The 71761-nt window shown below is 42.3% G+C and overlaps 1 protein-coding gene across 2 annotated transcripts; it reads left to right on the forward strand.

Annotated features, from left to right (window-relative positions):
• The first annotated feature begins 2501 nt into the window (after window positions 1-2501).
• On the forward strand, window positions 2502-58459 carry KIT (KIT proto-oncogene, receptor tyrosine kinase). 2 transcript variants are annotated; one of them, XM_057414002.1, is made up of 22 exons: window positions 2502-2687; window positions 21061-21300; window positions 24576-24854; window positions 28293-28429; window positions 31012-31171; window positions 33963-34152; window positions 34830-34945; window positions 40330-40444; window positions 41631-41818; window positions 42918-43024; window positions 43117-43243; window positions 43507-43611; window positions 43698-43808; window positions 45488-45638; window positions 47407-47495; window positions 47843-47970; window positions 53187-53309; window positions 55711-55822; window positions 55919-56018; window positions 56665-56770; window positions 57895-58002; window positions 58267-58459. In XM_057414002.1, exons 1-22 carry the CDS (start codon window positions 2618-2620, stop codon window positions 58267-58269), a joined length of 2865 nt encoding a protein of 954 aa, XP_057269985.1. In that variant the 5' UTR covers window positions 2502-2617; the 3' UTR covers window positions 58270-58459. The 2 variants fall into 2 exon arrangements, with proteins under 2 accessions (XP_057269985.1, XP_057269977.1); XM_057413994.1 differs by having other exon boundaries at window positions 57895-58459.
• Window positions 58460-71761: the final 13302 nt, after the last annotated feature.

Here is a 71761-nt window from a genome sequence, read left to right on the forward strand (position 1 = left end):
AACTGACTATTTAAAGGAGCTGGTCCATAAATGTTAAATCACTTCAAGGATTTCAAGATGAACTGAACTTTCCAAATACAGGGTTTCATATAATTCTTCAAACTTATCATTCTTATCTCCAAATCTGTATCCATTGTCTCCAAAGTCTGTAGATCTCCCTCTTTTCTTTGTTTCCCCCACAAAATGTCATCCTACTGCAAGTTAGTTCCACCAGATGATGAGGAGAGATGGCATTCCCTGTCCTAACATACTGCCATAGTACCAGAGTGACAACTAAAGAGAGCAGCATGAAAGACTGGCTGCAAAGATAAAGACAACCCTTTCTGGCTTAAGCTCACATATTTTGAACAAAGATGGAAAAAAACCCTAAGAGAATCCTCCACTGCTTAAGAAACTTTCTTTTTCTTCCATAACGCAAGCAGATTATGGATGAGAGAACTTACAGCATTCAGTGCAATGCATTGGACAGAGGTGGAAAGAGCAAATGTTTTTATCATTGTGATTATTAAAAGTAAATGAAGTGGCAAGGTTAAAACCAATTCACCTTTGTTTCCCACTTACTGTAGCTATTTATAACCAGGCAAAGTACATGGAGAATATTGTTGCCACTCCGATTTTGAGATGTCTAACATTCAGTTAATGCTCGTGAAAATAAGGCACATGATGCAAGGCCATGCAGACTTTGGCTTCATGTGATCAGGGATGTGCAGGACATAAAGGCAGGTCACTAACTGAAAGAGTGCTAATCAAGAACAACAGGGAGAAGAAACCTGTCACAATAACAACATCACATGTTCCTTGATAATGTTTCAATGGAAACCTCTCATATGCTTATTGTGGGCTGCCTTTGCATCTTTAAGGAATTAAACAGTAAATGTTCCATGTATTTATAGAAAAAAATTCCAACTCCTTTTTTTTCTCCTACAAAAACAAAACCCAAAGATACGTGGAAAATCTGGAGTACACTAAAAATTTAGGTATTTCAGCTGTTTTTTTCTTCTACCTAGAATTAATTTGATGGGGCTAGCACCTACCGAGAAATATGACTTTAAAACGATGTTTGATTTTGAAATTGTTGGTATGCTAACAAGAACGTACTCCGTTTTGCAGCAGAGGAAGGATTCACCCATCAAAAGAGACTAGCTGTCAGAGATGAAAGAGAGTAAAGAAATGGAGAGAGAGACATTTTAAACATATAAGACAAGACTTTCATCTCATGCTGGACCATACGGGACAGTGTTATTAACCTTGGAAAAAATCTGACAGGAGTGTAATAGAAAAGAAGATGAAGAAAGTATATATACGAAAAAGGAATAATTTGCCTTCAATAACTTTTCTGATCTGTACCGACACGTTTCAAGAAGTCTACATTTATGCTTTTCCACGGGTGAAGGTTTTGCCATGTGTCCCTTACTTCTTTCTGTACATGCAGAAGTGTTGGTATGGGTTTTCTGGCAGCCAGTGTGTCCTTGCTGCATCTGCCTGCTGCCTGTGGATACCTGGGCAGAGGGCAGCTGGTGCATGCATGGATGACCCGTTTGCCTGGGTCACCCATACACCTTTCCTGCACCTCTGCAGTATGTGACACTGACTGACAAAGCAGTGTTTAAGGCACTTCTGTAGTTTGGATTATTTCTGCCTGAAGAGCAGCTCTGCAGCTACAGAAGCAAGTGCTCCCAGATTCTCCTTGTCAATCGCCTCAGCGGTGCTTAAAAAACTCCCTCTGTGGGTTTCCACAACCTCGTCTCCACAATGCATTTGTAGACTAAATTCTTCTTACTCTTTGCAAGTGCTTTCTAAAATTTAAGCTTTTTTTTTTTTTTTTCCTGAGAACTAAATGGATTACTTTTTATCTTGCCCTTGAGGGACATGAGAAACAATTGCTCACAATCCTCTTTGCAAGAACCTTTTCCGTGTTCAATCTCCCTGCCAGCTTTCTCTTTTCCATACCAAACCAGTCAGTTCTTTCAATCCTTCCTTTTGTGTCACAGCACTAAGTCTTACTTCTGATGCTCTGACTGACCCTTAATACATGAGATCCCAGCGCAGACACAGTTTGAGATCCCAGCTCTGGGAGCCAGGGCATAAACGTTACCTTTGGTGCACACAGAATCTGCTGTGACACCTCAAAGAGCTATTAGAGAGGATTCTGCCCCCCACACACCCAGGCTTCCCCACCCCCACAGCCCCGACCCCTCCTCGCAGCACTTGCTGGCGCCCAGCACGGCAGAAGCGCTGCTCCTAGAGGAGGGCGATCTCTCCCCCACTACGGCACTGTGTGCATATTCAGCCACTGGGGTTTTTATTTGTTAGACCGTTTCATTTTAGGGGGGTGGTGTTTGAGGTCTGCATGGTAAGCACTACAGAGGCAAACCAGGATCTCCCCGGGGGGCGGGGACGGTGGTGGGGTTAGCTTCTCACCTGCGCCCATCCCCTGGTGGCGGGGCGGGGGCGCGGAGGGGGCCGCGGGGGGCCGCGCAGCACGGCGCGGGGCGGGCGGCGGAGGCGGAGCCGGCTGTACTCCGCAGCCCGCCCGCGGGGGCTCGGGCATCTCTGCGCGCCGGGCGGTGCGAGCGGCAGCCGCGCCGCGCCGGGCTCAGGGGGTGGCGGCGGCGGGATGGAGGGCGCGTACCTCGCCTGGGAGCTGGCGCACGCCGTGCTACTGCTGCTGAGCCTCTTCCCCGCAGGTGGGAACCGCGGGCGCGGGAGGGCGCGGAGCTCCGCGGGGCCGGGGCAGGCGCGGGCTGCTGCGGGGAAAACTTCAGGGGCAGCGCCGTGCCAGGGGTCGCGGCGGCAGCTCCGCGCAGTGCCCTGGCATCGCCCTGCGCTGCCTTCGCGGGACGCCCCGCCGGGGTGGTGGTGGGCAGTAAGTCCTTTGTTTGCAGTGCGCGGTTATCCGGGGCTGGGAGAGGGGCCGGCAGGGAGCCCCCACCACACCTCCCCGGGCCGGGCTGTTTTGACAATAAAGTATCTGGTGATCAGTACAAAATGTCCCCGCGGTTAAGTGCTCCTTGAACAATAGGCAGGGAAGGAGCCGCTGCCGTCAGGTGTCCGGCGCTCCCCAGCAGCCGTGAAGCCTCCCCGGGGAGGGGCCGGGGTGTCGGGGCCTGCGGTTCGGTTCGGCGACCCTGTGCGCCCCCGCTGTGGGTCGGTGCCTCGGTGCGACCGGGAGTGGGTCGGTGCCCAGCGGTCTGGAGGGGCTGAGCAGACGGCTCACCGCGGGACTAGGCACCAGAGCCGTTGTGCTCCGGCACTGCCGGTGCTCTGCGTTGAGTAGGAGGGCGAGCGGTGTCTCTCTGGCCTTAGGAAGGTCTGTCAGTGCTGAAACTTTAGTGTGTCGGGCATAAATTCAAAGGTTCCGTTCCACATCCTTGACAAAAGGGGCTTTCCTTGCCCAACCTTGCAGCACTAGCGCACAGGGATGGTGATTTTAAACACAGCATCTGCCTGCAGGGCTGGGCAACTTTGCACATGGCTTTCGCAGTCGCCGTGCAGCTCGTAGGCTTATAGGCATTTTGGAGGTCTACAGAGGAAGGTGCTGTAAGGAGGTCGCACCTGGTGTTCGAGGAGCTGCACCCGGGGAGGAATCTGGGCCTGGGCACCGAAGTCTGAAAGTGCGTAACACGAAAGGTTATTTTGCTACTTAACTGAGCACGCTGAGGATCCCCGGAAGCAATGCACAGTGCGAGGTGTTTAACGCCCGCTGCCGCCAGCGCAGGGAGCATCCAGGGACGGCTCCATAAGCTACTGCCCATGCTGCTGGGAGCAAAGAAAACTAACGTACCAGGAGCTAACAGTAGTGACGATTCATGCTTCTTTGTGAGCGTTTTACTCTGGGAGGTGAGAGGGGGCAGTAGCTGATTTATAAGTATTTTTGTTAATGGTTTTGTTTGGGTAACTTTCTGGGTTTGCTCCCTTTGTTTATTGATAATCTGAATTTAAGTGTGACGTCTGCCAATTTGGGCACTTTCCTACTTAGAAATACCCACAAAATGCTAGTGTAGTGGCCACAGGGGTGGGAAAGTCTTCTACCAACAGGTTATTCCTCAAAATATGTAACTCCCCCGCCCCATATTGAAATTATCAATACTCACCAACTTTCTTTAGTTCATGTGTTTCTTACCTGAACTTGAAAGTTATCCTTCATCATATGATTAGACTGTCCTTAAGGGAAGACTGAGAAACAGGTCAGACTGTCCTGGAAAACATGAGATGCAGGCTCCAGAGTACTGGAGAGGCAAGGAGAGAACCTTCCTCTGGTTCTTGGTTCAGACACCTGTGGGAGACTTCAGCTCAGGGGCACATCAAACAAATGTGTAGACCAAAATACACTGTGTAGTAGGCAAAAATGACTTGCTGTTCAAAAGACAACTGTCTTTGGGTACGTGTGCGCATCATCTATGCATCACACAGATGGAGGAATATTCCGATATGGTTTTGTGTTGGAGGAGGTATCAGAGTGATGGTTCATGTCCTGGCAGCGACAGAGGGGACATCAGAAGTGACAGGCAGGACAGAGCTGATCTGCTGTGGTGGATTGCTCTGGAGCTAATGTGACCCCACGGTACTTTTGGGTTTGCCTCAGTGCAGCCACTTGGACTGGATGATCTCCCACAGTCCCTATTGAGACCAGTCCTGTTGTCTGTCATTATACAAATTTATATTAAGTGTCCTTCTTTGGCCTTTAGTCAAGAGCTTCTTCCTTTGTTTGCAAACAGGGAAGGAAGATGTGGACAAAAGAGCTTAATGTAGTTTCTCGGAGGGTAAACCATGCATCTCTTCTGTCCGCAGCACCTTCTTGCTTTTTGTTTTTCTTGCATCCTAACATACACTTCCACCTTTCCTTCCATTTGGGTATTGCCTTAGTCCTCATTTAATGTGATATTCTGGAACAATCTTTACTCTGTACCTCTGCTGTCCTCCCCAAAGGCTTGCCCTGCCTCTCACCCCCAGTACTCTGCCAGGGTGTCTGTGGCCTTTCCATCCCATGGTCATGGAAGGCTGGACATGATTCCTTTCAGCATCCATCAGTACAGCCTTTTTTTTTTTTTTTTTTCCAGTCAGCTGCAGAGTAATAGGAGACTCTCCCTGTGCCCAGAGGGAAGAATGTCTGTTTTTATGATGCTTCCTTCTACCTGTCAGCCACAAGGGAGGAGCTTGAAGGAGGAAGATTGAATGATAAGGATTCTGATTGCTGTCACTCGGTTGATGTCTTGACCCCCTCAAACCATCTGAGTATCATGCCTTCCCTACTCCCCTGTTTCCATCTCTGCTCTCTCCTCCTTTCCTCTCTCCCTCACGTTAGGGCAGATTCTCCTGTGCAGAAACATGGCCCAAGGCCACTGCCAGAGGCAGAATGGAAGTGTCAAAGATTGCTCAGTGCTTGACTCTTTTTCCTTCCTTTACAACTGGGAACCTTCTCCCAGCAAGTGCGTGTTTTTTTCTTCAGGCTTTATAATAAGGAATGTGATACATTTGGCAAGAAGTGAGACTCCCATTTGCATCCTGTGTAAGTACCATTCACAGAGACTGGAGGCATTTCCATGTGCTCATTTTGCAAGAGAGAGCCTCTCGTCAACAGATGACTGCAGCTGTAGTATTGTTTGGTTATACTGGCTCCCTGTGGGCTTTCCACCTCGCTTCAGCCCTCCCTGAAACCTATCGCTGATTGTCCAAACAGTAATGGTTCTTTGCAACTGCCTGGATTCATCAAAGGATCCTGAGTCACCTCCAGAAGGGACATGTTGCACCAGGACACAGGTGGAATCAGAAGGGATATGTCTTTAGCATATGTAAGTATGAACTAGGACAGGTCTTAGTCTTAGGAGGAACTTCTGAGTCATGTTCCAGTTGGTAGGAGTTCCTTGTGAAACTTGTTCTTCTTTCTCTCTGGTCTGTTGTGCGAGACTCTAGTGATACCTCTATATTCTTTGGATAGATTTTTAAGGCATATATTGATCAGTCAAATTAAATACCAAGTACTTCGCATTTGTAGTTTGAAGGAAAGCTGCTTTCTAGCCTGAACTTCCAGTAAACACTGGTGTAATCTGAAGGTAAGGAATAGCAAACTCTGGATGAAGTAAGAACCACACAGCATCAGAGTTTCAACAACACAAACGTTTATCTACAATACATGACAACCAATCTAATCTCATATCAATCTTGTGGAAGAGAGGCAGTAATTGCTCAAGGCTAAGCCACTTTTCAGCTTTTTCTGTCTTCCCCGTGAAGGTGGACGTCATTGCAGAGATCAAGCTTTGCACATTGTCTTGCTCTATGCATGTGACACATGATTTTACAGATGTTGTTTTCTTTTTCATCTAGTACAAACATCTTCCAGGATTTTGACTCATTTCCTTAAGTCTCTTTCAGCTGTTCAGAGAATGGCTAGAGGAAATGAGGTCTAATATCCTAATGCATTGCATTTACTGTAAGTACCCTCTCACTTTAAGTGTAAAACTTTGTCTTTTTTAAATTTCTGAATGTCTTCTGAATATTCTCGTGCACAAGAAAGAGTCTGCAGTTGTTTCTGTCCTTTGGAAACTCATCGGCCGTGGTTGAGGCTCTTAAGCCTTAACAGAACTTAAGGTGTTCATTGTAACCTTAGGCGAAAGATGAATGCTGATGCTAAAGTCATCTAATGAAAGTGGTGATCCAGAATTCAGTGTGTTATATAGTTTTCGACATTTATTAAAAAAAAACCCCTGAAGACAATGCATATACAGATTGCTGGGACTTGGCATAAAAGGAATTTAAAAATCATTATTCCTCTTTTGTATTGTTTTACTGCAGAAGTACTGTGCATGGCTTTTCCAGTGACTTTTAGGAAACTAAAAGGCTTTTTTTTCCGAAATTGTCTTTAACAATTAACCCTGCAAACAGTCATAAATGAACATAGTTTTAGGCATGTGAACAGCCTCCTTGGCTGGTTGCCAAACCTAATGACAACCGAAGAGTATTGTTTGTCCACTGGCCAAGATTGCTGCCGTTAGTGATAAAAGCGTAACGGGAGTGTAAACATCTGTGTTTGAAGGGAGAATGTGACTCTAGGGAATATTTCTAGGGTATATCAATTAGAAAGCACAGTAAATGTTAATCTCTCAATGGATTTACTCTTGGGGATTATACTGACTTATTCTGAAAACATAGGTTTTCAGATGTGTCTTTAAATGGATTTTTAATGATCTTTTTCATATGGCAACAGATTTTTTTTTGCACAGCACATAGGGCTCTTTATTATCTATAACAGTAATCAGGCGTTTAAATAACAGAAAAGTTTCTAATGTTGATAGTGTGCTATGCAACTCCCGAGCTGTTCCATATGGATCCTTCCTGGAAATTGTACTAAAATGAAGCATCATTTAGTAACATTATCAGCTACAGGGGGGTTTGTTACTGGAGGGCTGACAGCATTAAATGTCTATGATTTTAAATGTCATCTTGACAGCTGAGTCCATAATCATGTGACATAATCATTAAATACCTGATATGGAGAAGAATTCTCTGGTCAACTAGGCACTGATGGCTGTAAATCTAAGTAATAAAGAGGATGCATGGGCTGATTTAAGTTAAGAAGAGACGAAAACTCTGTCAGGGAAATTTGGAAATCGGAGAGATGTATCTCTTACAGGTTCTTTGGAAACGTGGCAAATGCTAGGTTAGTCCTGCATCTCCTTTCTTTTCCCATCAGGAATTGTCCTTTAAGCTGAGTAGTGCTCCTCTGCTCATTCTGGGTGAACATGCTCCTCATAACATGGAGTGGATGTCTTTTAAAGAAAGGCTTTGTACAAAAGCCACACAGGAAAAAGAAATCAAACTTGCTGGTTATAACATGTCATTCAGAGCCTGCATTTTTCAGGGGGAGGAAAGTCCCAGTGAGGTGTTTAATAGAAGTATTTTGGGTATGCACATACCTAGGCTGTTCAGAAGTAACTAGGTTCTTGCTGGATGGTATCAGGAGATTAAAAACTTGCGCTTGGCTCTCTTAACCTGTTTTTTGTTCAGGAGTTAATAGCTACACTGACATCACATGTTGAAGGTTTTGTCCGCAGCTCTCAGGACTGGAAACTTCATTCTTTGTTGAATGAAATACGACTTTCTCACACATTCAGCTGCCTTCTGCAGCTGGGTTTCTGAGAGACACATCAAGTCTTGGGAAGACCCCACAGAACTGGAAAAGTAAGGCTGGAGTGGACTTGCAGAGCTCATCTGTTCTGTCCCCTCCAGACCCCCTGGGTCAGACTAACTGCTCGAATCTGCTCTAAGGCAGACTTGTGGTGCAGAGTCTACCACCCATTTTTTAAGGACAAAACTAGCTGTTAAAGGTCAAAAGCTCCTGATACTTACCTTAATATCCTTTGCTGGTTGCTTAATTCAGTCCTTTTTTTTCCCTGCTCTGGTGTATTTAGTGAACTGCTGATTATCGTCTTCTTTATAACGCCATTTTACACATTCACAATTAATATAACATCTTTGAATTTTCTATGATTAACCTTTTTCAGCCTTTTCTTTGGTGTATCTTTTGTAACTCCTCTTTTCTTCTCAGTCCTCACCAACTCGTTTATATTTCTTCCAGATAAGAGGTGTAAAATTGATGGCTGAATCCAGATAAGAAATGTCTTCCAGGTTTAACAAAATAGTTACCTCCCCATGTACTATGTGCTTCAATTTGATTCAAGGCATTGTAAATCTGATTTTAATCATGATTTAAATCAGCCAACAGTAAGCCTCATTCTAACTGTTTTGCATTTGTACTTAATCATTTTGTAAAGAAAGGTTTAACCTCCTTTATTACCATTGAGATAGAGTTTTAATTAAATATAGCCTTTGCATTTAGTGTTACACTCACTAATGTGTAACACTATTTGATTAATCACTGTGCCTGTATTTAAGCAGTTATATAGGTTGTTAGATATACACTTATTCTGATTCTTCATGTTTATGTTTAGTATGAAAATAGAAAGTGTTGACATTTCTTGTATTAGGTAATTGATTTTTTTACTGATGATTTGCATTGATTACAATGAAGGAAATGAGAATTCTGAAATGTTCTTCCATTAAATAAATAGCACCACATAGAAGCCAGCCAATTCAGAAGAAAAAACTCATTGAGAAATGTTTTGAAATAAAGAATTAATGACTGAAAGGCCTATCTGTAGTCAAAACTGGTGGTTTCTAATCACTGTGCTCTGAAAATTTTAGAGCTAGTTCATCTCATCCTCTTTTTATTCTTAGAATGGCAACGGAAAGAAAACATTCCTTTTTTTTTTTCAACTCATGATCAGTAGCTCCTCTTTGAATGGACTGGTTGCTTAATTGAGTTGTATTGAATGAACTGAAATAAAGAAATAGCTTTCTCTGCACCTGCTAGGAAATGCCAGATACCAAAGGCTGGTTTATTGCTGCAGCACAACCTGCCTAGAGGTGCTCAGTGACTGACTTCCATGAATTCATTAGTTTGATTATCTTTAAAGTGTTGGCAGCAAATGTATGGCTTGAATAACTTTTTTTGCTTTTAATTTTTTTTAATGATTAGTGGAGTTGTAAGTTTAAATTTACATAATTATATTTTCACAATCACTGTTGAATATTTTTACTTTTTAAAAATAAAATGTGCATTATAGAAATGCTACATTAGTACTTTTAATGTAATATTAAATATGCAGTTTAATAGGGTATTTTTACCTGAATTGGTTCTGTTCATATGCTTTAGATGCTCTTCTGCACTAAGACCTGGTACTGAGGCATTCATTTTCCACGACTCAGTGACTGCCTGATTCTTTACTTTTACTGCTGCTTTGTTTGCTGTTTTATGTCATAGAAGTGCTTTCTATGAGTGAATGAGCATAACTTTTTTAACTTTGAAAAGAAATTATGTGATCTTCAACAAAATAAAAGCTTCCTCCCAGTAGTGTTTATTGTAACACAAGCTGTTGAAGTTTCCTATTTCATAGCATGTCTGACTTCCAGGTATTATACATAAAATTGCTGACTCTGCAGTAATGCTAATTATCATCATACCTTTGATTTGAGGTGTGCAGCACAATAAAAGGGGTCAAATAAAACGAGCAGAAGAGAACCCTCTATGTCTGATCTCCATACGTAAACTAGATACTATCAGAAGGGATGCTGAAATGGCATTCATTCCCTGCTTAGGCAGGTACGCAAGCTGTGCTCACAGCACCATGCCCTCTTGTGTATCTCTTCAGTGGTAGGAAGGAGGACCACTTTTTCAATAAGCAGCTACCTGTATATATGCCATGTATATGCAATTTGTGACAGGGTTTATTAATAAAAAATGAAGTACAATTTTCCAGCAAAATACACAAGTGTGACTTCTGCTAATGCTGGAGATTAAGTACAATGGCTGAATTATGTATCTCCTTGCGAGAAGACTGAGGAAATGAAACTGCATTCTTAAAAATAGATCAAAATCTCTGTATTTAAGGCACTTACAAGACAACACCAGTGACAGATCTTGCTAGGTGTTAGTGTGATTACCTAAGGTAAGATTTGTTCACCCAAGGAGGTTCTGAAGAACATGCTGGTGAATTCTCCAGAAGTTGTCCTAGTCACAGTTTCAGAGGGCATGTGCAAAGATAAGTATATGCTGCCCCCCACCCCCATTAAAAATATGTTTATTAGACTTGGTATTGTCTGTAAAGCCAGGCCTTTACAACAATTTTTTACCAACATCTTTGTAGCAAAGTTTGTGAGCTAGTTAGACAAGGGAATTCTGACTTACTCTAGGTTTGTTGAAAATCGCTGAATAGATGGGTTAATTATATGGACAAATATGGAAATACTCCCAAAGCTGCTTCTTAAATGGATCCGTGTGCCATGTGGATGCATGACATGTGATGCAGTGAGTTGTATTTCAGTAACAGAGCTATAGAAATGCTTTAGCTATCTTTTTACTAAACCCAGCGTTTTTCTCAAGAATCTGTCAGTTCTTCCAGTGGAGGAAAAGAGAATACAAAGTAATACGGACATAAAAGATAGCTGTGCCTTTCCTGCAAAATTTGGTGAATGTATTTATTAATCTGAAAATCTTGTTTATTGCTGTAATCTTCTAGGAAAAATATATTGAACTAAATATCTGGAGAAAGTGGAAAACAGTGCTTCTTTTGTGGTATTTAATGTGGTCCATCATAAGAGCAATGATAACATAATTATGCAATTATCAGTATATTTTCCCCTCTGGAGACCTTATGTAGATGATTACCAGTGCACCTTTTAATGAAATTGCTACTATTTGATAAAATTACTGCCAAGACTTGAAATAATTAGAATTTGCATTGCCAAAAGTCTTACATCTCCTTTCTCAGTTGAGCCTTTTCCAAACAGGCATTAATTGAGATTGCAAAACGATTCACTGTTCTCCAGTTTTCTCATTTCTCTTCATTAAAACTACCTTTTCACTGCATTTCAGGAAACACACTTTCAAGCCCATGTTGCTCATCACAAGGAAAATTCGTTCAAAATGGAAGTTGAAAGATACTGCACCTTTAATGTAAATGTCAGCAGAGAGAAGTGAGAAGAAAAAGCCATTAAAGTAATAGACTGGATGCATGACAGCTGAATTTGAATACACTGTGCATTAATGTGCTTTTTCATTCCTGCTAATCATTCTCTATACTTACTTTATAATTTGTTTATTTATGTGTCTAGGAGCTGATAAAACTAACTGTGAGAACAGCTGGTTAATAAGTAATTTCAGAAATTAGAGGGAAGAAGGCAATAATTCAGTAGGAGTAAGGATCAGTGTAAGTGTATAAATCTCAGTGCTGACAAGTGTTGTGGCAAACCATTTCAATCTTTATGCAAATCCTATTTGTGTGTGTACGTACATATGTATTTATCTGTCCTTTGTATTTTCTTCTTTTTAATAAGAGTTAGCAGGTAGTTGTTTTAAGCTTAGGCCATTCTAAGTTTAAAAAAAACCTGATAGGTCTGTCATGCTTTGGGTTTGGTTTTGTTCATTAGCACATTGCTTGTAGATTCCTTCTTTGGTGGGAAGTTTGGGTGTAAGAGACCATACTGTGCCAACATGCTGTAATAAAATGAATTAATCACCTAGAACAGGTTGTATCTCATACTGTTTCAAGGTAAGTGACTTGAAGGTCCACAGAATGCTCCTTCAAAAATGAAATTCCAGAGCAAGAGAAAAAGCACCAAAGCTGGGATTTCCCAGAAAAAGAGGACTCAAAAAGGTACCGTACCCAGCCATGGAAAGAAGCATGATGTTTGATCGTGCTGTGGCCATTTGGTATGTGTGCTAAACTTGAATTATACTGTTACATGTCAGCCTTTGACAAATGCCTCTATTAGCTGCAGAGCGAGGCATGCCAGTCAGAAAGGGCAAGCTGCTTGGCTTTGCATGTCTGGAGTTTCCTTGCCCCAGCAAGGGAAAACAGAGTGTCTGGGGGAAGAGGGAGAGTCTGTCTCTGGAAGGTGCAGTTACTTCCTCTAGCCCCCTGCCTTGAGGGAGGGTTGCACTGGCATGTGTAGGGCAGCTCTCACATGTTTGCTTTGGAAGTCAGGAGCAGAATCTGCTCTGCTAAGCCTGTTTCCGAAATAAGGAAGTATGATGATCTGCATTGCTAATTGCTGTGATCAGACCCTCTGCAGGAGGATCTGCTGGCTTCCACCCACAGGCAGGGGATCAGCCCAGGTCCTCATGCTTGTCCTGCCTGAAGATCCTGCGAATGTCTGTCTTGAAGAGTGGGATGTGTGGGGGCTGGAAGCTGGCTGGATTTGTCTTCTTACCACCTGCCTCTGATGCTGGCTGTTTCTGATTAACCACATCTTGTTCAGAGGGGTGCATAACCATTCTTTAGGTGTAGTTGGCTGTCTCCTCAGACACCTGATCTGTTTTCCCTGCAAGGGGTAAGCAAGAAGTGCCTTTTACTTGTCCTCTGGAGTGCCCTTGCAGGGCATGAGTGTTCGGTGATACAGGTCCACACGGAGCAATCCCAAACCATGGGGCTGAAAGCTTCACAAGGGGTGTCACTGCAAAGAGGGGTGTCTCAGCCACAGCCCAGCTCCCTCTGTGGTTCCCCATACTTGTGCCTCCACAGATAATAAAGACAACCTTTGTTTCAGCCTCCTTCCACTTCCTCTCTTGTGTTAGCCATGGATGGGAATTGGCTGGCTGACTCCACACTTGCTCTTTGTGCTGTGAGATGCTGGTTTCTCCTTCACGCTGCCTGCAGATGGGGTAGGCTTTGCTGTTCCTTTGAGTGCTGGGCTGGTGTGCTCCTGCCTCTTGCCCTTCACAGTGCCCTTCCTCTGCCCCCTTCCCATTCAGGATGAAGGGTCTACTTAAGTTGGGGGAAGGCTGGGTGAGAAAACAGTGGTTGCCCTCATGCAGCTGGGTAAATGTCAAAGTCCTCATGAATCCTCCTCCCTCTTAGTAACATACAGCCTTTGAGGATCCAAAACGTCCGATCAAGCACAAGCACAGGAGCTCTGCATTTCTGCTTGGGAAACACAAGACGTGCAAAGAGTTTGTTGGTCAGCAGATAGCACTGACTCTGTTAGATGGATTAGAAATAAACCACTTAGTTCTGCAGGGAAGCCTAATCAGTCTGGACCCTGTAATCCATGCCCAATGACAGTTAAGTTACTTTTCAGTCTCCAAGATGAAGTTAGGGCAAAGGAGCTCTCTCAGCAAGGATTTGTGGCATTTATGTATGACAAAATTCCATGGTGCTGCACGGACAATCACGTCTTTGGTCTTTTTTGGTCTGTTTCCTTGAGGAAGACACTAGCATGGGTGTTGGAATGGATAGTTTCTTTTGTGAAGGAAGAGTCTATACTGCAAGCCTTCTTATCCCCTGCAGCCTAGCTGAAATGGGATCTGATGTAGCTTTCACATCAAATCATTTAAAATTGGCATTTGCTATTGCAAAACTTTTCATCTAATGTAAGGGAGAGTGTCTGTTCAGTGAAGTGGAACAAAACAAGTAAGTATGTGATAGCATCTTTCCTGTGAAAAATCTGGGAGATTTTATCCATAAGAGTAAATGAAAGTAATTTCAGTGTGATTAACGTGAAAGTTTGACACTTTATATGTTTCCTTGGGGCATGAAATGTCAGGACAGAGAAACTATAATTGAAAAGGTCTTAAATGTATCTCCATCGTAGCGTATGTCAAGTGTCATAGTGCATTTAACAAGTAAGTTACAGAGTTGGAAGGGCAATGCCCTTCAATTAGACCAACTAATACTGCAAAGAAGACCTGGCAGGCTTCTGGCTAGGACTTCAGCACTTGTGTAAAAGAGACGGTTTTGCTTCTGCTTTTCTTTCAGACCTGCGGGAGATTTGTGTGTCTGAAAACACGTTCATTTTTCCAGCAGCACTGGGTATGCTGAAAGAGGATATTACCTCCCTGCAAGCAGTGTCTTGCTGATATCCCCAGACCATTGCATCTGCAGCAGTGCCACTACTTTAACTGATAAAGCATATCTCCTGTTTATGCACTCTCATGTTGTTGTAGATGAGAAACTGAAAAATGCGGTGAGTGAGGTTTGCGTGATAGCCCTTGAAATGATCCCAGTGCCCAGAATGAATAGGCTCTGAAAGGAAAGCAGTCTAATTGTATCTAGTCACCACAATCATATATGAAAGTCATGGGCATTTTGTCCGTTGTAGTTTAGCTTCTTAATACATTTGTCACAGAAAAGCGTTAACTGGTTTAGAAATAATGGTCAGGATCAGGTCACAGTCAGGTCGCTGTTTTCATTGTGCAGTTTGTGCAGCTTACACAGGGACTGCTGATGACTATGAAGGTTATGGACAACCACAGTGGGATGAGGCAGAAGATGAGAAGAGCCTGTCATGCCCTTACAGTGTGTTCCAGCCCTGGGAGAGCCCGGGAGAGTTATTGCTCTTGCTGGGTAGCGATGAACCTGCTGTTAGGCGGCTGACAGTCCCTTGGGCTTGGCAGAAAGGCTAGTGCTGGATATGAGCAGGTTGTGGCTGTACTGTGAAGCTGTGCTGTGCCTCTGTCCTGGGCCGTGTTTGAGATAAGTTTAATGTAGAAGAGTGTGGGATAAGGCACATGGGTTTTGCGTTTTGTTTTGTTTTTTTTTTTCTCTGAAAGCAATCTGTTGTGTTTCAGAGCTGCCACAAACTTCTTGTTCCTTTTAATGTTTAGATAAGAGTTGAAAGAGGAAGAGACCACAGAGGGACTAACCTGTTGGCCTAAGGTTGTGCAGGAAGTCTGTGGCGGGCTTGGGAATTATATCCACAGAGCTTGACTCTTCATCTTATTCCATTTTTCCTTTGTTTGCTTGGCAGCTGGAGATGGTTTCCAGTTGCTTGTGAGCATGATGTGGACTTGCACCTGATGTGCTTTTCCGTGCTACAGCAGTGTTGTGGCTGAGGCTGAAAAGGTCCAGCATAAACTGTATTTTTTCCCAGGACAGTGTACTCCTTAGCCAAAGCTTTTTTTGTTTGCACATCCCTTAATTGTTACAGGAACATTCTGCTGTCCTTAATCATATCCCTGCATTTCCTATCGGTATTATCTAGAGCTATTTCATTTTCTTATTCCTCCAGCCTGGTTTTCCAGATGTTCCTGCTGCATGCAGAAGTCACAACTGCTGTACTCCCCCTCTTTCCTCCATCTCCCTTCATTTTTAGGGCTTAGGAAGCTGCTTGTAATATAGTCATACATTCTGCTGCTGCTTTCTTTTTTTTCAGTTACCCAGCCTTGTTCACAAGTGATCCCAGCATTGTAGTTTTTAAGTCAGATTTGTTATCTTACAGGGGGAAGCTAGGATAGTGGAAGTGACTCTTTTCAGCTGTGGGACAAATTTTGAACATCCAAAATGCATCTTGGGCTGTCCAACTCTGAATGGTTTTTTTTTGTTGTTGTTAATTTGCTTGTTGGAGGTTTTTTTTTTAATATTTTTAATTATAAAATATTTGGCATTATCCACATACTTTGTTAGCATATAACTACCTGCTAGTTGCCCTAGAGGTCAACTCGAGAGGGTCATCAGAATCCCAGTGTGGTACTCTGGCTATGCAGTGTATGGGGAGTGTTGACTGTTTGGCAGGGGGATCCACAGCATGTGACCAACAGTGGGATCATCTGCTCCCACTAGCCTGCAGGAGCCACAGTGGCAGAGGATGGTTTTCCTCTCTTCCCCTTTTCTTGTGTGGTACCTGTAGTGGGGTGGCCTTCACTGAGGTCCACCTCCTTTTCCAAGGTATAAAGAGAGGGTGGGTGCATGCCTAGGTATGGTTCAGATAACAGAGTAAGGATCCATACCCACACCTGGAAACCTTCAGTGGAGGTGTAATGATGGGGTCCTCCATCCTGCAGCTCAAAGAGTTTGCAATCCCACTTGTGACTGGTAAAGTTGTGGTCCTGCCTGGGGTGAACATGGAGGCCTGGGAGGAGACAGCAGATGTTATATGCTGTGGGGCTTGGCACTTGAGGGTCTCTTACGATCCCTGGCATATACCCTGCCAACACAACTCATTCCACATTATTAGTGTTAGTGTCATGGTCATGGTTTTGTGCTGATGATTGATGTTCCTGGAGTGCGCAGGAGCAACAGTGGGCCTGGGAGAGCCCCGTCATGCCTTAGGCTTGAAGCAGCCTCGGATGCGAGGCATTAGCTGTCTGAGGAAAGATCAAGAGATAGCAGATAGACATCTGCTTTGGGGATTAGTGCACTGGATTACAAGTTGCTGGTTAAACTGTCAGATTTCTGTTACTTGATTGTTCCTTCAAAAGTGAAATACAAAGTCATTCCCATCTTTCTAGGCACCATTTTAATTGTTCTTTTTAAAAGGCAGGCGATATTCAGGTGCACAATACCAACCACATCTGATAGACTTTGCTTTTACAACCTGTTGTCCTTACACTGCCGTACTTTCTTGAAGGTACATTATTTTTCAGAGGGCAACAAAAAAACCCCAACCAACCAACCCTTTTACATGGTGGAACACTTTGCACAAGGCATCAGTTCAGTTTGTAAATTGTTTTGCTAAGAATATGTAGGCTGCATAAAAGGAACCATAGCAAGATTGTCTTGGAATCTGAGTATGGCTTCAACCGGAGTATTGTGACTCCTGTTGTGGAGTGCCAGTGTGCTTGTTCCCTTTGCCTTTCTTTTCCTCAGTACTGTGTGCCTCTGGATGGAGTTATGGTCTGCTGTGTTGTTTACCACCTTTAAAGGCTTTCTAACAACTAGATAGTGTGGATAGTAAGTGGTGCAAAATTTTGTACTCCTAACCCTAACCCTAATGCACAGGATGAGGGCTAGCGGAAAGAGTAGGTGAAAGTCACAGACATTGCAAAAATGTTAAATCATGTTTTTCTTAATCTCTCCAGCCATTATTACTTCAGGGATGCTTGTTTATATGTTCAGTCACATGAGTTTGTGTAGAGGATTAGTGGACCTCGTGTGGAAAATATCCAGTGACACTGGAAGAAACAGGTGCTGGTGGACTGCCTGTTTGGTTTAGCACTGATAAATAAATCTTTTTTCCCAGGGACATGGGGAGAAAACAAGGGTTCCCTCCAAAACCCGGAACACAAACCAAGTAATAGGACTCTGCAGGTGGTCTGGCTGTCCATTGCTTCCTGCTGTGTGGTGGATTTGTCAGGAAGAGGAGCAGTTACCTGACCTGGTCTTAATCCAGTATATGTCTTAAGAACAACTAAAGCTGTGTGATGAATGAATTAAGTCTGGAGTACATAACCTCATCCCAACTAATTATCCGATTGTTTTGCTTGAACGTCTGTTGTTATCTGTGTGGGTAGGGAAATTCAGCCTCTGGATGGAGACATGGTATGTTTTTGAGCACAAGTGGTACTGGCTTTTGAGAAATATCCTCTTCCCTAGCTCAGGTGTCGCTATTGTACATCCAGTCCAACTGTGCAATACTATGCTCTGAATAAGAGGGAAACGGGTGATGGTTATTTGTAGGACTAAAGAGACAGCCTTCAGAAGGGGAAGGGTTTGTTGCTGCAGCACCTGTCAGCACATGCACAAGTGATGTGCAAAGTGCACAGCACATCATTGAAGTGCTGTGGGTGGTTTGATAGATCCACACTCATTTCGTGGGTCAGGCATGACCTTAATCTACCCTCTGCACCTCTAATGTGCCCATTTCCTCTGCAAACCTGTTGCTGATGCCTGCCTCTGATCTTCACACACCCTTGTGCCCTAGGGTTGGCTGGTTGAGTGTGTTGGGAGGTAGAAGCCCAGCGCCCAGCTGTGTAGGGCGTTGCAGGCTGGTTTTGTCTGGGCAGTTTGGAGCCTGGGGTTACCCCGAGTGTCATAATTCCACTGTATAAATACCCAGGAGAGAAGTGGAGGGAGTGGTTCATCAAGCCGGGCTGGCTCGGCATTTCCTCAGAGGCAAGTAAATGAGGTTGTCTTCACGTAGCTCTGGGGCTTTTGTATGAAGTAACCCCTGGGTGCAGCTGGGAGCGTGTCCCTGCTAAGGCGTGTGCATGAGACAAAGGCTGCAGTGAGGTCTGGGGAGGGAGCATTCCCTGTCCGTGCACACGCATAGGTTGTGCACCGGGAGTTTCTGTTGGCTGCAAGGGCACTTGTGTTCATGCAGCAGAGGTGTCCCATTGGGTTTCTGTTGCTGAAAGCAGAGGGGCAGGGGCAGGGGCTGTGTTGGTGGCTTTGTGCTTCCAGAGGCATCCAGGCATCAGTGATGGTGACACAGCGGTGCTTCTGGGGCTGCTGGGACTGGTGTGCTTCCCCCACTGCCTGCTCTGTGCTGAGGCCAGGCCACCACCAGCATCACCCCTCATGCTGGTGAAGGAGGGGATGACCTGTGTGTGATGAAACACTCATTGGTGTTTGCTCCATGGTGGGGGCTTTGTGACCTACCCGGTGCCATGCTCCTTGGTGGTGGCACAAAGTGGGCTTCATGGTCCTTCCCAGCCTGGCTTCACATGCACCCCCTGGCAGGGCACAGGCTGATACCTTTCTGCCAGAGAAAGATGTCCTTACCTTCTCGTTTTGCAGCCTTCCGTGACTCATCTGAGGACTGAGTGCCAGGGTGGGTATACCACATTGCACTCTTGCTGTATTATGCCACTCATGTAATGTGTCACTGAAGTACCCTATGGTCTGTGGGAGCAGCAGAGAAGTCTGCCAAAAACATTCCTAAGAGACCACCTCAGACATCTTTCTCTTCTCATGTGCCAAAAGTGGCTGGCTCTGATCAGAGGGATTTGCAAATCAGAGGTCTCCTTCCCTCTAACCTGGCACTTGTGTGTCCAGGGCAAAGGGTTTTTCCAGCTCTTCTGTCTGCTGAGCCGCTGCTGGCTGGGACCTGTGCTCCTGAGACCTAGGACTTTAATTTTCCTTGTTTGAGCTGCTGTGTCACAGCTCAGGTTCACACTTGCACTTTGAGGTAACAGATTTGAAATTAAAAGTGGGGATTTTCTGGCCCTTTTCTGGCAATTATTATTTCTAGGGTGGTTGTTTAGGCGTTCAGTAATGGAAGCGTATATGCAGGGTTAGTGGATCTCATGTGAAAAATTTCTGGTAGTGCTAGAAAAATGATTGCCTGTGTGGTTAGCACTGATAAATAAATCTTCTTCCCAGGGACATGGGGAGAGAGCAAGGGTTCCCTCCAAAACCCAGAACACAAACCAAGTGATTGGACTCTGCAGGTGGTCTGGCTGTCCATTGCTTCCTGCTGTGTGGTGGATTTGTCAGGAAGAGGAGCAGTTACCTGACCTGGTCTTAATCCAGTATATGTCTTAAGAACAACTAAAGCTGTGTGATGAATGAATTAAGTCTGGAGTACATAACCTCATCCCAACTAATTATCCGATTGTTTTGCTTGAACGTCTGTTGTTATCTGCGTGGGTAGAGAAATTCAGTCTCTGCACGGAGACACAGTGTAGTTTTGAATGCAAGTAGTATTTTCAGTGGCATGACTCTACTACTGCATATGGCTGTTGTACAGTCTTGTACAACTATGCTTCACATGAGAGGCACGGTAGCTTACAGCACTGTTATTGTAAGCTAAGGATTACTAAAGCTAAGGACTAAAGAGCTACTCTGAAAAGCAAAGGGTTTGTTCCTGCTAGACAACCTCAGGATTTGTGTATGTTCTTCTGGTGTTCAAGTAGTTCCGTAGTAGTAAGAATTTAATCTGCATTTTCAGCTATGAGCTCCATTTTGTAGGTTCACTAAGAATGCTAACTCAGCAACGCCCCTGTTTGAGTTACCTTAACTGTCGAGCCAGAGAAGTCTGAACGTGCTTTTTTCTCCAAGTATGGGCTATAAATTGGGAATTGTGACTTGAAGCTGCTAATTTTATACAGCTTTATTCTCTGAGAATTTTTTAGAAGTTGTGTTGTGGTGTGTTCAGTGAAAAAGAAGCTAAGAGGTCATTTAGAGAAGCATTGGTGACTGGGAGATTGGTGAGTTGGTAAAACTAATTTGATAGAGTTGGATGGAAGCTTGAAGAATATTTTGCATGAAATGTTTGGGAGGTAAGAAATGATGAGCTAGCACTTCAACTAAAAAACTAAGGAAGCATGGAAAGAATGTACAGATGTCTTCATTAAACTGGACACTTCTAATCTAAGAGTCTGAGTGAAGTTTCTGAATACATGAGAGAGCAGTTAAAAAAAGGTAACTGTTAAGTAAAAAAACTTTAGTTCTTGGCAACATATTGAGCAAATGACAAAGAATGATTAAAAGTGCTGCCATGTAGAATCAGGCTCATATGTTCTTGAATTTAATTTTTAAATAGCTTGGGTCTGTTCCCATTCAAAAGCCAAACCATTGCAGAAACGGGTGCATCTGAAACGAGTTTCAAATGGGTTTTTAAAGGCCAGTTTCTATCTGCAGTGGTTACTTGCTCTGTGTACCGAAAGTCTTAAAAGCCAAAAGGTGTCAGTAGAATTGCACAGTGCCACTGCAGCTTGGTATTTTAAAGAAATAACTCCCAAAATGTTAACTGCACATATACAACTATAAATAACAGGTTGCTGCAGAAAAAAGGGGAGTGTTGTATTGACAGGCATTGTATTTTGTGCTTTTTTTTTTCCACCAGGTGGTTCACTGCCCCATGAAGAAGCTTCATTGGTTGTTAATAAAGGGGAGGAATTAAGGTTGAGGTGCAACGAGAATGGACCTGTGACTTGGAATTTCCAGAACTCGGACCCATCTGCAAAAGCAAGGAGTTCCAATGAGAAAGAGTGGTACACCAAAAATGCAACAGTCAGAGACACGGGGAGATACACATGCAAAAGCAAAGGGAGTATCGTCAACTCCTTTTATGTTTTTGTTAAAGGTAAATATCAATTAAGGCATTATTTTTGCCTTCCCTCTCTTTCCCACTCTCAATATAATAGGACAGTAAATGCTGGAGGAGGGAATGTATTTGATGAACAAAGGGAGAACAGAGTCTGATACAAGAAATCATCTTCCCTGTCATTAGAAAGAAAACTCACTCCCAGCTTTGCTTGTAATGGCTTTGTCATGAGAGCAATGTTCTGGATGAGTTTCTCTTTACATCCCTGTTGCTTGTGGTGAAATATACCTGAGCTGTCTTTCTAGAAGCTAGCCAAGTGACCTGAATCAGTTGTATGAGTCAATTGTACTGTGAGGAAGCAAGCAGTAAGTCATGTAAGGTTTGGCCCCAAGCACTTGATTTATTGAGACATGTAGCTAAAGTATTTGGCTTTTTGAGGCTGCATTTTCAGGGCTTAAGCCAGCAATGATTCCTCCACCTCCAGCTTCTGATCTACCTTGTGACTGATCAGAAGTGTCCAACTTGGGAAGAGCACCCCTGCTCTGACACATTTTTGCAATCCTTTATTACTCTGTTTTTTCTTCTCATCTTTTGTTGGCTCCTGATACGTGGCTTCATCAGCTGCCCTCAAGCTGACAGTGTACCAATCCTGGCATTCTCTTTTCCTTTCCAAGGAAGACAGTTATTTTCCTGCTTCTTCACATAGCTCTGGTGATCTTTCTTCTCTGTTGATGGAAAAAAGTCCTACAACATCCACCTTTTTTGCAGAAATCATTCCTTGTCCAACAGGGGTTGTCTCAAAGAGCCTCCTCCTCTGAGCCCTGCCAATCCTTTGAGACTTAACTGCAAGATTGTTCTCCAAGACAGGGAAATACCAGCACGGCAAAGTGAAGAGTATTTTCCCAAGGGAAGATATCTGAGTTAGTAACCACACAGTTTAAAGAATGCTCCTTTAACTGCTCCTGAGTTGTCTTAATAGCCAGACGGCTTCTATGGATGAGTTTTCTTGACCTTCTGTGTTTCCCTGAGACTATGGCTAAAGAAAATCTGGCATGTGTTTTACCTACGTGTGACAAACATTGTTGACGTTATCTACTATGACTGTTTTCCTGAAGGTCATGGTAATTATCCCGGGCAGCTGTGATCATAGATTTGTTAGTGCCTTCCACAACATGACTCCTTCACCTCAGGATAACAGGCAACCCTCCCACTGAGCATGATTACCAAACTATCAGAGAAGTTGTGTGGCCCTCATGCAACATGTTGTTAATTTTTTGTCTTAATTGTGTGAAAAAAATGTGCAACCTTCACTTTGCCAAGTTCCTGAAAGTCAATGAAGTATGTTTGTGAGGTTGGCCATTATTCTGCAACTGGCTTTGTCTTAATGATGCCTTACATCTTCTTGAAGATGCTACCATGAGCTCAGTTGCTTGTGATGTTGCCACAAGTACCCCATATGCTTTCTGCTTGTAAAGCTGGGCATGGAGAACAGGACCAAGAACCTTGATCCTGATAGTCCCAAGTGGCACATAAAATGGTGCCAGCTGTTCATCTTCTACATCCATATGAATTACTAAGAACATACTTTCCATGCTTTGTGACCAAGGATGACACAGTATAGACAGACTATAGGTATATTCCTCTTTGGCACAAAGTGTTGGTGTTGTATCTATAGAAGCAGTTTGTGTCCCTATCTGAGCAAGTTTAGCGAAGATCAAGCTAGTTCAGACATCTAAATATACAAGAAAGATCTCTTTATTTTGATCTTGATCTCTGGTCTTTTTTTCCCTTGGGGAGCCATACTTTCTTCATAGTGAAGATATCTTGTCTCTGTCCATACTGGAGAAAAAGTGGACTGAGAGGAAACCAATTAGCTTAGTCTCTATCAGCAGGGATAGAGATTTAGGAATTTCTCTAGTCCATTCTCTCTCTACCCAAGAGTGACAGCTGTTCATGGCATTTCTGTAAGTATCTCTGTGTGCATAATGTCACACTTTGGTTCTGTTCAAACACGCTTTACTTTTTCACTTATTATTTCTATATTTTTACTATTTCATTTATTTCATCTACTTACTTCATTTATTAGTAGTCTCCATCCTCTAGTTCTAGACTGTTGCTTTAAAGCTTTCCGTTTGTGGGGGTATCTTGGGTGCCAGTATCAAGTGAAGTTAAAACTACACCCTCACTCTAAGCTAGAAACTAGCCAATAACTTCCCTGTTTAGCGATGAGCACCCTTTAAGTTAGTATTTCCTAATTACTTGTGCAAATGTCCCGTGCTTTATTTTCAGACCAGTACTTGCCTTAAACCAAATGAGCGTTGTCCATCTTCTTTACCAGATTCTCTCAGTCTTTCTTGTTAAGTCATGGTTTGTTGACCTCTAATCATTCAAGCTGCATTAAGCAAGTTCGCAAAAAAAGAAACAAAACTTCTCCCCCTGTTTCTACATTTCTAATTCATGCTACTCCATAGGGAGGGCAGATGGGAGCTGAAATAAGCTTTTACAGAGTGTTTGTCGCCACACCATCCTTTATTTTTGGCCAGGTTCTTAGCATTTCAAAGTCGTCACCTATATTGGGCTTTAACTTTAGTTGTGAAAGTATTTAAAGCACTGTATATTTGTGTGCTGGGGTTGGCTGACATGAAGTGTTTTAGGAAAGTTACCCTGTGAAGATTACGTGATGATTTTTCAATCAGATATGCTGTTTGTATGCCTTTTTTAATATATTGTTATTAAGGAGGCTAAAAATAACCCCTGCTTTCAGGGAGGGGAGAAAGAGAGAGAAGTTCTTTGGTGCTTCCTCTGGTAGCAATGTGTGTTCATTTAGATTGTGTATTTTACAGAAGTGAAAACCATAATTTAGGTGCTTTTCAACTTCCATTTGCTCGTAAATTTCTTCAAGATCCTCCTGTGGGCATGAAACCTTACAGCCCGGCTGCTAGCTAAAAGCAAATTACTTTTAATGGTCTGTGAAAATCTGTTTACTGTTATTGGAGGTGGAGGGTGGAGGTTTTGGAGCTAAACAAGGCAAAAAAAGATATCTCCCATCTCCGAATAAAAAAGCAGTAAGATTATTTTTAGTGAACATGAGTCCTTCGTGTGTCTGGTATTGAATGCTACTGCACATTTCCTGTTGTGCTGCTCTCCTAGGACAAAATTTAATGTCTCTTGGTAAACATGAATTGGGTAATAGTTGTTTTTACTGGCTGAACATAAAACTTTCTTTGATGTAGGTGCCCAACTGCAGAGTTAGGGTCATCAGAAGTTCCCTATGCAATGTCAGCTGCTCTGACAGGTTTTGTGTTTGTTCACAGATCCAAATGTGCTCTTCCTTGTTGATTCTCTCATCTATGGGAAAGAAGACAGTGACATCCTGCTAGTGTGCCCACTAACAGATCCAGATGTTTCAAATTTCACGCTGAGAAAATGCGATGGCAGACGTCTCCCCAAAAATATGACGTTCATTCCCAATCCCCAGGAAGGCATCATTATAAAGAATGTGCAGAGGTCGTTTAAGGGCTGCTACCAGTGCTTGGCTAAGCACAACGGAGTTGAGAAAATATCCGAGCACATTTTTCTGAACGTGAGGCCAGGTAACACCAAAATGTTGCCTTCTTGTAGAGCACCTGATTTTACCCTTCACTTTCCAGGAGCTGATGGGAAGTGCTGTGAAACCTCACCTTTGTCCTAACCTTTTCATGGGGAGGATGGAGGTGGTGGTCTCCTCTGGGGGCTTTTGGAGTCTTCTCCTACTCAAAACCAGAGATGCTTGCGCACCAGGGGATTACTCTCGTTCCTGTGGCTGCTACAGGCTGTCCAAAGGAAGATGGGGGCTTAGAAAGCTTGTTCTGAGCAGTTGTGTTGGGGTACAGATTGATTGTAGGACACTTGACTTGTAGCTGTGCTAAGCAGCTCTGGCCATGATCATGTTTATTTTCTGTTCCTAGTGATTTCCAGGTGTTTTTTTTCACCATTCTAAGTAATTTGGATTATGCTGTTGTTTTGAGCACAAACCCTCAAGTTTGGACAGGTTTCTGCATGCAAAGTGGAGATTTGGGTCTGAATCACAGGCCTGACTCTCATGTCTGTTGCCCACAAGTGACAGCAAAAGGAACTGATGGCACTGAAGAGGAAGGATTCAGTGAAGAAGCAGAGCTTGGGGGAGCAGAGGGCCCTTGTTTGTCTCCATCTTTGTGAGGATGGTCACAACAGCAACCATGTGTCCAGAGCATGATGAGGAGTGAGTTCTGGCTGAGCTGTGATACACAACACTTGCAATATGCTCTGCAAACCTGTTGCTGATGCCTGCCTCTGACCTTCACACACCCTTGTGCCCTAGGGTTGGCTGGTTGAGTGTGTTGGGAGGTAGAAGCCCAGCGCCCAGCTGTGTAGGGCGTTGCAGGCTGGTTTTGTCTGGGCAGTTTGGAGCCTGGGGTTACCCTGAGTGTCATAATTCCACTGTATAAATACCCAGGAGAGAAGTGGAGGGAGTGGTTCATCAAGCCGGGCTGGCTCGGCATTTCCTCAGAGGCAAGTAGATGAGGTTGTCTTCACGTAGCTCTGGGGCTTTTGTATGAAGTAACCCCTGGGTGCAGCTGAGAGCGTGTCCCCGCTAAGGCGTGTGCATGAGACAAAGGCTGCAGTGAGGTCTGGGGAGGGAGCATTCCCTGTCCGTGCACACGCATAGGTTGTGCACTGGGAGTTTCTGTTGGCTGCAAGGGCACTTGTGTTCATGCAGCAGAGGTGTCCCATTGGGTTTCTGTTGCTGAAAGCAGAGGGGCAGGGGCAGGGGCTGTGTTGGTGGCTTTGTGCTTCCAGAGGCATCCAGGCATCAGTGATGGTGACACAGCGGTGCTTCTGGGGCTGCTGGGGCTGGTGTGCTTCCCCCACTGCCTGCTCTGTGCTGAGGCCAGGCCACCACCAGCATCACCCCTCATGCTGGTGAAGGAGGAGATGCCCTGTGTGTGATGAAACACTCATTGGTGTTTGCTCCATGGTGGGGGCTGTGTGACCGGCTTAGGTCTATGCGGCCAGCTTGATGCTCTGCTCTTCAGTAGTGGGGCAGGGGATGGGCAGTGGGGTTCATCTCAAGTGTGGCGTTTGCTGTGGCAAATTGAAGACTTGTTCCCTGGTGATTTGGGAACTGTGATGCAGTGAATTCTAGTGAATACTAAATTTCAATTAATGAGAAAAGAGCAAAAGTTGGATGATCAGTACAGCCATCTCAGCCATTCTCCTTTGACGACAGAAATCAAGTCTGTTCTTGCTGTCTCTCTTGTTTGTTCCGTAACAAGGTTTTCTTTCAGCTGTTTGGTTTTCTTTTTCCCAGTGATGGCCAAAGAAAGAAATTTGTTGATGTTTCTCTGAAATAGGAAAGTGCAAGTTTTACTATTGGAATATTTCACTTTTTAGTGGGATAAAATCTGTACCTGCTCAATACAGCAGTGTCTTCAGATGGGAAGTGCTGACCTAGCATCCATTGCCAGCCAGCCACTGGTGGTGGGTTGTTGGTGGCTAGCGGAACCTGGGCAATATGCCTGTGTTCTCTGTTTGGGGGGAAGCATGAAGTAAGTGGAAGCATCTGCTGAAGGCCATCAAAAGCAGAACAGCATTGCCATCCTCAGTGTCATAATTAGTGTGCTGCAGCGTTCAGTCCTCATTGAGTTCACCAGGTAAAACTCCCGCTTTCTCCTTGGGTGAGGATCTAAATGCATTGGAGACCCTTTGGTGGGCGATGTTTTTGTAATCATAACTGGCACTCAGACCCCCAGGCTTCTGGCACAGAAGGACAGAAGAAGCATCCATGAAACAGGTTGCTGTGCACGCATACTGACATACACCAGCCCTGCTACAGTAGCACAGGGAGCGTTTATTTCCAGCCTTTCTCAAAACAATGCGGAGCTTTATGGACTTAATGGCTTTTTTGTTGTTGTTCATAGATGTTTCTGGTGGGAGAGAACACAGCACGCCTTCTGCACCAGCTTCCTCCTGTCTCTTGGGTACTGCTGAATGCCGGGGAGATTTTCATGTCAGCCTTTATATCTGAAGAGAGCAAACATGTTTCTTTGTTCTCTTCTGTAGCTGCTTACAGCAGCATGAGGAAAACATTATTGTTAAAGTATGAATGGCTGAAAAGTGTGGCATTTTCCTAAGTTTTGTGTCATTTACCTCAGACAACTACAAAGCTTGTGTCAGAGGCAGGAAGGAGTCTGAAAGACCTTATCTGATATAAGTTCCATTCACAGTTTGAGAGTAAGTCTTCCTGCATAAAAGCCCTAGTGGGAAGTTCACTGGAGTCTCATAAATCTCATAAATGAGAAAAAGTTGAAGAAAAGGTTGAAGGAAACAGAAAAAACAAATTGCAGAGGGAACAGAAGAAAAGCTGAAGAGCTTTGTGGAGACAGGAGATACATAGTCCTCAGATATACTTAACTGTTGACAAAAGACACCCTGTAGCAGAACAGGGGTACAGCTAGCCCATGTCACCTACTGTTGGGTGACAAACTTGTCCACAGTCTTGGCTTCAGCCACCTTGAACCATCACCATGAGCAGAGGGTTGTGGTGCTTTCAGAGGTGGGTGTGCTGTAGTCTTTGAGTTGTACTGTCCTTGGCTGTCTATCAGGGGCTTTCAGTGACCTGTCAGACAGTACTTTGTGTCAGTGGTATTTTCTAATTCAAAGTTGCAGTTCATGCTAGCCTGTGGTTCTTCAGTGGCTAATCCTCACCATGTTTTCAGTTCTAGAGTGTAGTGTTTTAATCACTGTCATAGAATGGATCATCTTATTGATGGTTCAACATCATTTGAGTTTCTTCCTGTGCTCTTGCATGTTATCTAACTTTAAATGTAATTTGAAGGGGGCTGAAGCAGAAGTGTGCTTGTTGTAAGGGAATAACTGTGTAATATGTTAGATAAATTTGGATGCTTCTCGAATGCCTGAAATTTTATTGAAAAGTTAATGACTGTTTTTTCTTGTCCCCAACTTGGAAGCTCTGAAGCTAATGAAAAGTACACTTCAAAATTGTTTTCCAGTTCACAAAACTCTTCCTGTCATTGCCTTATCCAAAAGCCATGAGCTTCTCAAAGAAGGAGAAGAATTTGAAGTTACATGCATAATCACGGACGTGGACAGCAGTGTACAAGCTAGCTGGATTTCTCACAGAAGCGCGGTGAGTTCCTGTAATTGTATCATATATGCCTCAGCACAGCACGCAAACTCTCTGTAGATATTCACATACTTGTCTTGGATACCTGATGCTGTATCAGTTTGGATTTGTTGCATTTCCAATGGTCGCAATCCCACAGACTGACGAAGGGCCAACAACAACTGTCCTATGCCCGTCCAGATGGCTGGGAGGAAAAGCATCTGCATGGGCTTTTCCCCCCCAGCAGAAACTGAAGTTAGGCTCTTCAGTGTAAAGTTTAGGTGACCTCTATTGGGCTGCCTAAATACAGAAGCATGGTGTGCCTACACATCACATTGCAATCAATGGGAGCTGCAAATATCAACACATGGACTACAAATTACATATTCTAGTCGTTATCATTAAGAGTAAAATACCTGCTAATTAGCATGGGACTGTGTGTGACAGGAATAGTAGTAAGCATTTGCAGGAATGATTAATTCATTTAAATTACATGGTGTGCCTCACGAGCTGGGGAAGTTCTGAAAAATGAACCAGTGAACTCGCTTCTGTCTGTAGTGACAGATGAAGTTACTGCTTGGCATCACCAATTGAGTTATTGGCAGGCTAAGTGTTCCAGTAGAGTTGATTAGTGGCAGCATAGCTATTCTGTACGCAAAGGACAGAGAGATCCGCTGCCCTGGTCAGCCAGCATGCTGCCAGCTCTGCCTTTGAAATGAGCAGCAGGCACTGGGTTGTTTCTAAGGACGCTTCTTGGTCTTCTGGGTATACCCTGAAATTTCTATTAATTAAAAGCCCTTGTGAAGACCTGTTAGTAACTTCTGCCATATATGATCCCATGCTAACTGGCTGGTCTTTTACTGCTAATGGTGGTGACCAGAATGTGTAATTCACAGTCCACATGTCTATGTGTGTATGGAAGAAAAGACTTGGGTGATGCTGTGATGTTTGGATAAATCACATCTCCTCAGGCAGATAGCGAACAGGAGGCCTGTTCGCTGGGGCTGGGTATGCCATGTTAGCTAATCCACTGCCTCTGGCAGAGCTGCTGTCGCTAAGTGCTCACTGCTCCAGAAGTCCCACCTCTCAGCTCCGAAGGTTGGGGGGGTCTAAATGATGGTGGCATGGGACATGCAGATGGGGCTTTTGGTTCTTTGCCAAGGTCAACTGCAAGTCCTTCATCTGAGAACTTAATTTGTTCCCTTACTTCCCTCCCCTTTCTTTGTTACGGTATGAGGAAACTGTGGCCTTCCCTTAAGTTTTTATGCTTTCTCACTCTTCACTTTTTAAGATCCATGAGAAAAATATTTTTGCCCAAATAAATTTGACCTTTGTGTCCTTTCTGGTAAATAGTAGGTGATGCTATCTTTTAAATACTGACTTTCAAATTAAATTTTGTACTAAACCAGAAAACATTAAATTCATGTTTAAATAGATGCAGAACTACATTTTCTCCTGAATAGGTGGGTGGAAAAAATACAAACCACTTCTTCCTCATATGACTGAAGGTATCACCACTTCTCAAAATCAGGAGGCTTGTTATAAACAAACACATCCATACAAAACAAACTTCATTTGTGATTATTATAGCTCAGCAGGAATCAGAATTGTGTTGAAAGATTAAATTTATCTAGAAGTCTTGGAACCTCAAGAACTGAGATAATCTCATTAGAAAATCGTAACAAGTCCAAGTCTGCGTTTGGGTTAATCAATGTAAATGTATCGGTCTTTCCAACCACACTAAGCATTCTCACAAAAACTAAAGTCAAGACATCAAGGCATTTATTTCTTTCTATGCATACGTAGGCATAGAGTCAATACACTTAATGCTTTGAAAAGAGAATGAAGTTTCTGCTTGCCTTTAAGGTTAAGAAATCTAGACTGCTATGGACCAAGAGTCAGAGCGATACAAGAGGAAAACCTGCTGCTGGCAGGTCTTTCTGCAGTATGTCTGTGATCAGGAGATGCTTGGCCTCATGCCATAGAGCAACACTGTTTATAATGAAGCTCTAGCACCTAAAGTTCTCTCTTGTCATTCGCTGGGAAGCAACCACTGGAGACTTCAGTGATTTTTAGTCACAACTTGAGTGGTGAACCTCACTGCAGAGTTGAAATGACTTTTTACAATAGCTGCAGCTTTTGAGCATTAAGAAAGTCAAGAGCCAGTGGCCATTTTGCATGAAGCCCCACAGCTAGAGTCATTGTTAGTACAAATAGAACGTGTCAGTTCCTCACCATCATCAGCATTAGAAATGTAGACAGAGTGAGCTGGGTCTGACTTTGGGCACAACACCCTTTTCTACACACACACACATGCACACATGCATACACATTCTTGCTTTACACTGGAGCTTGAGGAGGAAAAAGATAAAGAATAAGGGGAAGGAATAGGACTTAGGAGAGGACATTATCTCCCAGAGACAGCTGATCACACACTTGTTTTGCATGGAGAGATTCTAGTGACAGGTTTGCCGTGCTGGCTTATTATTCTGGTTTAAAGTTATGAATATTAATATAGCAAAGTTATAATTACTTCTATTTTTAATTTATCTAGGAAAGATGCTGCATACACAGTGTTTTAGATGTTAATTGTTTTTTACCGACAGATTGTTACAAGCAAAAGCAGAAATTTGGGTGATTATGGATACGAAAGGAAATTAACATTGAACATCCGTTCAGTGGGAGTTAATGATTCTGGAGAATTCACATGCCAAGCAGAAAACCCGTTCGGAAAAACCAATGCCACAGTAACCTTGAAAGCACTAGGTAAATAGTTCTTGTGGAAATCTTAACATTTCTAAGAGCAGGAGGTGGAAAGTGAGAACACTAGGGAGCCATGCCTTCCATCTCTCTCCTTTCCCCCAAATCGCAACGAGTAAAGTTGCTTTACTGAAACGTTATTGCCAACTGGTACCATATGGGATGGCTTAGGAATGGTTGTGGTGTGGCTGACTGCTTTAATTTCCATAACCCTTTGTATGTTATTAGAATGTGATATTAGAAAAATCACTCAGCAGTGTTTCCATCGCTGGTTTGTCTCATCCTTCCTGGTTTAATTTTAAATCGAATCCAGTCCTAACGAAGCAAGTCATTTACCTTTGTCTGGTGCTATCCCTACACTTAAGTAATTTGGCAGCACAAGCACGAAGTGTATCTTTAATACCTACCCTCCAAGCACAGGAAATTTCACTGACATCAGCATGTCACTGTTGTTTATGTAGAAGCTTTATATACACTTCTATTTAAAATAATGCTGTGAGGAACATTGTAGTGTGCATAGACAGTATGAAATTGTTCCCATGCTCACCCCTGTTGTATACCCACTATCCATCATTTCCACAGGTTTTGGATCGTGTCCCTTAACACTGAGCAAACTCCCTCTCTCCTCTTGTTTAGTAACAGGCTCTGTTAGAGTCTGCTATATATTAACTTGGGTGACACACAGTGCCTTTTGGATTTTAAAGCTGCTAAAACGTGCTGATTTGATAAATTAAGGACAATTAAGAACATGTTAATAAGATCGTTCTGAAGAAATCTGCATAGTTGGCTACAGCTGTTTCAGTTCCTTACCATTCAAGGGGGTAGTGACTGAGGGAAGTCTTGGATCCTTTTTCCTTTTCAAATCTGTTTTTTGGTCACACAGATACTCATTGCTTGGTTTGCTTTCTCTGTTAAATTAAAGAAAACAGAAGTGTCTAACCTGCGCGTGTCAGAGCAGCAGCGGTTTGAGTGTCCTTAACCTTGATCTGACATTTAGGGGGGTAGGGCTCAATGTTGAAGATGTTTCCTCACTTTTTCACAGGAGAGACAAAATTCATATGTAACAGGAAAACAGCATGAAGTATGAAACAAAATCTTTTCCCCAAAGGGAACAGTATGAAAGCTTTTATTATAAGAGGAGGGAAGTTTTTAACTACAGAAATTGTTAGGACTATGACTGCATGTGCAAATGTGTCTTTAAAAAGGGTTGACTTAAGATCTGGGAACTTAAACAAAGCACAGCCTTATAAAAAGTAGAAAATAAAGTAACAAGCTTGTGCTTAGTAAAATGCAAAGTTTGTATTTAATAAAAAATGCCAGAGAAAAGCTGGAATCTTTCCTTTTCGAGGTACTTTTCTTTCCCACCCTTTCAAATTTGACTTAAAAAAACATAAACTCTACCTTCTGGATGCTTTTCACCATTCATTGTCAAACTGACTATATTTATCTGAACTGTGCCAGTGCTCAGGGTGCTGGGAAGTGTATGGCATGTACTGGAGAGATCCTGGGATTGTATCAGATCCTGAATCACTGTGGCTTTAACATTTGCCAAAAGGTTTACAGGAAATAATGGGTATTTTTGGTAAATTTCCTAATTACTTTTTTTAATAGTTAATTTAACTGTAAACAGTTTTCAGAACCTTGTTTCGGGGTCTGATAGCACAATCATAAAACTTTATTAGCAGACTGTTAGGTCCAATTTATAATCTAGGTTTAAACAGAAAATAGAAGAAAAATGAATTAACTAAAAAACTTCAGTTTCCAGATACAAATCTTTTCCCTAATGATGGGGAGCATTTTAGAGCATACCTGCCTGCTGTGAGTTTACTTCATCCTTTCTTCTTCAAAGCATCTGTCAAGTGCTCCGGCAGCTCCATATGCTTTCACCAAGCCCCACTGGCTCTGGTTTTCCTGAGCTCAAGTGCCCAGCTGGCCACAGCAGTTTGATTACTAGAAAGTGGGAAGAAGCAGCGATCTGAGATTGACTTTTGATCTAAATTCAAGCTCTCTCAGTAAATGTGGTTTTTTTGTAGTTGCAATCTGGCTGTCAAACTGATAATTCCTGTATGAATTTGTGTAATGGGACTGAAAAATGTGTCTTTTCAAAGTGAATAATCCTGAAGGTGATGAGTTTATTAATGAAATTAAAAACACTGCAGTAAGGATGCTGCTCCACATGATATTATGGAACAGAACTGCATAATGATAAATGGTATTTGCCAAATAAAAGACTTGAACTAAGACCCAGCAGTAGATGGAACAGAAATGATTTAGTTTAAGACAATTCATATCCAGGCCTGTGTACTTAGCACATTTGTGTCTAATTACAGATTTTAATAGATCCATTCGTGATGTCGTTCTTAATTACAATTGATAAAGAAACCTCAAATGCTCTACTATATTGTCATAAATGATCAATTCACCTTGTTTTCTTAGTGTTTCTTTCATATCAGAGTTAGCAACTCTGAGTTTTTGAAAAATATAAATACTTGAGTAGTCAAACACATGCTTGCCTTTTTCCAAAAGCACAAAGAGGGTATTTGTCACCATAAGATGGAATTATTTCTGTTAAGGAACTCAAGACTGCTTTAAGTCCTGTGTCTCATTGCTATATAAAGCTGGTGGCCTTGGTTTTGACAGGTGAGGGTTCAAGTTCTGCTTTGTAGATAAGGTTTCCTCTTTCACAGTTATCTGGATGCTTGATCTCTGATCTTGAAGTAGTCTGTGTGTGGTTAGTGTACTGACAATCCTCTACATGGCCCTAAAAATGTTTTTCTTCTCTTCTTATGGCTGTCAGTTAAAGGATTTGTCCGTTTGTTTGCAACAATGAATACCACAATAGATATAAATGCAGGACAAAATGGAAATTTAACAGTAGAATACGAGGCATATCCAAAACCGAAGGAAGAACTCTGGATGTACATGAATGAAACATTACAGAATTCATCAGACCATTATGTCAAGTTCAAGACTGTGAGCAGTAACAGGTAATATGAGTGACTGTAAGTGCTATAGATTTCACTTTGGAATAGCAACATAAGAGTCTGCTCTGGAAAGAAGAAAGTGGAGATGGTGAGAAAACTGTGATTATAAAAGACGTTGTAGTATGCATGGCTTACCACAGTAACTGGTGCAAAGTCTGCTAACCTAGACTTGGAATAGCATTGAGCTAACCACACCATCTGTGGGCTGGTGTGCCCACGAGATGCCATCCTGCCCAGTAAGAAAAAACCAAGAATTTAAAGTTGCTTGCCCACTACCACAGCAGAACCCAGTGCTCTAGACAAAAGCTTATGCTTTTAATTCTGCTGGGCACTATAGTCTTCTGAGCCATGGTCCTCCAAAAATCCAGTGAAACACCTAGCACCTATGGCCTGGGTTGTGTACCTGGGCTCCCCCCTCAGCAAGAAAAGGAGGCCGTGGTGGGTGCATGAGGTCTGAGCCTGATGCTGAGCTGTCACCGGGTACAAATCTGGGTGTTAGAAGTGGCAGAACTTCTGGACACTGTAGCACAAGAGCCGTTGTAATGCAAGGTAAGAGTGTCTGCATGGAAAGTGTCTGCAGAAGACAGTGTGCTAGTGATTCACTTCTCAGCTTCCGTGTAGCAATTGCCTGTTCACTGCAAGTTGTGAGCATCAGTAATGCTTAGTTTTTTTCTTTACAGTTATACAAGTGAACTTCACCTTACCCGATTAAAAGGAACAGAAGGAGGCATTTACACATTTTTTGTGTCCAATTCTGATGCCAGCTCCTCTGTAACATTTAATGTCTATGTGAAAAGTAAGTAAAATGAACAGTCTGAAATATTTCATTATCATAGTCATTGTATTTTACACAACATAATGTATGCACAAGATGTCACAGTGTGGTTCAGCATATGAAAGGCTTTCTGAAATAAAGCACATGCTGGAAAACTATTTAAATGTCAAGATATAAAAGTGCAGAGTACTTACACAAATCCACCTACTATACAGCATGACCTTACATTCTAGCGAACATATTCCAGAGGTTACCAGAGGGCAGCTAGATACAGGAAAAAAACTTCAGCACCTGAAAACAAGATCTCAAATATAAGCATGTATCATAAACCTTTGATAATTTAAGGTGGAGCAAGATATACAGGGATTATAATTTGCATTTTTGGCAGCACAGTTAAGCTATTATTCATCTTTAATTTGCTTGAGTTGGATGCAGAGTTTGAATGCTTGTCAAGAGAATTATTCGCTTGTGCCTTTTGGCACCTAAATAGTTTTGTATAATAATATAGATCCCCATTGTTTTAGAAAAATCCGCATAGCTTTACAAATGCGTGTGCTGTCATCTTTGGGACATGCTTGTTAAAAAAGAGCATCAGTCTCAGTTCCAAACAGTGTTCTTCAAGACAGAAGCTAAACGTCAAAATTAATTCAATCAAACCTTCAGGAAGTCCTGTCCTTCTTACCAGAGCCATCCTGTTAAGAGTGTTTCATGCTCTCAGCAGACAAATATTGGCAGCTGCTAAAGGCCAGGCTTAAGGAAAATTAAACTAGGAGGGGACTGCATGCAAACTGGAGAAACTAGGGTGAGGTAGGCAATGATGCCTTCAAGCCCCGCAGGAGGAACTGCGTAGAAAGTGAGTGAATGTGCTGCAAATAGAGTTCTGTGTTGCTGCTATGCTTTAGCAGCCACGTGTCCTTCTGCAGGCATAGGTTTATGCAGAGGACTGTTGAGGCTTCCACAGACACACAAAATCCTAGATACTATTTTCTGAATTCTTCTCATTTATCACTGAAGGTCATCACTTGTAGCTTCACCGTTAGCAATGCCATAGTTTGGGTATAGAAATGTCAACTGGGCTTCTTTCAGAACATGGCATTTCTTACTTCATCTGTGAATGTTGTCATTTGTATCCTTGTGCCTTTTCTATTTCCCAGCTGTGATTTTTGAGGTGAGGGCTCTGATGACTTCAGATATCCTTTGTCTCAATGGATGAGTGTGGGTTATAGTCACAAGGGATAATTTTACTATTTTACAGATTAGTGGAGCAAATTGTTGAGCTAGAATTTAATTTCTGGGAAGGAATGTGAGAAATTGTAGGTTGCCTGTGGAACTACTGATTCACATGAGGCTGGATGGTGTTTTTTGACTTGCAGCATCATGCGAGTGCTTGGAGTGAGGGGCTGTTTATGGTCCTTCCAGCTCTCCCAGGCTCTGCAGGCTGCTTGGGAGCAATCTGGTCACAAGAACTGAAAAAACCCAACCCACAGTTTTGTCATCATCAGGTGTCAGTTCCTGGTGCAGTGCTCCATGTTGCCACTTTTCAGGAATGTGCTACTGAATGAAAGCTGAAAACCCCTATAGATGTTGTTTAATAAACCAGACTAGGAAGAGCATGGTGAAGCTCGAGGATGCTCAAGGCAAGAGGGACGATAGACAGTTTGTTTCTTCTGATTGGCTTGTCCATACAAACATCAGTATTCAAGACTTCTTCCCTCTTGCTTCAGCTACTGGCCTTGTAAGTAGTGAGTTCAATCTTGGGAACCAGTGAGCACATTTAAGCAGTCTCACAGAGTTCTCATCACCATGCACTGTGGCTTTGGGTGGACTACAGCCATTGCTGAAGCAGGTGGATTTGACACACTTGACTCAAAAAGAGGGATTTTTTTGGTGTTTTGACTAAGCTCCTGCAAATATTTTTTCATTTTGAAAAGAAGAAATAAAATAGATTGATCCTTTTAGGGGGTTGTTTTTAAGAAAAATAACCTGGGTTTAGTGGTTTATAAAATGCTCATCATTTAGGTTTGAAATAAAAACTGCATGACAGCATGCCATATTATCTGACATAACAGAGTAACTGCCAAAGGTCAGCCATGTGTGGTGGGTCAGATCCTGATCTAATGGTTCATCCTGACCTGGCAATGTTGTCCGTGGGGATTTCGCATAAATTGCTGGGATATAGCTTGTGATGTTTACATGTCTTGGGCAAGTAATCAGCAGAAAGTAATCAAACAGGTAAAACAGGATTCGTAATCAGGAGAGTGTCTTCACATAAACAAAAAGCAATGCTGAGGCATTTGCTGAAAGAACCCAGTGCAGAAATTCTTGCCTTGGATTTAAACACATTTAGCAATTGCATATGCTAATCTGAAACAATACAAAATTGCTTTAAAAAAAGTAGTAATTTATAGTAAATGTTAAATAAAGTAAGGAAGAAAGGAGCTCTGAAATTATGAGCCAAATGGAAAATTACAGCTTGACAAGTAGCATGCTGAATGGAGTTGCAATTAAGAATTTGTAGAAATCTCCAGAGTGGCAAAGTACAGTGCATCTACCAACTGGAAGAAGAATCTTCCAACTAGTATCTGAGTTTAATGCAAGATAATATCTGAGCTTAATTATAGTCAGCAAAATATTATCTATGCAGTTGCTCATGCTGCAAAGAGAAAACTGATATTACAGATTGTGTGAAACCAAGCTCAGTGGTTTTTCCTGTCACTAGACTATGCAGTGAACAAATCAGGAGTCACCATGATACTACAGAAAGATTTGTTCCCATCTAGAAAATGTAGCTGCAGGAGGAAAGCCCTGTCTCTTTGTCTGTGATGACAATGCTTATTCAGTGTTACTTCTTAGCCATTCACTTTGTTAACAATGAAGAAAAGGAAATTAGTAATAGAAAGCAATTAAATGCACAACGTTGTCATACAGAGCACTGAATTAAAGTAGGAGTGGCTTTTGATACATTCAGAATCATTAATAAAAGCTGAAAAGCAGTTAATAAATTTCATAAAATTAGAAGTTTTAAGACACCTAATGTCTGACTATGGATGGCAGTATGCATATATACTGAGCAATGTAATGAAACATTAAATATTTAAAGGGTTAAAGCCAAAACAGTAAGCAAAGTCTAGTCATTAACAGCCTGCTGATACCAGGGTTAATGAGGCAGTGAAAGTCATAAAATCTAGAACAGTAAAATCTCTTTTAAAAAGAAGATGCTTGGTGACAGCTTGGCATCTGTTTGCAAAAGCCAGTCCACCTTTGCTCCAGCACCCCTTGGAGCATCTATGCTGGTGGGCGAGTAAGATGCTCTAGCTGCCAGGAAGGGGTGCAGGTGCTGTGACATGTGTGTGGCCTGAGGTGGCAAATGGCACAGCCCGGGGGGATGGCAGTAGCCGCTGCCTCAGTCCCTGTGGGTACTGGCTGCAGGAGCTGTTTGCTGCCAAGAGTGCAATGCATCCCTTAATTTCTCTGTGCCAGGGAAGCTTGGGAACCCTCCATGCTGGTAGGGAGAGACTGGTCATGCTAATCACCGCATCACAGCGTTTCACCAGGCACATCACATGTAGTGGTGTTCTCGGGTCCATTGTTCTCACCAGACTGCTGTAGCTCAGCTTCCCATGGCACCAGGGCTGGACCACTCTGCCTGGGCTGCCAGAGGCATTATCCCTGCATGGCCTCACATCCCCCTCTGCTGCTTCAGGATAAGTCCACATGGACTTATGGTCATATAGACCAGCTTTTATTGCACTAGGTTTTTGCACCAGAAGAAGCCTGACTAATGTGGGCGTTTTTGTTTCACTCAAAGTCAGAAGATGGTAGATCTCTGGTAGAAGATGGGAGCCCAACTCTAGCATGATATTTTTTTTTTTGTGGCTTAACGTTCTTATTCCTCTTATATTTGACTTTTAATTTCTCTCGTTTCTTGAGTTACATTGTGTTACAGCATTGCCTAAAATATAGCATATACCTAAACAAATTGAATGTGGGCAGTGATGATCTAATTACAATTTTGCAATCCAGCCAGTTTCAGAAATGTGAATTATGTGTATTCCAAGAGCACTGAGACTGGGTGAAATGCTGTGCGCTCTCGGAAAGTTCCTCACCAAATGGGTAATGCTGAAAATCCGTCTCAACATTTTGCAACAATGTTTGGCTCTTGGTAGTTTGCATAAAACACAACATGCAGATTTAGAAATGAAAGAACATTTCGTTCCTGTAACATGAGTCATGAGGATATGCTATGTGATTGAGAATATATGTGTGCTTTATTACCTCTAATTTAATCAGCAAGTAGAATACTCATTAAAAACTAACGCTGTGCAGTCTTTGTACGTGGATTTTATCAGAAATAAACTCATGTTTTCCTACTGTGTTCTGTGCAGCTTTACTATTTTCTAGAATGTTAGAAGTTCATCTTACATTCCTGTAAAGTTGTGTTAACTGATAATAGACTTGCAATCTTGTACCTGTCAAGTGAGCAGTGTCATTGCAATATAGTCTGGTTTCTCCATTAACTTCTTTTTGGGTGATTTTGCAAGGAAGCTAAGGTAATATTGCGGAAAATAAGGCCTTTAATTCAAGTTTCACTGAGAAAAACAGCTTGTTGTGTTGGCAGTGCCCTTTGCTGAAGGTTATGACAATGGACTCTGAAGTCCATTTGATCATTCTAATTTCCTGCTGTACTTGAAACAGCAGCTCCTGACCCAAGTGCAGGACTATCTCTGGTGCAGGATGTGGCAGGAAACATTGGCTGGCTGGATTGCTTTCTAAACTACCAAAGTAATCATGAATTATCATTTGTAAAGCTAATATGTTCAGCTAAATACTAGCTTCCTCTGCATGCAGTGTGTTGGAGAGTCAGGCAGTCGGGCACTTTGGTAGCGGTATCTTAGAGGGACGTATGTCCTCTGTGGGGACTGGGAGGTCTACGCTGGTTGCACTGTAGTTCCTTTTCTGTTTGTGGTGTAGTATTTAATACACAGGGCAGATGTAAGAGAGATGTGGTTTGACAGATTTAGTATGCTTGTAACTGTGAAGAAACTGTCCTTTTTACAGGCAGGTAAAGTCATGCTGTGCAGGAACGGGAACTGCACTGTTGTTCTTTGGTTGTTTAAGCTCTGGGCTTTGCTGGTTTAGGATCTTTCATCAAACCAAACACTCAGTGGAGTTAGGTATTCTTCCAAAATCCAACCCAAGCGTTCAGTGTAAGATCTGATATTTTCACAGATGATCAGTGCTTGCAGGACACTGATTCAGACCTGGACACGCTTGAGCATGCGAAGCTCTGTTCACCTAAGTAATTCCACAGATAATGATGCACCCAAGTTGCTGGGGTGAAATGTAAATGTCAGTGCAGATTCTTTGTACGCCTAATGTGTGACCTCCATTTTTGTTTATTGCAGCAAAACCTGAGATTCTCACTTTGGATATGCTTAGCAATGGTATTCTCCAGTGCATAGCAGCTGGATTCCCAGCCCCAACCATATACTGGTATTTTTGCCCAGGAACTGAGCAGAGGTGAGTTAAGTAAACCAGGTTGTTCTCCAAAGGTTATTCTAGATGCAACACACCCATTTATAATTAAAAATTAAGAACATAAAATGACTTGATAACACGTTCAAATGTTACATCACTTTTTTCATCATTTTGGCATTGCATTATTTGCAGTGGTTTGAGAGAAGGCAGGGATACGTTTCATTATTCTCCTTTGCTTGCCGTCCTTTAAAGGGGAATAATCAGTGCTTTCTACCACAGACAAGTAAAAGCCAAACTCTCTCTCTGCTGCAAGCTAGCTAAGATTTGCATCAGTTTGGCCCAGATGACACATTCTGTATGCAGTTTCACAGGATGACAGTCACAGAATCTTCTATTTATTGTGCAATGATATAATTTTTCAAGACATAAAGTAATTAGATTTCTATTCACACGAAGTATATGACAAGTAAACAAGAGTGAAGTTATTATGAATATAACCTGATGTGTAGATACCAGACTTCTAAAAAGACTGTAGAGTTTCATTGTGAAGTGAGCATTTCTGAAGCACATTTTAAGGTTTTGGTTGAATTCCACTGTGGATATTGTACTAGCAAGTCAAGTACGCAGTCTCACCTGTGTAATTAGATTTGTGCCTAAAATAATTGCTATTTTGTTGATTTTTTTTTTTTTAAATAGTACTTTTTTCTCTTGTCTTAACCATGTCCTCATGTAGTATGTAACATATGAAAGAGAGGCAGAATCTTGAGAGAGCAGTACTGGTTATTTTCTGGCTGCATATAAACCTGATGGTATTGTGTGTACATTATGGAATATTTTTTTGTGTGCTGTAATAAAGTTATGTTTGGGGAAAGTTTTCAAAAGTAGGTAATAGAGCACAACTGCTTGGAGGTGAAGTTGGAGATACAGTTTGAATGGTACATAACCCTTAGTGGACTTACAGACCTGTAGGTATCTAGCCAAAAGCAAACGCAAAGACCTCATGGTGTCCAGTTCGGTCAGGCTTGATGTACATATCCATTTCACCCACTATATAGAAGACAGTGAGACATCATGAGTAGGCTAAGTTTCGAAGATAAGATGGTCAGCTGAACCCCTGTGTAGAGCAGTGTTGTTCAGTTACCTGATGCTCTGGCAGTGACTATCTGCCTCAACAGCAGGATCTGTCATCCATTGCGTGACAGGTAACTGTCAGTATTGTTTCTCTTAGGTGTTTTGATTCACCAGCAATATCCCCCATGAATGTCAGTTACACAAATTCATCAGTGCCATCGTTTGAACGAATCCTGGTTGAAAGCACCATTAACGCCAGCATGTTCAGGAGCACTGGCACTGTGTGCTGTGAGGCCTCTAGCAATGGGGACAAGAGCTCTGCTTTTTTCAACTTTGCTATTAAAGGTAACGGCTGGAACGAATGAGACCATAAAACATGGGTGCCATTCAGCTCTTTCTGTAAGAGGATTTTAAGTTCTTTACCTTTGCCATAAAGAAGTTTGCAGTACTGTGGCTGATCATATGATGACGTATTACACTGCATGCGCTGACTGTCAAAATGTTTCTTTTTTCAGTCTAAGTTTTTCAATTAATATTATGGTATCATCTTTTTATGGCTCTAGATAAGCAGCACGGTAGGTAGCTGGTTTCTTCTGTAAAGCTTCTGTAAAGCTGTTTGCCCTTCTGCAGCACAGGGGCAAACCACCTACAGCATTAAACTGTCTTTCCCTCTCTCCCTCCCTCTTCCTGTTGTCTGTTTTGACTGTTTAGTCCATCACTTCTTTTCCAAGGGTTCTAAATTTTTTTACAATGTCTCAGGATTTCTAAGTGTTTTTGCAATGTCTCAAGAAAAATGCAGTCCCGAACTTCCCTGGAGACTAAGGGCCCTGCTGCTGTAAAAGAAGTAACAACATCCTGCAAAAGGAGTTTTGTAGAAGCATTTGTGGGGGAAAAAAAAAAGTACTAGAACATAGATGACTTGAAATGTGCTTGTAAATCTGTGCTCTTTGCAGGATCAAATGTTCTTCTGCTTCTTTTTTCTCTGTTACACCCAGATATAACATATAAACAAATAAACCAGATTTGGGGCAGGTTGATTTTACTGGAATGGTAGTCCTTCACTACTTGTCACAACCTCTATGCGTAAAGACTGTGCTATAGAGATCATACCTGGGAGAAAAAAAAAAAGAGAAGAAATTAGGACTTCAAAAAAAAGCTTTCTTTAACCTAACTTGAGTGAGATCACGCAAGTCTGTTGCATTAATCAGTCGTGCCTCCTGATTGTTGAAGCTGAGACTCCTTATGCAAGTAACTGGATAGTTTCTGTGCCATCTCTGTCCCCCACAGCTCATTCAGGAAAGCTATTCTGGTGTATCTGGAGCACATCCAGGAAAGTCAAAAACCCAAATCATGTTTCACAAGGAAGAACCAAGGAAAGGTTTTCACCTGCATCTTTTTAATACAGTTTTTTAGTACTGAAGCAGAATTTTCTGTTTCTTTCCAGAACAAATCCGTACCCATACCCTTTTCACCCCTTTACTAATTGCATTTGGAGTTGCTGCAGGACTGATGTGCATCATAGTCGTGATTCTGGTGTACATATATTTGCAGGTAAGACCAGAAGCCCCTCTGCCTGAGTTAGGAAAGTGTGTGAGCTGCCTGTGGAGGCTTCAGGAGTGACAGCTATTCTCCTTCTTTTCCAGAAACCCAAATATGAAGTTCAGTGGAAAGTTGTTGAAGAAATAAATGGAAACAACTATGTTTACATAGACCCAACGCAACTTCCTTATGATCACAAATGGGAATTTCCTAGAAACCGATTGAGTTTTGGTTAGTTTAGATTTATTTAACTTCATCTGCAAGGTGAAAACTTCATGCCTCATATGAGACTTTGGTCAAACACAGGCGGGTTGTGTCGAAAAGACCTGCAATAGCGCAGATAGTGATAATTGCTCATACTTACCTTGGGACAAAAAGCAAGCATGCATATCTACAATAGCTTCCCTGATATCAAGATGAAATATTGAACCCTTCAAGAAGAAGTGCTCCAAGTTGTTACAGAGGTTTGTTTGTTTGTTTTTTTTCTTTATTAGGTAAAACCCTTGGTGCTGGAGCTTTTGGAAAAGTTGTTGAAGCCACTGCTTATGGTCTGTTTAAATCTGATGCTGCTATGACAGTAGCAGTAAAGATGTTGAAAAGTAAGTTGCTTTAATATACTGTACAATTTTTCTCACTTCGTTGTGGTCAGTGTGTTACATACTGAATGTTGTGCTTTGTCTTGCAGCAAGTGCCCATTTAACAGAAAGAGAGGCTTTGATGTCAGAGCTTAAAGTGCTGAGTTACCTTGGAAACCACATTAATATTGTGAATCTACTTGGAGCTTGCACTATTGGAGGTGGGATTATCAGCTGATTATTGATTATTTCTGTTCCTTCTTTTACTGCCAGAAGGAGGAACCCTGTGAAGAAGAATCCAATGCTGCCAAGTCTAGGAATCTTAAATACATTTCTTGTTTAGGCAGATCACAGTCATCATGACTATCACCTGTGAATTACTGAACCTACATTTTAGGCTCATCCTAAACCCAGTAACGAGACCACTGTAGCTCAGCTAAACGGGAAGCTTGCTGTTACTGTCTTTCGTGTGAGCCACTCTGTGCTTTCTTCTTGAAAGAAGAAAATGCAAAAATGCGTGGCATAAGTTTCTTCCTTAAGCACACTGTTTCTCACAAATGAGAAGAGATACGTGAGCTGGTTCCTTGTTGGTATCCAAGGTGAAGTCAACAGGCCTGTCTTGTATAGTCTTCTAGCCTTCTGTTAGAACTGTAAATGTGTCTATTAAGGCACCACTGAAATTACAAATTCTAAGCAGCAGAAAGTTGAGAAAAAGACTTTTCTAAATAAACTATTGCACAACACAAAGGTGTCACATTTAATGTTAACTTTAAAAGTTTGTTTTCATACATAGTAAAAGCTACAAAACAGCTGAAATGTCAATACAGAGTGATACAGTCCTGTATTTTTAATTTATGTGCATTTTAATGTGAAAGATGGTGTTGCTTCTTACACAAATATTTGCTTTTTAAGTTTTCGCTTCATTTTTCAAAGAGGAGCTTCTAAAAATTCACAGATTTAGACAGAAGCAAAACATTTCTCACTTTCACATTTAATGATTTAAAAGTAGGATGAAACAATTTTGTTTAAGCAGATGACAAAGTAGACTCACTGGCCTGAGTGTGTGTCTGTCTTAGATGAAAATACACGTCATCTGTAAGAAAATCACACCACAAACACTGCATTTGCTACTATGAAAGCTGTAATTTTTAACTGCAGAAAAATGGAAATAAACTAGTGAGGTTAGGAAACGGTGGTGGAGAATAACCTTACAGATGAAATAACACGCAGTGCAATTATGCATTCAAGGGCTATAGCTGGAGTCATTCACTCAGAAAACATATATTTGATCTATAAACATCCGTGCTGGAGATGACTTGATTCTCCTTTCTGATTTCATTTTAATATTGTAAGACCTTGTGCAATGTAGCTTTCTGTCACAGCAGGCTGTTCTGTTTGAATGATTTTTTCCTATTATACTGCAGAATATAACACCCTACATCATTTCCAAAACATTACTGAAGGAGTGTGAAGCTCTACTGTAAACAGAAGTGAATCAAAAGGATTAATGTATGAAGCTTGAATTACTCTAACGTTTGGAACAAATAACTTCCGTCAGGAAGTGAGCAAAATCAGACAGATGTGTCTGGCCAGAAACATTATCACATGAAGAAAGAGAAAAAGACCTTATTTGTTTAATCTTTGTACAATGCAATGCTATTGAGGGGGGGTGGAGCAAATTAATTGGGAGCAACACAGCTTTAGCTGGACCATAGTTGCTGATCGGTGAAAGAAGAAGATGCTGTGTTACTTTTCTGTAACTTCTCAAGTCTAGACAGTGCTAGGCAGTGTGATTTTTAATAACCCAGCTTGTGCACTTGGCTGAATGCTATCTTTATGTAAGGCTTTCTGCTTTAGAAACAATACTCACCTACTTTCTAAACCTCATGTGCATCTGCAGGTCCCACTCTAGTCATCACAGAATATTGCTGCTATGGTGATCTTTTAAATTTTCTGAGACGGAAACGAGATTCATTTATTTGTCCAAAACACGAAGAACACACAGAAACAGCAGTTTACGAGAACCTTTTGCATCAGGCAGAGCCTGCAGCGTAAGTATGATCTGCTGAAATGTCCTTGTGTTTTTAGAAGATTGAGAAGGAGGAGATAACAAAGTTTATTAGGGGTAAGAGATGTGGAGAAACCTTCCATGCAGCTGGCTTTGAAGAATCTTTGCTGGGCAAGGAAACAATTTAATTAAAGAGACGATTTGTACAGTGGGTGGTTTATTCTAACAGAGCACGATTGATTGTACACACTCTCTGTTTTACTTTATCACATTTCCTGTAGTTATTTCATGCAACTCCTTGGCTCCAGTCTTTGTACGTATTTGTGTTTATCGTTCCTGTTAAACATTGGCAGTGCTCATTTAGCAGCTTGAATGACAATTCCCCCAGTGTTGGGGTGTTAATACTCTGAGTTCTCCTAAGTCCCTGCCTTCAGAAATGACTTCTTACAAAATCAGCCCATTACAGTATTAGAGGCAAGCTGCCACCAATACAGCTCACTAGATTTTGCGTTGACACGGCCTGTGTCACGATTCTGAGATTGCTCTTGTACTTTGTTTTTTTTCCATTTACTTCATCTGTGTATTTATAACACTCAGTTTTAGATACCAGCCCAGAGCTCTTTCCAAGTACGTTTCCAAGCAGATTTCCTGCTCACTCCTTCCCTTTGCAAAGTGAGGGGAGATATAATTTGCCAAAACCGAGGGGCTGTTGCAATACCTGCCCATTTTTATTTTTAGCCTGTTTATTACCCCAGTGGGACCATTGCTTTGTTTTGGCAGACACAAAAGAACTAGGCAGACCCTTAAGAGGTGGTAAAGTCCTTTGTCCCATTAAGCTGTAGTACTGATGAAGCTGTTTGTACCATGGGTGGCTGGTAATGACCCAGAGAGGTTGGAACTATTGAGGCGATGAATATAAAGCTGTGAGTTGCCATTGGAGGTGTGTCCTCTTTTCAGTGAAAGAACCTCACTGAGCGCAATTTGCAAGTTGAGGTATAAACAGCAGAGTATTTACCAAATTCTCATATTAGTATTTACTGTAAAGTTGCAGCTGCTAAATGGATCAGATGTGTTTCTGGTGGTGACTGAAACTATTGGTAATCTCATTACTCCTTTCCATGTTAGCTCTGTGGCTGCATTTATTGTTCATAAACTAAACAGATATTTCAGGCTAAGGAAGGGCTATGTGTATGAGTTCTAATGGCAATGAAGTGAAAAATTCCAAAGTACATCCATAATTTCTAAAGGTGCCCAACTGTGTATTTATAAACCATATAGGATGAAAATCTGTACATTTGAATTATATATAGAAGTAAGAAAACTTAAAAAAATGTAGCAGATGGCTGTCCCAAGCCTCGACTTCTTCAAAATATATGTGGATCCTCTATGGTACTTGAGGATCTCTGAATTTAACATTTTTTACCATTTGTCTTCTGCATTTCAATTGCCACTTGAGTTGCTGAAATATTCTGGTAGAAGTTGGCCTAAGCAGAAGAAGGAAGCACTAGCAAATCCTGTGAAACATCTGGATGTTAATTTATAGAGAGTGAAGACTGTATAAACAGTGTATGTACGAAAGGTTTTGTTTGCTCACCTGAGCCAAACTCCAAACTTTGAGATGTATCATTAGCTATACTGAGAAACTGTACAGGCCTTTCCTCATCTTTTTTACACACCCACGAGTTTCCAATCTACCGATTGTTTGTAAAGCATTATATTCAGAAGGTTGGAGTAACCTTGGCTTTTTGTTTGAATGCCTTTTGGGACCTTTTTCACTAAACTATGTTTCATTTCATCTCCTGCCTCTACAGTGATGTTGCCAGTGAGTACATGGACATGAAACCAGGAGTGTCATATGCAGTCCCACCAAAACCTGATAAAAAAAGACCAGCGAAGTCTGGTAAGTACACTGATAAGGAATTCTCTTTTTGCCTGTGGGCATGCCGAGAGAGGGGCTTCATGGATTTTTTCAGTTTTATCAGACTTTTCTCTCACAGACAAGGACAATTAAAACTCATTAATTGATATGAGAAGGCTTGAGAAAGAACAGTATGCTGAATTACAGTGTCTTGTGTTTCTCCACATTTAAATGAGTATCGGAATTATTTTCTGCTTTTTGATGATGGGCTATTTATGTGACTGTAGTCTGGTACTTATTTAGATCACTGTTTTATTTAACATTAAGACAACTCTGTTTCTAAATTATTACACTTGCTCCACTCAAAAGCTGTTGTTTATATTGTCTAGGATCCTACACCGATAAGGATGTTACTCTTTCTGTGTCAGAAGATGATGAACTTGCTCTAGATGTTGAAGATTTGCTAAGCTTTTCTTACCAGGTGGCAAAGGGCATGAGCTTCCTTGCCTCCAAAAATGTAAGTTAAGAATTTTTCAGAGCTGGACTGAGTCAGTAGATTTCTGATGTCCTCTAGCATCACTTTCAGTGTTTTAATGTGATCCGTGTGTTTAAATGCTCAATATTTCTGTGTTCTTTTCAACAAGCACTGCAAACTGACATGCTCTTTCATGTACCTGCGGCTTTGGCTAGTGTTGGAGTTCTGTACTGTGCTCATTGGCTGAAAGTGGAGGTTTATATCCCATAAAACAGAATACAGGGTGCACAGTAGTCAATGTCAAGCAATGCTATTGGACATCCACGGTTCAGGCTAGTACAATCGGTGGCCTTGCTCATGAACAGAAACTAGTCACAGAAATGTCAAGAGAAGAGACAGAAGGTAGGAATTGCAGTGTAGTATGTTTGCTGCACCCCAAGACTCCACTGATTAATAATGTCATGTGCTGGGAGATGGCAGGTACAGCTGAACCCTGCTGAACTGGGTTGGTGCCTCTTATGAGTTTCATCTCCAGCCCTTCCTTCTTTCCTGGAGCACGCAAAACTCCTGATGGCTTTGAAGGCAGTGAATGGAAACCTTAAGGAGTTATTTCTTCAGTCTTCTTTGGTGTATGGGAATTAAAGGGAATTAAGGAAAAAAATGGAAACCCAACGTGTGGACTCCTTCAGAAAAGCAATTAAATCTTGAGAGTTTAAGATTCATCCTCTGCTGGAGAATTTACACAATAAACAACTCTATGGAGACAGTTTTGCAACTGTCTGCATTAGTTCTAAACAGCACTGCACTTGCTACTCCTCTCATGCAGAATACTTCCTTAAACAGGAGAGGTATCACACTGTGTGCTTTTTTGGGTTTTTTTTTAGCAGTATGGTGAAATGTACAGGATATATCTTGGTTTTTAATTTCTGGAAAGATAAAACCAGCCTAGAGACCCACAAAGAATCTTCACAGGCTACACTGAACATAATAGGCATTTCTTTGGGTTTCATAGGGGAGGTATTGCAGAACAGAAAGGGATTTATAATAGAAGTCTTAAGCACAGCATAGTTGTTTTGTTCTAGTGGTTGTTCTTACATTATATTGGAAAAGTGCCATTCAACATGTAAACACTCTAACTAATGGAGACATAGGGTAATACAGTTGCACCTAGGATAAAGAGCAAAACCAAACATGCAGTTTGACAAAAATAATATAATTCTAGGATCCTGTGTTAACAGTGGAAAATGTGGGTCTAATTCTGCTCCAGAGGAAGTCCCCATTAAAACTTGCTTTTGGACTTGTTTTTCCCCTTACTGTTCCTCCTTCCAAACTCTTTGGTTTAATTTTCACCTATTAACAGCTTCAAAACAGGCCTATGGGCAAACTCATATTACAGATTTTAATGGTTTTCGTCAGGCTCCTCTATCCTTCAGTATGCAGGACATCCACTGCTTAGCACACGTATTCTTTATTTCTTCTTATCTTAGAATCATAGAATCATAGAATGGTTAGGGTTGGAAAGGAACTTTAGATCATCTAGTTCTAACCCCCCTGCCATGGGCAGGGACACCTCACGCTAAATCATATCACCCAAGGCCTCGTCCAACCTGGTCTTGAACACTGCCAGGGATGGAGCATTCACAACCTCCCTGGGCAACCCATTCCAGTGCCTCACCACCCTAACAGGAAAGAATTTCCTCCTTATATCCAACCTAAACTTCCCCTGTTTAAGTTTTAACCCGTTATCCTCATCCTGTCACTACAGTCCCTAATGAAGAGTCCCTCCCCAGCATCCCTATAGGCCCCCTTCAGATACTGGAAGGCTGCTATGAGGTCTCCATGCAGCCTTCTCTTCTCCAGGCTGAACAGCCCCAACTTCCTCACCCTGTCTTCATGCGGTAGGTGCTCCAGCCCCCGATCATCCTCGTGGCCCTTCTCTGGACTTGTTCCAACAGTTCCATGTCCTTTTGATGTTGAGGACACCAGAACTGCACACAGTACTCCAGGTGAGGTCTCACAAGAGCAGAGTAGAGGGGCAGGATCACCTCCTTCGACCTGCTGGTCACGCTCCTCTTGATGCAGCCCAGGATACAGTTGGCTTTCTGGGCTGCAAGTGCACACTGCTGGCTCATGTTCATTTTCTCATCAACCAACACGCCCAAGTCCTTCTCTGCAGGGCTGCCCTCAGTCTCTTCTCTGCCCAACCTGTAGCTGTGCCTGGGATTGCTCTGACCCAGGTGTAGGAGCTTGCACTTGGCATGGTTAAACTTCATGAGGTTGGCATCAGCCCACCTCCCAAGTGTGTCAAGGTCCCTCTGGATGGCATTCCTTCCCTCCAGCATAACAACGCAACCACACAACTTGGTGTCATCGGCAAACTTGCTGAGGGCGCACTCAATCCCACTGTCCATGTCAGTGATGAAGATGTTAAACAAGACCGGTCCCAGCACCGATCCCTGAGGGACACCACTTGTTACTGGTCTCCAGCCGGACATTGAGACATTGACCACAACTGTTTGTGTGCGGCCATCCAGCCAGTTCTTTATCCACCGAGTGGTCCATCCATCAAATTGATGTCTCTCCAATTTAGAGACAAGGATGTCGTGTGGGACAGTGTTCAACGCTTTACACAAGTCCAGGTAGATGACATCAGCTGCTCTACCCCTGTCCATCAGTTCTGTAGCCCCATCATTGAAGGCCACCAAACTGGTCAGGCAGGATTTCCCCTTAGTGAAGCCATGCTGGCTGTCACCAAGCACCTTGTTGTTTTTCATGTGCCTTAGCAAGCCTTCCAGGAGAACCTGCTCCAAGATTTTGCCAGGCACAGAGGTGAGACTGACCAGTCTGTAATTCCCTGGGTCATCCATTTTCCCCTTCTTGAAAATGGGGGTTATATTTCCCTTTTTCCAGTCATCGGGAACTTCACCTGACTGCCATGATTTCTCAAATATGATGGACAGTGGCTTAGCAACTTCATTCACCAGCTCCTTCAGGACCCGCGGATGGATCTCATCAGGACCCATGAACTTGTGCACATTCAGACTTTTAAGATGGTCTTGAACTAGATCCTCTCCTACAGTGGGCGCAAGGTCTTCATTCTCACAGTCCCTGTGTCTGCCTTCCAAGACTTGGGTGGTGTGGTCAGAGCCTTTGCCAGTGAAGACCGAGGCAAAGAAGTCATTCAGAACCTCAGCCTTCTCCAAATCCTGTGTAGCCAGTTCTCCCGAGAGCTTCCTGAGGGGGCCTACGTTCTCCCTAGTCTGTTTTTTATTTGCTATGTACCTGCAGAATCCCTTCCTGTTATCTTTAATACCTCTAGCCAAGTTTAATTCTAACTGGGCCTTAGCTTTCCTAACCTGGTCCCTAGCTTCCCGGGCAACATCCCTGTACTCTTCCCATGCCACCTGTCCTTGCTTCCACTTATTATAAGCCTCTTTTTTCATTTGAATTTTCCTCAGGAGCTCCTTATCCATCCAAGGAGGTCTCCTGGCCCTCCTGCTGCACTTCCTTCTTCCTATAGAATAGCCCCAGAATTCGGTATGCATCATTCCTGGGGACTCTTTTCTCTATAGCTTTTCCATTGATACAAACAGACAGTGTGGCATTGAGTAGCAAAGGCAATAATGAACGTAACACCACCTGAACTTGAGGTTGGGAAATAATGAGCAATATTGCTTTGGTAGTGCAGAATAAACAACTTTATCACAGAATTAAGTTCCACTGTGCTAACACGTTGTTGTGCTTGGACCTCTTCAGTCATAGCGTACATATACGCTCCTAGCTCCAGATAGTAAATGCAGAGTAGTGTGGGCTGATGGATAAGATGCCTCAGATTGCCTCACACCCTCAGGGAAGGAGGGTCCATGCAGATCAGCGGCGCAGAGTACCCAGCTGCTCTTTTGCAACTTGCTTGTGTATCAAGGCTCTGACGCATAAAAGTGCCTCTGTGCAGGAGCTGGGATGAGAGTCTGTCATGGGGAAATAATTCCCTTATTAAGCATGTGGTGACTTAATCACAAGACAGGGCTTCCTCCAACGGACAAAGTCTTTATTCAGGGCAAACTGAACAAGGCAGAGACATGCTGGATGCTTGACCATTCCTTCACTTTACTGCTACAGTGCAGTTATGCTCTCACCTTTACATATGCAAAGTGCAGAATATGTTGGACTGGGAGGTGAATGAGAGTCCCCTGAGACAATAACTGTCATTAAAAATAGTTCCTCATGTAAGCCTGCAGAAGGGGCAGAGATTAAGGGGTTTATGCAACCTGCAGTTATTTTCTGAGTTTGATTTGCATAACTCTTGATATTTTAAGTAATTTTTTGTAGGGAATTCCTGAAGTTTCATATTTCAAGGAAAAAAGAAAAATTGAACCATCTTCAGATATTCTTTAGACAGCTTTTGCCTGCATGCTATATACCATCAGTAAAACAGGAGCTTAACACTCGCCTTTCCAGATGGAAAAAGAGATAATTTTGTTAGGGACCTGCCTCCGTTCTCTTAACAAATGCACATGGCTTCCACAGCTGCATACAAAGGAACACAACTCATGGAAAACTCAAGCACCCATCTGGAGCTTGGGAAACGTATTCCAGAAAATGGAAATATAAGTTAGCTAGGTCACTGAACACATGACTATACACTGAAAGATACTGGCATGTGAAAATTTACGGTATTTTCAAATGCTTAGGTCTGCTTATAAAGATCTCATAGGTACTTAATAATTCAGATCTTCCAGAGGAGTATTTCTGAAATGGGATTCAGTTTCCAAGCTGTTGGCTTTGAGTTACTACCATAATTTTCCCTATTTTCATCTTTTTAGCACTTTTCCCTCAACCACAATAGTTATTAATGGAAGACTGGAATTATTTTAGAAAAAAAAACACATTTTCTCCTTATTTGTCCAGTGTTAGGAAACAAGGCAGTGATTATTCTTGATAAAATGTCAAAGAAGAAGTATATGAAACTTGAGCTGCAAATGTGAAACAGTACAAAACTGAAAGTGACTGCAAATGCTCTTTTCTAAAATAAATGCATAGACAACCTTAGCTATGTGGATCAATGTCATGATAGTAAAGATACTTACTACACCAGAATGTTTAATCATCTGAGTAAGCTTATTGTCACATGGCTTCGTTATGACTTTCAGCTTACCATAAAACGTACAATGCAGTAAGTCGAATAGATGAGTGTACATATAACCCAAGCAACAGCCTGTTGAGATGTTATAAAATAGCTTTGTTTGTTTGTTATTTAGTGCATTCACAGGGATTTGGCTGCAAGAAATATTCTTCTAACTCATGGTCGAATAACAAAAATCTGTGACTTTGGCCTGGCAAGAGACATAAGGAATGACTCCAATTATGTGGTCAAGGGAAATGTAAGTATATATGATACTTAAGCCACCTGTTTTAAGTTTGGGGAGTTCTTGTTGTCTTGACATGCAAATAAAAGTCTTTCTTACACGGAAATCTAGATTTCTGAATTCTGGTATATATCCATGCTGGTCAGAAATGTTAGCAGGGGCAATTCCTGATGTAGATGTGTGTGCTGACAAAACCCTTGGTATGTGTGTGTTGTTATACTGGAAAAAAGCATGCTGGTGTCTAAATGCTTGTTGTAGTGGAGAAGAGGGTTTGCTGCACCAATATAACACCAAGTCTTTCTGGTACATCTGAATGTACTGAAAGTTATAGCTGTGTGAATAATTTTAAGTTTTGCCATTAGAATATGCTGGTAGCCCAATCTTCAATATAATTATTTTGAAACTTGTTTTCTCTTGGCATGACTACGTTTGTGCATTACTGAAATGGTTCATTTTTAAAATACCTATATAATCTGGGGCTTGCATCCTCTTCTGTGCTGTAACACATCACTCAGACAATGGAAACTGGATTCTGAAGTGTGAATTTATTGATTAGGGCATAGTGGGAGGCAAAAAGCCATGGTTTTCTTTGATTCCGTAGCCTGAAAGGGTCAGAGGAGGATAGGCTGCAGCTGCCTGGGGAGGGAGAGAGGAAGCAGTGGCTGCAGGAGGCATCCAGTTGCATCTGGCCTGATCTTAAAGCAGATGAGGAGTGCTGGGGCATTGCCGGTTGTCGATACTGCTGGGAGGCAATGCTGATGACAGCAGCTGGGGGCTTGCCCAGGAAGAGTGCTTGCTGTCTGTGTTGTTCAGGAAATAAACAACTCTGGTTGACTGTCTGGTGAGGCAGCCCATGGCAAATTCATCTCAATAGTATGGCTGAAATGTAACTTTTGACGTATCGTTGCAAGACCACTTAACAGGTTTCTCCCACAGTAGGACAAATGCTTAGGATAGAAGCCTGACCGGTTCCTACAGAAAGGGCTTTCTGTGCCCTTTCCTCTGCTTCAGTTGGCATTCCCAAGGGATGTCTGTCCCCACACAAATTTATCAAAAATCATAGAATCATAGAATTTTTTAGGTTAGTAAAGATCTTTAAGATCACTGAGTCCAATCATAAACCCAGCACTGTTAGGGTCACAAGTAAACCATGTCTCTAAGTGTCACATCTGAACATGTTTTAAACACCTCCAGGGATGGTGACTCCATTGCTTCCCAGGGCAGCCTGTTCCAGTGCTTGTCAACCCTTTCATCAATGAAGAAAGTTTTCCTAATATCCAGTCCAAGCCTCTCCTGTCACAACTTGGGCCCATTTCCTCCTGTCATATTGCTTGTTAACTTGGGAGGAGAGACTGACCCCCACCTGATTACAACCTCTTTCAGGTGGTTGCAGAGATTGTATAAGGTCCCCCCAGAGCTTCCTTTTCTCCAGACTAAACAACCTCTGTTCCCTCAGCTGTTCCTTATCGGGCTTGTGCTCCAGACCCTTCATCAGCTTTGTTGCCCTTCTCTGGACCCGCTCTAGCCCCTCAATGTCTCTCTTGTAGTGAGCGGCCCAGAACTGACCACAGGATTCAAGGTGCAACCTCAGTGGTGCCCAGTACAGGGGGATGATCACTGCCCTCGCCCTGCTGGCTACACTATTGCTGATACAGGCCAGGATGCTGCTGGCCTTCTTGGCTGCCTGGGCACAAGCTGGATCATGTTCAGCAGCTGTCAGTCAGCACCCCCAAGTCCTTTACTGATGAGCAGCTTTCCAGCCACTTTTCCCCAGGCCTGTAGTGTTGTGTGGGGTTGTCGTGGCCCCAGTGCAGGACCCTGCACTTTGCCTGGTTGAACCTCACACAGTTGGCGTCAGTCCATCGATCTAGCCTCTCCAGATCCCTCTGCAGAGCCTTCCTATCCTTCAGCGGATCAACACTCCCACCCAAAATATGTGTCAATATATATTCATTTATTGTGATTTTCTGATACACTGAGGATCTAAAGCAGGTGTCTTAACTGTTTATTAAAGCCTGAAGCATCTTGACTAGGTTAATCTTACCTGTGTGCCTATGGTAACCAGTCTATGGAAGTGGACTTCCATGTTTGCATAAGGAACCATGCTACGGTCATATATATTATTTTGCTCTGGCTTCCTGCCATCTTTTGCATACAAGACAGGAGGAATCATGCAGTATACAGAAAATGAGAGCGCAAGGAGCTGGAGGAGTTTGGTAGATCCGCAGAAAGATGGATCAATAACCATGCAGCGCTTGGAGACTCTAAACTGCTGAGATTTCAGTTTTTGGTTGGATACTTGAGATTGGTTGGATTTCTTGATTTAATGAGCATTTAAAGCATGTAAGAGGTAGAAAAGCTTAATTTTGTATTCCTTATGCCTATTGTCTTAATTTATTCCCTTTTCCCTGGAAAGGCCCGTCTTCCTGTGAAGTGGATGGCACCTGAAAGTATTTTCAATTGTGTCTACACCTTTGAGAGTGATGTCTGGTCTTATGGGATATTGCTTTGGGAGCTCTTTTCTTTAGGTAAGCTCCTTCAAGATCTGTACTTCAGGGGATTTCTATTTCATCTTTGTTTATTGCAGATGCAGAAATCATGTTGCTCATGTGCTCTCTCAACAGGAAGCAGCCCTTATCCAGGGATGCCTGTGGACTCCAAGTTCTATAAAATGATCAAGGAGGGATACAGAATGTTCAGCCCTGAGTGTGCACCACCAGAAATGTAAGTGAGAAACCAGCACCTCTGATCACCAAACATAAGCAGTGGCACAAAGGAAGGGATGCTTCCATTCTTGCCTTAAGGCTTATTGCACTGCCTCATTGTCTTTTTTTGTTTAAGTTCTTTTCATGTTTTAAATAATTCATGTACTCTTAACTAGCAGAATACATGCATGTGTTGTTACAAGCAATGAAATACACTCGTGTTGTGTCATCTGATCACTTTGTCATGGCATCTGCTCCATGTTGATGAATTATTGACAGATCACAGAACATAATTAAACATTTTTAGTTCAGATGAAGTAGACATAGAGATGTACTACCAGACTGTACAGCATCTGTATTTGCACTGTACTTCCTGACAGTGAGAGGACTGTCTACTGATCTTCTATATGAGCCATCCCTAATCCTCTGTTTTGTAAATGGTTGGCACTTAGCAAGCTGTCAAAGAAAGCTCTGTCCAGAGGCTCTGATGAGTATTGAGTCCTTTGTTGTCACAAGCTCAGGTGTTATCAGCACTATTTCTATTCTTAAATGTCATTTAAAGAAGGTGGGACCGGGTCACACTTTTCTTTGAAATAATGATGGAAATGAGATAGGTGCTTTAAGGACTTCCTCATGAGAGGTACTTAATTCCATTATCTTTGCAGGTATGACATAATGAAGAGTTGCTGGGATGCTGATCCTTTACAGAGACCCACATTCAAACAGATCGTACAGCTGATAGAGCAGCAGCTTTCAGATAATGCCCCCCGGGTGAGTTATGGATCATCAGATTTCAGAAGTCAAAGCAGTTTCAAGCAAGACTTTACACTAGAGCTGTAAGGAGCAAAAAGACTGGGTGCTTCATTAATTCTCCAGCATTACTTAAATAGCTTTACACTGTTAGTTTGGGTGGTAGGAATGATATCTGGGCTACTCACTGCTGTTTAATTGTGCCACTAGACAGTAGCTGTCAGCCCATACCTAAAACGTACCAGCTGGTGTAGACTGTTAGTATGGTTGATCTTTCTCACTCAAAATAGACCTGGCACAACAATTTTGATTTACTTTGTAAATTCGTTTTAAACTATGAAAAATGTTATTGATCTGGGAAACATCTCAGATGTAAAGTATACTCACATTTGTTTGTATTAGACATCTTTGTGGACTAAGGGGTTGAGCTTTCCATGCTCTTCTGCCTCTTCTCTCTTGCTTCCCCTAGCTCTGTTTTTATAACCTTGGAGGTATGTCATGTCAAACCATACTCGCTGCTGCTTCGATCATTCTCTAGTAAAACCTTTTTGTGGGAGTGTAACTGGACAAAACAGTCCAAAGGAAAATTAGAGGCACATGAGAAACTTGGATTTTTTCTCACAATAACATTGTGTGCTACTGGGGTTTAAAGAAGTAGGTTTAAATCCTGGTTTAAAAATAAAGCTCCTTTTTACCTTCTGGATGCCTTGTTTGGACACAGAATACATGGCTTCCTGACAATTTGAGAAAAGAGGAAACTGAAAGCTGCTGGTGTTCGATTGCATCCTGTAGCATATTTTTGGCAGGTGCAGGCATTACTAAAACAAAAACAAGAATATGAAGGAAGTGTTAGTGAGGTTTCTGAGGGAGTTTAGTAACAGCCTGAGCTGCGTTTCTGGAGCTCAGTTGAAATTTGACATGCAGTTAGAAGCTGTGGTGTTGTTAATAACTGAGACTGAGGTTCTTGATTCTCTAAAAGAGCAGTTAAGCCCAAGACCTTTTGAAAATCTCTTTAGATTTACAAAGAAATACCTGAGCTGGAACCTTTCCACAGCGGTGTGTAGTACACAGCGAGAAAAGGCTAGCAAAGGAATGCTCTCCAGGTATGCATGAGGAGTACTGACACTGGTCTTTGGTGTCTGCAGGTTTACGCAAACTTCTCAACTCCACCTTCCAGTCAAGAAAACGCTCCAGATCACTCAGTGAGGATTAACTCGGTGGGTAGTAGTGCTTCATCTACTCAGCCTCTTCTGGTACGCGAAGATGTTTGAGTGGCATCTGGAAGAAGAGGAGCCCAGATGTATTAGCTGTATTGTGCAGGGGGTGAGAGATGAACAACTTCAATAATTTCTCTTACTTTTACTCACTACTACCACTGTGTAGCTGAAACGTTGTTGTAATACTGTCCTTTACCACACACTGTTACACATAAACTCAATCTTCTGAGCACGGTTACACGCATCATTGCAATGTTAACTGAAGCTGTATATATTTTGCTATATTGTGTGTATTTGCAGTAGAGAGCCAGATCTGAAGAAGAAAAAAAAAAAAACAACAAAAGAAATCCTGGGCCAGGGTGTGGAATAAGATGATGGCATATCAAACCAAATCTGCCGTGATCCTTCTCTGGATCCACGCCTGGAAGGCCTACAGTCATTTTCTAGTTAATCTTGTTTTGCAAATGTAAGAAATAAACTAATATTAAGCTGATGGCTTTGCAAACCCCTTTCCACATCCAGCCATGCCTGAGAAGCTTTCCCAGGCAAGTATCATAGAGGCCAGCAAGGGTGCTGTATGTATCTGGGCAAGAGAGGAGAAGGGACCGAGACCCTTCCAAAGTTAGTCTGCACAGTAGCAAACCCTCCTGGGAGCTCTAGGGTTTGAACCAGAGGAGGGGAGAAGAACATGGATCTTCACCTTCATTTCCCACCCACACTGTCAGCCTTGCAGACCAGTCACAAGGTTTCTGTAAATATAGGCACTACTTTCCACTGGCCCATTCCCCACCAGCAGCAGATGGAGCTGCCCATCACAGGGTGTCTCTGCACCACAGAGCCTGAACACCTCCTTGCTTTCAGAGCCCAAGGGTTTGGATGCTTGTTTTGCTTATATCCAAAAGTGTTCACCAGAGATAGGTGGGCCCTGCCATGTTGGTCAAAATAGAGGAGGAGGGCTGCTCTCAGTAAACGGTGTGTCTGGAGGAGAGGCCGTTAAATGAGTCATCTTATCTAAGCAAGAGCAGAGGCAAAAATGTCTCTCCTAGGGGCCCTTTCTTTATCTTGTCCTACCCAGGTGAATCTTTCACACAGGCGGGCTTGGATAGTGATAACTGGAAAGGGCTATTTCCCCACGCCCCGAGTTGTTTCACCTTTCTGTTGTAGTCCAGAGATCATAAAAAAGAGCCTAGCTGTGAAGGGATAAAAGAAAGTATCCCTTCATTCTTGTTTGAGACGTGGGGCTTTGGATCTGTACCTGTTCAGCCTAGGATTGGGCTAGTTATTTTCTTCTTTTGTTTCTGTCCCCTAGAAATTAGTAAAGGCATTGAAAGAAGCATTTGTCAGAGACAAGAGTCCTAGTGGAGTACCTATTTATTTACAATGCACTTAAGCACTCTGTAACTTATACTTTACCAGGATTTTGATTGAGTTTACATGCAATTTAAATCTGTACTAACTGCCCAAATGCAAGGTAATTATAAATACACACATTGGTAGTATATTTTGGGTTATGTTGAATACCGCCCTGCTTCAATGACTGTGCATTTGGTTTATTGTTACAGGAAGCTGTCTTTCAGAGTTAAGTCAAAAATTAGCCATTTGCACTGAACATACTTAGGCTGTTGCACCTTTCCAAAGTTAGCCAGTTGTTTGGAGGCACTCTTATGCATACTTGTTGTTGAGCATTTTCAGTTTAATGCTATAAAAGCTCTTTTGTAACGTGTTGGCTTTGAGAGCTACTGTAGACAAGCTAGTTGTTATAATTATAGATGTCTCGGTACTATACAGACACTTAGCTGAAAGAGGTTTGGGTTTTTCGTTCTTGAAATGTATATTTTTATAATTTGGGGATTTTTGAATCTTATTTTGCAATGGCTTGGTGTTTTGAATGGGTTTATGCATTGTTTTTGTAAATATGGAAATGTAGCAATAATGTCCTTTTGACTATTCTCAGTCCTTGAGTCTCAAAAATATTTTTTTATATATATATATATGCAAAAACTATATGTATAAATATGTAAGTGTTTGAAAGTTTATGAAACACTTATGGATATGTTGCTCGGTTGTAGAATTGCAGTTCAGAAAAGTTCAAATAAATCTGTAAATATGTATTCAAATGCTACCAATGTGTACTATGTTAAGATGGAATATTTTCATGTAAGTCAATAAATTTTTGGGTTGAAGCAAAATCTTAGTGTCTGGCCACACACAGGTCAAATTTGGCATTCTGAGATATTTTTCCAACTGTGTGACAGAAAAACTTAATGTTTAATTGTAATAAAAGTTCTTTACCTGTGAATACATGGGACAAATACTTGCAAACATGGATACAGGTTTATTCTGGAAAAATTTCAACGAAAGATTGATCCTGTAGACTGGTAATGGAGTCTATCTGTCAGGAAGAAGGGAGGCAGGATGAGCTACTTCATGCTGCTTTGGCTGGGGGCATCAGAAAGAGAAAACGTAATGCTTCCCTTGCTGAGCAGGTATCCTGCATCTCACTGGGAGACTCTGTGTTTTAATTATTCCAGATTTGAATTCTGTGACTTACCTGCTCATACTTACTCTTCTGCTGTGTAAGGGTTAGCATCAGCACAGTTGGTATGTGGTTAATAGTAGGTACAGAGCATATAAGCAAAAGTTTCTAGAACTATACTATCAAAACCCCCTACTAACTCATATGAGAGACAGACCTCAACTGTTTTGGTCCTTAAACATTTCTGTTCTGTCAGAAAAGCTCTTTGAAGAGCTCCCCTTCTTCAGAGTTTTCTTTTTAAAAGGCTTCATGGGCTTTTTCTCTTCCACCCAGGTCTTGGCTCTGTTTGGTAAGTCTGATTAAGAAAATTAAAAACTAATTTTTTGGGGGGAGCCAGGAGATGCCAGCTTTGTGACAATTAGCATTGTCAGTGTTTTCTAGTAAGGCTTCAGAAGATACCGAGACTGTGGCTGATTCTGAACCATTTTTTCTGCTGTCTCATCCACCCCCCGTGTCAAGCAAAGTAGACTTTATACTGACATATCCCAGTAGCTGAGGTGGTACAAATAATTAGTGAATTCTTACTTAGCATAGCCAAAGGAGTTATTCTATGCATTTATTCAGTTATCACGTCATTAATTTTATTTTCCTGAAACGTTTCCCCTTCTGAAGCAACCTAGAATACGACGTCTCTGCTTTCTGAAAAAAATCTTACTGCTATTTTCTTGCTTCAAGGCTCACAGTGATTACTGCCTCCATCCCTGCTCATGTTTACACAGACCATTTCCCCCTGAATTATTTTTTTGAGCCACTTCTAAGCAATAGCTTATGTGGAAAAGCACATTAGGAAAGCATTTAGTACATATTTTATCTGCCTTTCAAAGCATTATTGTACCCAGATATAAAGAGAAACCAGAAATCGTGCTACCGGCATGGACCATCAGGACCGCAGGCCATCATGGACCGAATATCTGAAGGGAGGTTGCAAACAAGACTGATCCAGAGTGCTCTTTCCAACAGTGCCCAGTGACAGGACCAGAGATAGCGAGCACAAACAGAAACATGGGATGTTCCCTCTGAACATCAGGAAACACTTATTTTTTTCCTGTGAGGGTGACTGAATACTGTCAAAGGTTGTCCAGAGAGGTTGCAGAGTCTCCATCCTTGGGAGATACTCAAAGGCCATCTGGATATTGTTCTGCGCAATTGGCTCTAGGTGCCCTGCTTGAGCAGATGCAGTGAACCAGATGACCTCCAGGGGTGCTTGCCACTCAACTCTTCTATAATTCTGCAATCAGCAAGGGCACTTCAGAGAACCTCAGCTGTAACATTCATTTAGCAAGAAGCAGAAAAGGAAATCCCACCTGTATACTGAATGCTAGGAAGTGATTCTTCCTCCATTCTCTTTACTAGCTAGAGAAGAAAATACTTGTAAGCTCTATAGGAAAGAAGAAGAAAGACTGTCGAAACACTGCAGGATGCATGGAGGTAGTGACCAGCATCATATACATCACCACCAGCAGAATGTTTTGTTTCTGGTTCTCGTTGTATGCCATAAAGATGCAATGGAGACATGATGCTGCTGGCCAAGTCACCAGGGAGTGATCAGTCACACCCTAGACCAAAATGTTCACAGTGATCACTGGAGAGGTTGGATAACAGCATCCCTATTTCTACTGCGTTGTAGGCGGAAACCAAGAGAGTGAAACTTTTCCCCCGTCCTGTATGTGGATTAAGAAACTTCCTGCTCATCCTGTGGGGAGGTCTGAGTCTCAAAAGAGGACAAGGAGCACTTGCATAGACTTTTTAGGCCCTAGTTTTGAACTGAAGTTGTAACAAAAATATGCAAACCTACTCTACAGTTCTGTTGTGGTTTCCAGAAACTTTCGTAACTCTCAATAATGGTTACAGATAACCTTAAATTGCCATGATTCCTGAGCACTAATTTCTTAAAAGATTCTGCTGTAACTAGTAAGTTTATGTCCAAAAAATGCGCTGAGACTATGTTTCATGAAAGATTGTCCGTATTTCATACATTGATTATCAGTCACTCTTTTTCATGAGAACTGTTATCTCTCAGCTGCCAGCCAGGTAGCAGAGATTATTTACCAGCAGTGATAGCTCCAGTGACTTGATTTTTCTGCCCATGTCCTGGAAATCATTTTAGCTAGGTTGTGACAGGAAGTAGAAAAACAGCTGACCCCAAAGGGCCCATTGGGCTTTAAGCATGTGCTCCTCACTAAGCAATATGAGAAGCATCAGGTAAGGGGTTTGTGTGTCAGGTTTAACGCTACCCACCCATCAGGTCGCCACGTAGGAAGGCACAGTCTGTAGCTTGCCTATAGATCAGTACAGATCAGTGGTAGTACAAGTCCTTTCTCTAGCTGCAGAAAGTGCAAAATCAGCTTTGGCTTCCCCCAGACATGTACATTTTTGGGAAGTACTAGCACCAGTGGCTCATTGCACTTCCACAAATTCTACTGCCCTTGCTTTTCACTTGGTCCAAGTACCGTTACTGGGCAGGGGTCTTCCTCTTAATATACGTTTGTGGGAGAGGTTGGTGTGGTCATCAAAAAGAAGTTGGGTTAGTGGTACAGCTGAGCACTCACTTTTGGAAACTGAAATGAATGTGACATTTGACTTGCCAGCTCGGGGTGGGAGGATGGCTGCTGAGCAGGACAGCTGCCTGGTGGGTTGGGGATGAAAGGAGTGAAAGACATTCCTCAGGGCTCTGGTCCATTCAGTGCATTAAAATAAAGTTTTAAAAGGGCAACAGCAACCTCCCTTATGCTGTTTGTGGCATTTCCTCTTTTGAGTTAAAATGGCAAAACAATTCAAACTCATTTATGAAATGAAAATATTTTTGTATGTTCCCCTTCAGTCATTTTTCATTCAAAAGCTATTTGAGCTTTTATTCTTTTGCTGGGACCAAACATTAGCTAGTTAATGTTGTTCTAGAAATTAGTGTTATTTGGAAATTTCCAGAGTTCTTGTGCAACATGTTTTCGTTTCAACTCACCCGGGTAGACAGAATGTCTCTGAACTAAAGCACCAAAGGGAAGACTTCTCCTTGGACTAGAAGCAATGGATCAAAATGGCAATTGCTCTACCAAGAGCAGCCGCTGGTCAACCTGAGGATAGCCTTGAGTTCTGGCATTGCGAAGAGCAGCAGAAGCTCAATGAGCCTCTCAGGCTGAGTACCAGCATGTGGTCAAGCCCAGCAGCAGCAGAAGAAGAGACGTTGGCTTCATCCCTTTATAACTCAGGCCTGCAGAGGTGTCCTCACTGATCACGGTGTTTGCAAGTGGCTTTGTTTTGAGGGAAGGGAGGAAAATTTCTGATGTAATACATTTTAGCTATTCATTCTGAGAGAACTAAAACACTAAAAAGAGGGGGGAGATTATGTTTTAGAATGCCTTTTAATAATGAAAATGAATGGTTGAAGAGAATGCTTGTCAGCATCCTATGAACTATCTTGATGAAATGAAGTAAGTAGGATAAAGTCAAATTGCTTCACTACAATTAGTTATCTAATTTTGAAAGTTTGATTATTTTCTTTTAGAACTTCTGGCATTTTGGGGCATTTAGAAAATATAAAAATACAAGGAGTACTGGTACCTTTGCATTTCCCCCCCCCCCCCCCCCCCAGGAAATTAATAGAATCCCAGAATTATAATTACTTTGCAAAAGCTCATAGTCAAGCCCCTGGAGATCTGGGAGGCCTGGAGCATTACCAAGGTGTGCCTTAGCCTGGCAATTGGGAGCTGCAGTGCTAAAGTAGAGCCCTGGGTTACAGGGAGATAGCTCCAGCAGCAGCCCAGAAGGCACGGCTGACTGGCTGTTTTCTGCATGTCCTCTGGCCACCAACTGTCAGCTCATTAGAGACTTCCTAGGATTTCTCAGGCTCCTTTGAATGGCATCGGTTGTTTGGGTTTCACTTGTGAAGCAAAAAGAGCCACGCTGACTTTGGCCACTGAAGTGGAAAACCAAAACAAAATTATTTATCATAAAAACATTATTGCAAGATCCCTCCAGCGACTGCATGCTGTGCTGCACTGCCTGCACCCTGCTGCCCAGCCCCTGCAGGGATGTATAGGAGGACCCAGGGCAGCAGGGGTAATGGGATTTCAGCATGGAGAGGAGCATCCCCAGCAATGCCAGCCCTGTTCTCACCAGCCAACTTTTCTTTGGGGCCATAGACAGCGCTTCAAGGGTCAAGGAGAACATCCGCACTATATCTCACTGATCCCTTGCAGAGAAGCCACCAGCGCTTGACATGGGACGGGAATTTCTCTAGAAGTGGTAGGAGATGACCCAGAGGATTTGCCTCCCAAGTGGCCTCTGTTACTCTGCCAGTTAATCCCAGCAGGAACCATATTACCTGCTTCCTTACATCCTCTGTCCCAAAGACCTGGGAATAAAATAAATAGTCTATGATCCTCAACGTTTCTTTGGTTTTTACTTTTTTTATATTGCTACTTACTAAAGTCTCCTCACCAGCCTTGGCTCTTGCAGTGTTTAATACTTCCGATTTTTCTATGAAGGGTTAGCAGTACAACATTGGGGAACATCCTGGTTTTAGGCAAACTGCTCAAGGTGTCTTTCCAATAACAGGGAGGCTCTGGCTCCCTTCCTTGGGTTGTATATGTGTGTGTGTTAGTGTTGGGTAGCTGCAGAAAGCACTGTCCTGCAGGCAAAAGCACTGCTGCATCAATCAGCAGCACAGTTTGACACAAGCCCCTCTGGCCTCCTCTTTAAATGGCTTTAGGAACAAATATCCTTTTAAGATTCTTCCTTAGCTGTTGTTGCAATTACACAGGACCCCCAGGCCATGTGATGGTCATGTGTGCCGATCACCACCCCAGCACCTTCCTAATCACATGTAAAAGATGGATCTACCTCCTTGGGAGGCTGGTGCTATCAGCTGTGCAAATGACCATGCAGCTGTGTTTTGGACCTGCTCTTGTCATCCATTCAAAGCAAAGAACATTTAAAACATCAGTTCCTGAAGGGAAGGAGAGGGGAGGGAGGGGGAAAGCTGAAAAAGAACCATGTTTTATCATGTTTTTCATGGCAGAAAATTATTTAGGACTAAATCCATTACATTTGCTTTCTCACACTTTACCCTTAGTTCAGAGTTTCAGAGAGAAATATGAGGGTCCTGATAGAAGGTCAGTGTTTTGCATTGTACAGTGCAGTTAGTAATTTAATTACAAATTATGAAGAAAATACTTTTTAACCAGCTGGAAAGTAAAAATTTCAGCCCATTAATTTACCACCTAGTATCTGGACAGTCCAAGGAGCCACTTACATTACATGCAAAATATCTTAAGCCGCTTATATTACAAGAGAAATACCTTCAGAAATAACATCACAGTACCATGAAGGACATTTTCTGGCCTGACGCCTACAAGACCTGTAGAGCAATGCATGGCTGGTATCACCAGCCCAGAGAATGCGTGCAGATTCATCATCCTTTCAGGATTTCTTCTTCTGATGCTGAAAGCCTCTCCAGAGCAGAACCAAGTTTTCACCCAAGTCCACAGATATGCACAGTTGAGGACTGTGGATGAGTGTCAGTGAACCTTGCTTGCCCCCCCAAGCCTTCTCCTTTCAAAGGAAGAGCAGAGAGGAGAAAGTTGCAGTTTTATACTTGTGTGTGGCCAGTGCAAAAGTAACGAAGATGGTACAGAAAACCATGGACCCCACTTGTGCTGTGCCGTGAGATCATTACGGTCCTATGACAAGCTGTCTAGATCATTTGGCACCCAAATTGTAATCTGTGGTTACAAACAAGCCTAACCCCAGCAATACCTGCAAATATGGTTAAAGCTGATCTACAACATAACTTCTGGAGAAGGAGATGTCTCTGCTCCTTTACATAAGCAACTTGAGCAAAAACTATTTCTCCTCTATGACATAAAACCAGCCTCCGGGTCTCAGTGAAAGTCTTAGGAAACAGGCTGAAAAGAGCTTTCCTACAGTGAAGTGTTATTATTCTCTGGAATGGCTCTTTCTCCAGTTAGAACTACTAAAAAGCTTTACCATCAGATAGATGGTTATTTTAAAGTGAAAAGAGCAATTTTTCTGGTGGCACATTAAACTCAAATTACACATTGGCACACATTTGTCTAGGCTCAAATTAGTATCAAGATGCGAAATCATGCAACAGATCAAGAAGTGGGAAGAAGAGGAGGGAGGAAAGCCAAACTTGGCAACACTAGGGCCAACTGGTTGGGCTGGGCTGAGATGCAGATGCCTGGCCAGCCAGACAAGCAGACAGCATTGGGGTGGTTGTGCCTCCTGTGAAATCCAGTGTAGCTGAGTCATTCCCATCTAGTTCAGGAGGCAGGGGCAGACTTCTTGTAACCTCACATGGAATCAAACACAGCAGTGGTTTGCAGGAGTGAAGGAACTCTGTAATAAGGCTGAGTTGTAAGAGCCATTCAAAGAGCACAGTCTGTGGTGTCAGATACCCAATAAAGACCCAAAACACAGGGAGATTCCGCCTCAAATCTTATCTGTGTAGACAGATTACAGCTATCATGGGAGGAAGAGCAAACTTGTAGGGAAGGGAAAAGGTTTTCCCAGCATCTGGGAGAAAGTCAGAACTCCTGTGCCCTGGGTGCTGCTGGCTTAGCCCCTACCAACCGCAGCTGTTTCACAGCAGTCACCGTGAAGAGTCAAACAACAAGAGCAAATGAAGCAATACCAGGCAAGAATGTGATCCACATTTGTATGGGCAAACACAGCTGCAGATGGTTACTAGGAGCTTCAGATTTGAAAGCTGCTGAAAGGGCTCACGTTCCTTCCTTGGCTGCATCCTACTGCTCTTATCACTGGGCTTGGCACCACACCAGTCCTGTGCTTCATGCTCGTCTTTGTCCTCTGTAACTCATGACAGTGGCAGAAACTAATGCAAATGGAGATTGCACATTTGGCTGCTAACTCCAGCAATCTACCAAAAATAGGAAAGCGTTAGAGATGGGCACCCTCTTGAGTGTTAGATCTTTGGATAATTACCCCTATCTGCATCCCTTAAGAGCCCTCGAGGCTGGAAAGGAGGGGTGGTCACATCATATGACACCAGGATGCTTTTCTAGGGACATCTGAGACTCCAGACGGTTCCCTGGAAAATGAATGCTGGCATTTAGTGTTGCAGTTCTGGACAACAGCCCCATCAGCTGCTTCGGGGGAGGCTGGAAACAAGTTACCCGTCACACGCACCTTGGGAATAGCTGCCTTGTGGCAGGGATGTGTCTTCTTAACTCAAGGCAGTGATTGACGGTTGGTATCCTGCAGCATGAGGATGGATATTCCTCCTAACTTTTCCATCCTGACCAGTGTCACAGTGGGTATTTGTGATGAATATCTTCTGTGAAACTTCATTTCTAAGAGTCTGAAGGTGGGCAAAGCCTTCTTCACATGAAAATGAGTCAAATATTTTCCTACTTCCCTGAGCAGTTTTGTGCAGACTTGATGCAGTTGGTAATGAGGTTCCAGGTCATTTCTTATTTTGTATACCATCTGCTGCAGTGGGAAATAACAGCTAAATGTATTTTATAAACACCATATGAATGTGGTTCATTTTGTCTAATAATGCCCAAGTCCTCTTTCCCAGCTAAGTATATACCAAACTTGAAAAGACCATTCCTGAACATCAGTACGGCTTCAGAAAGTCTATCACTTCCAAGCAGACACACTCAATATAATTCATTTGCAATAGATTTTAGCTTTTTACCCCAAGTGTAGAAGCTGGGCTGTACAGGGCTGCTATGACAGCCAGCTCTAAGTTTATGCATCATGACTTATGCATATGACATGACTATGCATGACAGACTTACTGTGGAGACTTTGCAAGAAGAAAAAATACTTCAGAATTCACATTATTCTTCCATGAAGCCTTTGTGCATTATTTTACATCCTGCTGCCCAGAGGTCTTTTGTCATGAAAAAAATATGTGATTATTTTTGAGAAGTCCACCAAGAGAATTGTTTTACCAACTGCTTGCAGATGCAACTTGCGACACTAACTGGTTACCTCTGAGGATGTTCACTGTTACTAGGATAGCTCCTGCCAAAGCATCTTTTCCATTACACTCCCACCAGTGCTTTCCAGCACACACCTGTACCCCTTGTGTATCTGCTCCCCTTCTCCCGCATGCCCGCCCCAGAAGTATGTGGGAAGAAGTATATATAGGAAGGATAAAAGTAGGTAAGTTACATGTGCTGAGGGCTCAGAAGGCATAGATTCTGTACTATTTTGTCTGCACAGAATGAACAAGCAAGCTGGAAGAACAGTCACACAGCTCCTGGCACAGGCATCACCATCAGACATACAACCCCCTTGGGAGGCACGCTGCAGGGTCAGTGGCACCCAGATCCATCACCTGAAGGAGTTGCTCTGGGAATAAGGAGACAGAGAAATCTGAGGTAATTGCACTGGTAATTTTGGCTGGGAGGAAAAAAGTCTTCCTGGAGAAGGAAGAGTTGACTTTAACTACTGGCAGCAGCAGCATAGTAATGTACCGTACAGTTTTGTTTTTTCTGCAACTGTAATTAATTGACTACTTCGTAAAATTCTAAATCATGAATAATGAATATATTAAACAGGCCTAATACTGATGCCTGCACAGTTCCATTAAGGGCCTTATTGAAACAGAGGTAGTTCCCATTACATTTTGTTTAAAGTTTTCAATTCCTGCTTAGGCACAACACAAACTAGCATGTGGTCCTTTAGCAGGTAGGATTTTGTGTCGTGTGGTATGAAGAACCATCTGAAATCAAGAAGTAGCTCTTGGCTCCCACTTTGTATCCTAACCTACAATTTGCTTGTTGTTCAGCAACCTGTAGCTGTGAGTGGATCATTTGAGGAATTTTTTAAACCATATTTCATTATATTCTAAAATTTTAAATCAGGTAGATGATGACTGCAAAGATCACTTCTGTCAGGTGGTTAATAACTGCACAGATTGACTCTATTTCTGATTTTTTATTTTTAAGCTTGTCTCCCAGGATTTAGCATTTTGATTGAAATCTTTTCCATGGTCCCAGGGGACCTGGCAGAGGCAGCACAAGGAGGAGGCAGCACAGTGTAGCCAGGCTGGGATAGATGCCCATAGGAACCAGGGCACTGTCATTGCCTCCCACCCAAGTATGGGGTCATTTCTGAGCACCAGCCTCTTCCACCTGCTGCACACAGATTCTCTTTTTGACGCTCTTATCTTTCGTCTGCACACCATGACCAACCATACCTTTTAGGTTGTTTCCTTCTCCTTTTCTACCCCAAGTTCCTGTTTAGAAACAGATTCTATGTAGCCTCTCACTAACGAGATTGGCCACTTCTTTCTTGCATTTTCCTCTCCAGTGCAACATTGCCTTGATTTCCTTTCAATATTTTATTTACAAAAAAAAAATCCTAGAACAAGGTCACTCTCCCTCTTTTAGTCTCAGACATTACTTCATCTAATTGCAACACCCTGATTGAGGATCTCATAAATGGAGTTGTGTAGAAGGGAGACCATTTACACTTGCAGCTACATCTGGTCACAACTCTCTTCCCAAGCCCTGAATTGCCTCAGACCATGGTGACAATACACTTGAATGGGAGAGAAGACAACTAGAAAATAATGTACTCCTATCCATGCAAGAAATAAAGCACTTTGACCTGTTGTTAAAAAAACAAAAACCAAAACCTAGCTGGCAAAACCAAGCAGAATTTGATAAAAAATCAACACTGCATGGTGCAGTTTTATTTCCAAACAGCCTCCTCCTTGGGGCAGCAATACCCATAGGAGGAAACTCAGCTTCGCCAGGTGACATACTGGTTGTGCCAGCTCTTGGCTTGAGGATGGATGTTCTCTTCAGGTGGACTTTGCCCACCAGTACTGTGGTCTCCACGGTGTTCTTGCTGCACGACATCAAACCAGGGGTGGGAAAGCCTCTGCTGCAGAGAGATTTGCCCCTGAATTTGAGCAGTGAAAACACACCTATGTATTTAAGCTGGTCTGGGCAAGGTTGTAAACTGGGACTTTCACCAAGCTGTGGTCATGTTGGTACCGAAGTAGGTGGAAATAGTAATTTATTTACTTACATTTATAACTTGTATTTATTTACTTATATTAATTTACTTATCTTTATTTATTCTTTTATTTACTTACTTGTATTTATTTAGTGAAATAGGCATGTACTTAAAAAACTTAACGTAATATACTGTCATGCCAAGGCAAAGAAGCAGAATCAACATTTAAAAACTAGATGTGAAAGACAGCACATGTTTCTGTGCATGCGTGTGTGAGAATGTGTATGCTCTGGGTGCGTAACTTGTCCATTTTGGCAGGGTGTGGTGCTAATTGCAGTGTGCTGAGTTTTCTGAGCATGGACTTTGTGTGTGGATTTTCCCCTCTTGAGTATAAGACTGTTCAGGCTGCATGTATTTTTAAAAGAAAATTAGATGCCTGTGGAATGTTTACAGTAATTCACTTTCAATTTAGAGCTGTTTTTTTGAACCAGAACAAATAGATGAGCATCTGTTGCCCTGAAAATGATACAAAATGTAGTCACCAGGCAAAAATGAAACATCTCTGAAAATGATTATTTTGGCTACATAATCAAGCAAGCAATTATTGCATTATCCACAAGTATGATCATACATTATTAATACATTTTCAGAGAAAAAGGTTTTAGTAAATGCAGTTTTTCTGGCTTTTATGATACTTGAGACCCAAATGTAATTCTAACTGATCGAAAATACTTTGTAGCTTGTCATTTCCCAGTTTGAGATGCAGTTTGCTTGAGCATGAGAGACAGTAAAGAGGGAGCAGGAAGAACAGAAGGATATGGACATTTGTGTAAGTGATTACAGACATCCTTCCTATGTGTCATGCATATCCCAAGACAGAGAGCCAATTTTCCAGTGGAAAAGGATTTAACGAATGCAAACAGTATAGTACACTGTGCTGTATACAGGACCTTGTATTCACAAGTTCAGATATACAACAGGGCAAGGCTTTTTCACTGAGCGCCAGAGTTTCACGTGATGTAGAGAGAACATTTCAGAACTGGGAAAAGAGCCCAAGTAAGGTGCTCACTGGCCTTTGATGTTCTGGGCTGCAGTGACTTCACAAACTAATTCCCATCTTCAAAGTATCTTGGATTAATTTAGGTTAATTCTGGCTGTCTGAAAGCCAAGCATCCTGGGCAGGCTCCCTCCCAGTTTATTTTTGCAGGCAACAGGGGGACTGCTTCACCTATCTTGGATGCTTATCCCGGGATGGGATGAATCACTCAAGCCTATAAAGCTGGCATTTATACTGCTGAA

Source organism: Pezoporus wallicus, unplaced genomic scaffold, assembly GCF_028554395.1.
Source record: "Pezoporus wallicus isolate ANWC-B61680 ecotype Strahan unplaced genomic scaffold, APGP_CSIRO_Pwel_v1 contig_5709, whole genome shotgun sequence".
NCBI lineage: Eukaryota > Metazoa > Chordata > Aves > Psittaciformes > Psittacidae > Pezoporus > Pezoporus wallicus.

What these genes read in the sequence shown, in the direction of transcription:
- KIT (XM_057413994.1), top strand. Translation starts at nt 2,618, where the DNA reads ATGGAGGGCGCGTACCTCGCCTGGGAGCTGGCGCACGCCGTGCTACTG. An exon ending in TGCCCAGGAACTGAGCAGAG is followed by an intron (nt 40,445 to 41,630) that starts GTGAGTTAAGTA and finishes TGTTTCTCTTAG; the next exon opens with GTGTTTTGATTCACCAGCAA. An exon ending in TGGAGCTTGCACTATTGGAG is followed by an intron (nt 43,809 to 45,487) that starts GTGGGATTATCA and finishes GTGCATCTGCAG; the next exon opens with GTCCCACTCTAGTCATCACA.